The following is a 72,089-nucleotide window of genomic DNA, read 5'->3' as shown; positions in this document are numbered from 1 at the left end:
GGAAGATCTATAGTGGAAGGTCATTGTTTCGTTCTGTTGATCAGGTGCAAGTCCTACTGTCGGATCGAGTCTATATTGACGATCATAATTTGATCGGGGATCAGTGAATTGAAAGGTACATGCGATAATGCAAAGAGGTGATGAGCGGACTCGATGACAATTGTGAACGTGGGTTTATAATGTTTAAAGTCTGGCCTATGTGTTTCGGTCAGGTTATTCCTGTGTTTTCCGATAAAGTGAAGTTCTGGTTTAAAAAGGTAATATAATGTATATTTATATTAGAAAGGGGGTGTAATAGAAATAATGTGTGGAAAAGGTTTTTGGATTAAGGTTTATGGATAACCAAAGTTAAGGAAGGGTTTGTGGTTAGGTACGATATTAACATTAATGATGGTAATGAGGGATTTTAAAGTCCCAATAGGAAGAAATTAATTAAAGGCTTTAAGAAAATCTTATGTGAAAGCTTAAGGGTTAATTCAGGTCTGATGAGTGAATATTACCTAAGGGTTAGACTATGTTGGTTAGTTTATGAACTATTACCATTGATGGTTGAAGATTTGACTCCTTGGTGAGTTAAATTCCTGGGACAAATGTGCTTATGCATTTTACATGAATATTGTGGGTGTAAGCGGGGGTAATCCCTGACATCAGTGTTTGATGTAATCAGAGATCAAAGTGATAGAGGCTAGAGCAGTCAGATACTAAAGAGCATAGAGGTGCAAAGTTTTTCAGTCAACAGAGGCAATAGCAGTTTGAGACTTTGATGACAGAAGCATCATTCTGATTTAGGTTGGATATTTTTTTGTTTCTAGAGTTGTTGGGGCAACAACACTAGGGAGAAGTGTTGCATGCAGAACATTCCAAAGGTTCAGGATTGGGTTCGAGTTGAATGCTTTCTTGTTGAGAGGGAGTGTTGAAAATAGCAACAAGAAATGCTAAAAATAGAAATTCTATAAATAGCATTGCTATAAATAGAATTTCAGATACTAATGTTGGAAATAGAAACAAGGAATGATAAAATAGAAATGCTAAAAATAGCATTGCTATAAATATAATTTCGGGACAGATTCCAATTTTATAGCCCCTAAATTAAAATTGTGAATTAAAATTCGAATTTGAGCTCAGTAGTTGTTTGTAAAATAATTAATTAATTCATCTTGAGTTAATTAGTTGGAGAAAATCAAACATGAAGTCTATGTGAAGACATGCAACAATTATCCCTTTGATTGAGGAAGTTATCCCTTATTTAAGGAGATCATGATGAGTTGCACTTTTAGTTGTAATTAGTTAGCTCAGTTAACCGAGTTAAGTCTAGTTAGATTTGTTCCAATAGTTTGTGGAACTGATTGTGAATTTAGTTAGTCAATGCATGCATGTATGCAACTAGTGTACTTCAAATAACTAAATATTCTCTCATAAATAACTCATGTATGTCAGTTCAGACAAAGACCCAGTTGAGATCAAAGGAAGGGACAATGTACTATCAGTTGGAGGAATTTTCCTATATAGGAAACTCATCCATGCAGAAGGAATTATCTCCTTCAGGATTGCGTAGTTATTTCATAGGTCAGTGTTGTGTGTGAGGTGAGAATCACACAGGTTGTAGCTGGAGGAACCAGGAGAAACTGCGCGAGGAAATAGGAGGCTTGGAGGACTGAAGGAAGGCATATGTGTTGTCTATTCTGTCCATGAGCTGTAGTGAGGGATTGTACTCAGAGCTGGATAGCTTGAGAGCTAAATCTTTGTGTAACCTTGAGATGTTTCCACTTGTATGATAACACAGATAGCAGGGTTTTTAGTTGAGGCTTTCCCCAAAGTATTCTTTTGTGTTTCATGTGTGATTGAATCTTCTTCTCTATTATATGTGTTCTATTTGATCTTGCTCAAAGTCGATTAAGCTTCCGCAAGTTTGATTGTAGAAGTAGATTACGTATTTTTATTTACATAATCAATTTAATCTATGGTGAAATTTCTACAGTAGCTTTGTTTCAGTAGGAGCTAGAAAATGAGAGAAGGTTGTAGCCTTCTGTAGGTAGGAGCCTTCATACTAGTTAAAGTTTGCACCAGTAAAAGATTGTAAGAAGACTATTTTATTTTTAAAGGGAGACAAAGACAACATCAGTGATGGTTTTCTCCCACATTAGGTTTCCAGCTAAAATCTTGGTGTCCATGTGTGTTGATGTGTTTTCTATGTGTTGATGATTTATCTGCTCTCTAATGCTCATAGTTTCTACTTAATACATGTCTTAATGAAGTAATGATGCAATGGTTAAAGATTAAAAGATGATTAATTGTATGTAAATATATTTGAATGGATATATGTAGTTTGTTTTCATCATATTTGCGTATGTATGCAGGTTCATTTAATAATAGTCACGTATACAAATTGGAATAAGAAAAGTTGAAGTAAGTTTTAAAAATACTCATTCACCTCCCCTCTCAATATTTTTCCTAAAAATTAGTATGAGAGGAGGTCCTTCAGATGAAGTTTGATTGCTTGAAGGAAGATTCATCAAGATGAGCAATAAAAAGGGAGTAGCATCTATCAGGCCACCATTGTTTAAATGATCCAACTTGGTTTTCTAGAATGTCAGAACAAGAGCTTATCTACAGTCACTTGGAGCTGATGTTTGGGGAATCATTGAAGGAGGCTATTAGTATCCATCATCCATTCCCATTGATGAAACAAAAAAGAAAAAAATATGATACGAATGCGAAGTTTGTCAACGCTCTGTTAGAAAGCTTGGAAGAATCAAAATCTGTAAAGGTAATGCAACTGAATATTGCAAAAGCTATATGGGACAATATCATCCAAAGTTATGAAGGTGAAACTATGGTAAATAGTGCCAAACTTCAAACCTTTCGAATTCAATATTAAATCCTCAGAATGCATAATGATGAAAGTATTGCAAGTTTCTTTCTTACAGTAGATGATATAGTTAATTAAATGAGAAATATTGGTGGTGAAGTAAAAGAATAATTTCTTGTTGATAAAATCCTAATATATGTAACCCCAAAATTTGGTTCGAAAGTCTCTACCATTGGAGAAATATAGTATTTGAAGAACCTTACTATTGACTAGCTTAATGGGATCTTCACATCCTATGAAATGAGAAAAGAGGGTCCTTCAGAAATTAGAGAAGAAACATTCAAAGCTACTTCTAAAGGAAAAGAAAATGAGGAGCTTAAGGAATCAATTTATGTATCAGATGTAGAAGAGGTGAACTTTGTTAAGAAACTCCAAGTAAGAACTGGAAGATTTAGAGGTAAGCTTCCTTTCAAATGTTTTTCTTGTGGAAGATTTGGTCATTATGTTGCAAAAACTCTTGGATCTACCACTTGACTTCTCATTTCCAGAATGGAGTGACGGTATATCGGCCCATTGGGTAGAGGTGCTTTGGGAGTCAGATCAATCGAATGTTTTACCTGATAGTGTTAAGGTACCCCTGTAGATGAGGAGAATATGTCTATGTATTCTTCCATGACCTTATCCACCTACTTATGCTACATGGGGGAACCCTTCCTGGGGGCCATGGATGTGGCCACTATCTTCCCCTTGCTTTGAGAGCGAATAAAAAAGAAAACAAATTTCCTCATCTAGGAGATGATATTACTACATTTCCTAGCAGAGATCAAAGAGATGGTGGTAGGCAGAGCTACGTATGGTATGTTGTATAACTTATTTCCCAAAGTAATAATAATAGTGTAACGCTTAGACTCATACAAAACATGACGTTTCCATAAGTATGGTTGGCCTAATAACACATCACAAACTTCAAGAGGAGCAACATCACTTAGTACCTCATCTGTGAAGGGCTTGATGTTGCAGGGAAGCCAACACCAATGGCTGACACATAGATCTTGTCCTTGGTGAAGCTACGTGATGGTGTACGACTTCGGGTGTGGTATGCTCAGTAGGCCCAACCGCTTCTACAAAGTGGGATAGCTATGGAATAATAGAGAGAAAAGACAAATACCTATAACCCAGAGAGATAACCATTAAATTACATCTGACAACAATGGCGGCGACAAAGGACTATTCTTTAAATCCTATGGTGACTATTCATTAAATCTTATGGTGACTATACATTGAAGATTATCACATGAAATCCAACATATCCCTTGAAACTAAATTTCAATAAATAGAAAACAAATTCCACTTCCAATCACTAAAACTATTGAAATTGTTAACTCAAAACTATTTTCTTTGTCATTTTCTGAATTTTCACACTACCTTATAGTTCAGATAAGAGTGTATAGTGGCATAATCTATGTCATAATCTATCTATTATATGTTTTGGAACTTTTTTGGGCATACATTTTGGTTGAATTTGTTATCTATTATATATTTTGCAGCCATTTTGGCATACTTTTTGGTCAAATTTGTCTACAATGAGTCAAAGATGTGTTGAAATCACGAGTTAAAATTATGAACTCTCCACAATCCAAATGCCTTATAAAATTTTCACAACTCTAAATTCATATATGCAGTCAAAAATCATTTTAAATAACGAAATAGACAAAATTTAACTAAAAATTGTTTTGCAAAAGTCAAGCCAAAAACTCCCAAAACGTGTAATACACAATGCCACACATGATTCCCTCTTTACTTATTTTGTAATTATATGGGATTTTGTATTTGTGTGGTCCTCTTCAAAGTATAAGAAGCACTTACCTTCATCGGTTGTGCCATTCCTATTTATGCAGTTACCAGAAAATTTTATCTGAAGGGCCTTGGTTCTGGGGAAATGTTGGATTGTTTCGAACTCCTTAGATTCCAGATTTTGACCTTTCTTTAGTATTCATTACCAATCTTCCAATATGGGTTTGACTTCCTAATTTTCCTACTCACTTGTGGCACTAATCCGTGTTTCAAAGCATTGAAAACTCCCTGGGATGTATACTTACAATTGATGCTTCTCGTGGTTGACCTTGGCATCTACACCTATGGCATATTTTGTGTTGAAATTGATATCAATAAAGTGTTTCCAAACCAAATCAATTTAAAAATATGGGATTTTTATTAGATCCATGTGTTGGACTATGAGAATACTTCTTTTCATTATTGCTTCTGGTATCACACAAGCCATTTACAAAATTCTTGACCTTTGATCAAATCCCACCACAAACAGAACATTCATTATTCCATAACTAAAATTTGGAAGCCATGTGACTTACCTCCTATGGAGAGTGATTCTTCCTCTGATTCAAACAAGGTTGGTGAAGGATCTGACAATGAAATGCATTCAGGGGACAAGGTTCAGACTTTAGCTCCTTAAAAATCTCCTTGGGATCATGTTGTGAACCATGCCCCTTCATCAACCACAGAGCTAGTGAATAATAACGCTTCTTCAAGTGCATTGAAGCAAGCTCATGAGTAAGCTTCTTTGGACTCTGACAAGGATTCTCCCTCAACATCCATTGATAATCTTCAAATTGCTTTGAGAAACTAACCTTCAGAAAGTTGAGTGAGTGTTCCTATAAAAGAAAAAGGAAAGAAAGGTGGCTCCGAGGACCTGTCCCAAATTGGGTGATTCTCTTTTGTAATTGCTTTCTTTATTCCTCTATCTCCTTTTCTTTTGTTCCTCTATGTCTTATTTTCTATTCTTAATTTTATACATGTCAGTTATGTATGGCAATCTGACCCATAAAAAGAGGCATGATTGTATAAAATGTATTTCATTTATGATTTTCTCACAAAGTAAAAATAAAAAATATAATCAATAAATTTAAATAAATATATCATATTATAATTAGTAATTTTTTTAATACATTTATAGTTATTAAATATATATATATATATATATATATATATATATATATATATATATATATATAATTTATTGATGACAAATATCTTGATCATTGGAGCTCCAAATTAATTCCAGCTCTATATCTCCTTTTCTATTCCTAATTTCATACATGTGTTCTTGTCAATATATGGCAATCTGCCCCATTTATGATTAACTCACAAATAAAAAATAAAAAAATAAAAAATATAATCAATAAATTTAAATAAATAAAGAATATTGTAATTAGCATTTTTTTAATAACGTTCTAATTATTAAATATATCAATAATTTATTGATGACAAATATCTTGATTATTGGAGTTCCTAATTGATTCCAGTCTCTAAAGGTGATTATTTTTTAAAACTTTATGAACTATTTTTTTGAACCTTATCACAATTAATAAAAAATATCTTATGTGTACCTTTTCTTTAATAGAATAGATGATATCTCCTATTTGGGAAAAATTAGTCAAAAATATCCTTTGAACTTCCAACTACTAGAACTACTAATTTATGTGGTCATCGTCGCAGTACGAGAAGCACTTACGTTTATCGGTTGTGCTTTGCCTATTTATCTACACAGTGGGATAGCCATGGAATAACAGAGAGCAGAGGCAAATACCTGTAACCCGGAGAGACAGCCATTAAATTACATCTCACAGCAATGGCGGTGGCGGCGGAGGACTGTGGACAAGTGAAGCTGTTAGGTACGAGTCAAAGCCCCTTTGTGGTGAGGGTTCGAATAGCACTGGCTCTTAAAGGAATCGATTATGAGTTCATCGAAGATAATTTGCAGCCTAAAAGTGAGTTGCTGCTGAAATCAAACCCTGTTAACAAGAAGATTCCAGTGCTTATCCACAATGGAAAGCCTGTTTGTGAAACCATGATTATTGTGCAATACATCGAGGAGGCATGGGGCAATAAGGCACCCAATCTTATACCCAAAGATCCATATGACCGAATTCTGGCCTGATTTCGTTAGCAATTGTCTCAAAAAGTGCAATGAGAAGCTGATAAGATTCTTAAATTAGAATTGTTGAATTGGAAAAAATATATTTGGTTTGTAATATTTTTTTTTTGTATTATATTCAGGTTGTTTAGTGTATTTGTGTTAAGTTGGTAATAAACAAGTACAATAATATTTGAAATATTGAGATAATAGAAGTTGATGGAAATATATTTTATCATTTATTTTACCAATGAAATATTTAAAACCATTGTGAAAAGATATTGATTTTCTAGAATGCTCAATTTTTACGAAGATAACGCTGCAGGTACAAATTACTTTTGCCTCATTTTAAGCATTTTATGTCATTGATGAAAAGCATTTAATTTTTTTTGGTGGCATTTAAAATATCTATTGTATTTTTATTTCATTTATATTCTCTATTGTTGATGATTATCTCATTTAAAAAATTATCTATATTTGTTGTTATTAGGGATAAGGCTTATTTTAAAAGTAGTTATACTATTTCTATTTTCCTATATATATATATATAAATAAAATATAAAATATAAAAAATATTTTAATCTTGAAATAATCATAATTTTAAGATATATAATATTGAAAAGTCATAATATTATAAGTTAAAAATTTCTACAATAAAATAAAATAAACTTCTATAATTAAAAATTTTATCACATAATTTTTTTTAAAGTATAAATATTTAATTTATATATTAATTCATTTTATAATTAATAATTTAAAATAATATATATATATATATATATATATATAATTTAGAAAATATAAAATATACCGCATGAAAATGGTATTAATATATATCATAAATTAATTAATACTTGTCGATGTATACCAACAATTTGATTATAGTCACATAGACTTATACTTCTGCTTAATGATTAATTAGTGATTGAAAGTTGAATTAATTTAATAAATTTATATTTTGCATGGAGTTAGCATTGACGAGGATAAAATCATTAAAGCCACGTAATACGGAAAAATGTAAATTCGTATAAAGTATTAATTAAAAAGTATAAACTCGAGATTGTGAAACACATGGCCGTCGATTCCATTTGAAAGTCGAAATAAACAATAACGACAGTCGTAACTACACACAGATTTATACAGAAAACAAACTAAGGAAAGGAAGCTATGAATGAACAGGTAGTTGTTGCAGGCGGCATAAATATCTGATAACCAAATTCCTGTAAACCCGTTGGGTCAATTGTTTCCACAATTCAGGTCTCGCTTTGATTCCCTTCCTCTCCCAAAGTCGAAACACCCATTTTCCTTCTCTCCATAGTTTCGTATAAATTTCGATGTAATAATATTATCAATACTTTTCTTATTTTGCATAAAAAAAAATTTCCTTTATTTTTCAATGATTTAGGCAATATTAAACTTTTCAAATGTTTTTTGATTTTTTTTTTTAATTTTGACGCAGATATACTCAAAAGTGTGGGTATTTGTTGGATGTGGGTACTTGTTGGATATGAAATCTAATTCTTCATGCAACTAATGAGGTAGAGTACCCACTCTACATACTTATGAGGCAGAGTGGGTACTTGTTGGATGTGAAATCTAATTCTTCATGCAACTAATACCCACTATACATACTTATGAGTAGACCCACATCGGAAAAAATGAAAATACATGAAGAAACATGTTATGTCATCCCAACTTATATTTATGAGGCAGAGTGTGTACTTGTTGGATATGAAATCTAATTCTTCATCCAACGAATAACCACTATACATACTTATCAGTAGACCCACATCGAAAAAAATGAAAAGACATGAAAAAAACATGTTATGTCATCCTAACTTAACCAAAGGTCATTTTGACTAGAATATGAACAATTATAAGAAGTATGGTGTCTTCATGTTGTTTAACTTGTACTTATACATTAGGGACTTGATCATGGCTATACTCTCAATAGGAGAAAGGTTGCTTCCATGAGGATAAGATAAGGTGCATTTCCTCTAATTTTGAGATTGGTTATAAAATTCTTTTGTATATGCTCTATCTTTCTCCATGACATTTTAGAGATATTGCATGCCCAAACTTCATATCTCTATAAAATAATGTGAGCAACAAGAGTGTCAAAGAGGACTTTCTACTTATTTCATATCCAAAGGTCCATTGAATTATAATTGTATTCAAACTTGTAATAAGCTATCGATCATTCCAATAGTACTTTTGTCAATGTTATAATTCCACTTGAACTTGTGATGAATATTGATTATGAGAGACTTATATAAAGGAACTTCCTCCAAACTATTGTTTTTTTCCCAAGGAAAAATCGTAATTTTATTAACGAAAACAAAATTACATGTTGTAGATGCTTGCAAGCATTCCATCATCCAGTTGAAGATTGATGATCATAAGTTCATAAAAATAATCAAACTAATAGATGAAGAGAAGGGTTAACCTTTTCTCCATTTATTCTTTTCAACATTCTGTTATTCTCCTTGAGATGGTGTGGATGAAGCAATAGCTAGCTGATGTCCTTCTTCTATTCTTGTACTTTTCTTGTCTGAATCAGAATTATCGGATACATGGTGACATTTGTATCCGCCAGAGTCCTTTGCTTTAGGTATCCTTTCTATCTATTTCGCAAAACCTTGTAATTTTGTGCTTCTTGAGAGGTTTCCCCCTTTCCTCCTTTTTCTTTTCTATTCTGTTTTTGAACATTTGAAATAGGATCATTTTATTCTTCATATTTTTCCTCCTCAGGCATATTGGAGGGAAATTTCCATCCTTTGGGTTGCTTCTCTATTTTCTTCTTCCTTCACAACTCTTTCTTGGCATCAGTGCACGTATTTTGTAGATGTCTTGTTTTTCGGCATATTTGGCATCTGAAGGTTGTGTTCTCGAAGTCTAGCAATTGAGTCCAACTCTGCTTGTTTTGTGTCAAGTGAATGTGATCCGACAGGCCTTTACTAAGGTTCACCTCCACACATATTCATGCAAAAGTATAGATTTGTTCTTCTATTCTTTGTGTGTTTTTATTTTTGTATTGTCCTAAGAAATTCCCAATGCCTTCTAGAGTTTGGGGAAGCCAAAAATGAAGGGAGAGGTTATGTAACCTTACCCAAACCAGCATTCCTGATACAATCATGGTGTTTGCATAGAAATCCGAGAACCATGGAGTAATGAAAAGTCTTGTCGATCCTGTTATCACTCAGGTAGTTCCCCAAAGTTGTAGGAAAGGGAATACGGCCGAGGTAACCACAAACCAATATTTTAGATATAGGTTCTAGCCAATCTGCATCAGAGAGGGCTCCTCTCTGATGCAGATTGGCTAGAACCTATATCTAAAAGATTGGTTTGTGGTTACCTCGGCCGTATTCCCTTTCCTACAACTTTGGGGAGCAACCTGAGTGATAACAGATCCCCAGAACCATGGACCTTCCTAAAGGATAATTTCTCGATCCTCCGATGGTGAAAACTTTACGATGAAGAATCCTTTGGAGCAAAGGTGTATTTCATAGTTTGTTTTCCAATTTGTGAAGATCCAATGGAAGAGATCCATTGGTTTTGGCTAGAAACTGTTAAATCTACAGATGATGGCTTGAGCTTCATAAGTTGTGAAGAGATCAATTGTTTCCAAAAGAACTATAATTAATTTTGAAATTCCTTCAAACTATTGTTATATATAATTTTTTTCAAATTTATAATAAACAAACTTGTATAAAAATGTTTCTTCCTAATTATTATGATATTTTAAAATATAAAAAAATTATAAATATCTATAAATATAAATTTAAAATAAATTTATATCTATAAATTCATAGATATCTAAAACATGTGAATAATCTCATATTTAAAATTCCACTGCAATGTTCTTCATGTATAATGCTAAATATATTTTTAGAGCTATGATAATATTTTGTTACAACTTAACAACTATTTTACACTTCTCATGTATAATAAGAAAAGTGATATCACATATTGTAAAGTTGACATATGACTGCCAAAGTAAATATTCAATATTAATAAAGCTTGACAATATATCATATAAAACATCTATATAATAGCGAAATTATATATTTAATATTATTGTAAAGTTAGCATATAATTATATTTAATATTAATAACGCTTGGCAATATATCATATAAATTATTTCTATGATAATGAAATTATATATTTAATTTAATTCAAACAAAGGAAGATTCATTTACCTATTATTATGGCTCTACTGTATGTTTGCATTTTATCCCAAACATGCAAATAATTTTATTCAATATTTTTCACCATATAGAATGATTGTACATGAGTTAATTATTATCAATACTTTTTATTGAAAAGCTAAAGAGTGAAAAAGAAATTGTATGAGATAAAATATAATTAATAATTATTATTTAGTTTAATTTTGTTTGTAAATTATAAATAAATAATTAATAATATTTTTTCAAAATATTTTTATAAAGCTTTGAGGGGCAGCATAATAGGTAATTTAAGATATGTGAAATTATTGAAACTTCAGAGACCTTGGTTTAAATTGTTTTTTTTGCAACCTGGAGAGGAGGACAAGTCATAAATCCCTTGAGGTTTACTAGTAGTTATATATTAGGTGGGCTGCTTGGTTCCTATGGGTCACAAAAGAAAAAATACAAAAAAAAAAAAAAATAGACAACTAGTAATAAAATAACATTTGGGTTTTGAAATATTAAATATTTAATTGTATTATATGTTGTAGTCTAACGAGACTGCTCTTTTTCCCTTAAAATCATAGAAATTTTGACAAGATTTTTATAAACTCAGGTAGGGATTTTTGTAAATCCAAGATACAGTTGTCAAACTTCAAGATTTTGGGTGCCCTAGAGGTTTTTGATGGTGTTGAATCCATTTCCACCATAAAAAACATGATCCCAACATGCTACTGCAAGATTTTTTGAATTTTTTTTGTCCGGATTCCAACAACTTTTGACCGTCTGGGAAATTCCTCAACCTCAATAGACGACGTCGTATCATATATAGATAGAAAGAGAAAATTCCCTCTATCTTAATAGGTAAAATAAGAAATAACTATTTGGGTTGCAAGGTATGTCCATAAATTTTTTTCAATAAGGTTGTAGCTTATGACAAATGAGGTGAGCCAAGAGCATGTCAACACTTTGACGTCATGACACAAGTCAATGCTCCTTTGTCTATGACTATTTTATGGTTGTTCTTCCCAAAAAAATGCATTATAATTGATTAGGGTTTTATGATGGAAAGAAATGAAATACAGATATAACATAAACACAGAAATACAAAGAAAACAAAACTTCAATTCATTAATAACAAAGTACTAAAAAATATTAAATGCAAAATGGAAATAGACTAGCTCAGGCGATGGTCGCTTATCTATGAGAAGGAATGTGGTGGCTACATGCCTTTTGAACTATGCTACAATGAGGCTCGAAGATGTATTTATTATTGAGAAATAAGGGAAAACCCTAAACATACAAAACCCTATCCTTAGGAGATGAAGCGTCAAAACTTTGTAGACCGCGTTGGGGTAAATTGGTACATCAACTTCTCGGGGTTATAACTTTAGCATACGATCTCCATTTGAAGCGTACGATACCTCATTAGAAATATCTATCCGAGGAATACAAATTTCGAAAACAAGCCCCAAACAAAAATATTTGGTTGACATGTTTTTCCAAAAAAGCATCGTTTAGGGCCTCAAAACAGCTCGAGTAGTTCAATACCCAAAAACTACCAAAAATAGTAAATTGTGCTACAATTAAGGAAATTGAAAGAAGCAATGGTGGGAATCCAAGTGGAATGGGCAGGTGGCCACCAATATCCACCTAAATCAGTTCTCCCCCTTTAGGAAGTAATGGTCCCCATTATGTTGAGTGCCCCCATGAGGTGGGGAAACTTCTGCTGAACTTGGTCCTTGGTGAGCCACATGGCTTGGTGTCAGAGTTGACCAACTTTGACAACCCGATATAGTAGGATCTTCTACTGGCAAGTGTTATTTATTTGTGTGTCCATGATCCGATTAGTTGTGGAATGTTCCATTCAATCTGGGTTTATCTTTGTTGGTGTTAGTTGTTCTACAATATCTGATGCATCTAGAAATGATGTAAAGTATGGTTGAAGGGAATGATGAGCTTAAAATAATTGTCTCCCACAACCTTGGTGATGGTGTAAGGCCCATACCAGAGTGGTTAGAGCTTTTGATGGGATCTAGTAAGGCATTCTTTCTACAAATGCAACCAAACTTTGTTGCCCACCTAAAATTGTGTAGCACTCGATGTTGATCATGTCGCTTCTTGCACTTAGCATTGGACTTATCCAAGATGTCATGCACATGTTAGTGAATTGGTTCATTTCATTCAATAAATCAGGTTTCTTTATCATCCTTGAACTATACATGTGTGGATTATGTCGACGTAGTCTAAAGAGGCATAGAAACATCAATTGGAAATAATGTTTGAAAACCCATACCCAATTGAAAAGAATTGTGGTCAGTCAAGCTATGAAGAGCTCTGTTATAATCATGTTTCACATAAGGAAGGCTCTCATCCCAGGTTTGTGGATGCTTGGAATTGTACATGCATAGTATGTGCACTATCATCTAGTTGACGATCTCTATCTGGACATCGGTCTAGGGATGGAATGCAGTCGACTTAGTGAGTTTAGTGTTCAATAATGTCACGAGGCTTGACCAAAATGTGCTTAGGTACCTACTATCCCAATCTGATATAATGGTTTGCAGGATTCTAAAATTTACCTATACTTGTTCAAAGAAGAGTTTGGAAATGTCCTCTGTTGTGATACTCTTCTTGCAATTTGCCAATATAGCCATCTTAGAAAATTTGTACATGACCACAAATGCATAGTCATTACCATGCTTGGTAGAAGGGAGCCCTGATAGATAATCAATGGAGATGGATTCCCAGGGTTGGATGGGAGTAGGCAAAGGAGTGTACACGCCTTGCTTCTTGATGATTGGCTTGGTGATGGCTCAGGCAGTGCAGGATTTAATATATTTTCCAATGTCCTATTCGATATTTGGCCAATAAAAATACTTTTGTAGTACGAACACAATTTTCTCCACACCAGAGTGTCCCGCGAGCTAATTGTAGTGTGCCTCCCAAATCATCTTAGCATGCTCATTTGAAGGAATACAAGTTTTCTTATGTAGCATAATAATGCATCATGGAGGTGGAAATATGTAACTTTCTTTCCATCCACTAGAATCTAGTATGTGGTGGCGAACTCTTGATCATTTTTGTACAATTGCGGCCATTCGGAGGTCTCGTGGCCACAATAGGTGAGAATAGTCTTCATTGCTACAATCGGGAGTTGACTAAGGAAATCTACAACATGATTGGTGTTTCCATTCTTGTACTTAATGTTCAAGTGGAAATTTTGTAGATATGTAGACCACTTCTTATGCCGATCATTTTGCAAATCCCCTTGTGTCTAGATAGATTGAAGATATCATTAATTTATATGGATGACCATCTCCTTCGCCTGAATGTAATGTTTCCATTGTCGACATGCCTACAGGATGGAATGCATATCTTTATCATAGGTGGGGAATTTCTGGATTATATTAGAAAGTGTCTCACAGTGATAGGCTACCATATGCCCCTGTTGGGTGAAAACTACACCAATAGCATAGTCAGAGGCATCTGTCTCAATCTCAAATGGGTCTTACAAGTCTGGTAATGTGAGTCCAAGTGCAGAGCAGAGGCAGTTCTTCAGCTCAACGAATGCCTTCTCTTGGGACTCGAACCAAAAAAAAAAATTCTTCTTCTAAGCCCTTAGTAACCCAACTCAAAGGACAAATGATATGAGATAATCCCAACACGAACCTCTTATGAAAATTGGCTAGACCCAAAAATCTATGAAGCTCTTTGAGAGAGGTAGGGGTTGGCCAACATCGACTGAATTGGATCTTAGCTAGATCCACATGCACGCCTTGCTCATCAGTGACGTAGCATAGATATTGGACTTGGCCTATGCTAAATGTGCATTTGTCCAAGTTGGCACATAGTTTGTGTTGTGGCAGGGTTTGAAGGACTTGTAGAATGTGTTGTAGGTGCTCTTCCTAACTCTAAAAGAAGATGAGGATGCCGTCCATATATAAAACCATGAACGAGCTGGTTAATGGCCAAAATCTGTCATCCATTAGCCTCATAAAGTTGCAGGGGCAATTTGTAACCCAAAAGGCATGACAAACCACTTAGAAAGGTATTCCTTGGATTTGAAGGTGGTCTTGCATACATCTGTGGGTTCTATTGGCACTTGTTGATAGCCAGACTTCAAGTCAATCTTGCTGAAATACTTTTCCCCCTTGTGTTGGTCAAGGAGGTCATCAATTTGTGGGATTAGATACCTGTTCCTGATAATGATTTCATTGAGTGCTCGATAATTAATGTAGAGTCTCCAGGTTCAATCTTTCTTCTATACAAGTACAATCACTCCCACAATGTGAGGAACTTCATTGGATGTGCCATTTTTGTAACAAATCCTGGATCTATCCCTTGATTTCTGATTTTCTAGAATGGAGTGGTAGTATATCGGCCCATTAGGTAGAGGTGCTCTGGGAGTCAAATTGATCGAATGCTTGATCTGACAGTGCAAAGGTACCCCTGTGGGTGAGGAGAATATATCTTTGTATTCTTCCACGACCTTATCCACCTACTTATGCTGCATGGGGGAACCCTTCCTGGGGGCCATGGATGTGGCCACTATCTCCCCCTTGCTTTGAGAGCGAATAAAAAAGAAAACAAATTTCAACGTCTGGGAGATGATATTAGTACGTTTCTTACCAGAGATCAAAGAGTTGGTGGTAGGCAGAGCTACCTATGGTATCTTGTATAACTTATTTCCCAAAGTAAAGAGTGAGGCATGGACTCATATACACCCTAACGCTTCGACAAGTATGGTTGGCCTAGTAACACACCAAAAACTTCAAGAGGAGCAAGATCACTTAGAACCTCATTTGTGAAGTGCTTGATTTTGTAGGGAAGGCGACATTGATGATTAACGCGGAGATCTCGTCCTTGGGGAAGCCAGTCGATGGTGTACGACTTTGGATGCAATGTGGTCGGTAGGCCCAACCACTTCTAGAGAGTGGGATAACTATGGCATAATAGAGAGCAGAGGCAATACCTGTAACACGGAGAGACAAGCATTAAATTACTTATCACAACAATGGTAGCGGCGATGATAGTGGAATATTCCTTAAATCCTATGGTGACTATCCACTAAATCCTATGGTGACTACTCATTGAAGCTTATCATATGGAATCTAACATATCTCTTGAAATTAAATTTCAATAAATAGAAAACAAATTCCACTTCCAACCACTAAAACTATTGAAACTATTATCTCAAAACTATTTCCTTTATCATGTTCTGAATGATCACACTACTTTACAATCCAAAGAAGAGCGTATAGTGCCATCATCCATGTCATAGTCTATCTATAATATGTTTTGGAACTTTTTTGGGCATACATTTTGGCTGAATTTGTTATCTATTATCTATTTTCGAACCTTTTTTAGGCATACATTTTGGTCAAATTTGTCCATAATGAGTCAAAGATGTGTTGAAATCAAAAGTTCAAATTATGAACTCTCCACAATCCAAATGCCTTATAAAATGTTCATGACTCTAAATTCATATATGCAGTCAAAAACTCATTTTAAATAACAAAATAGACAAAATTTAACTAAACATTGTTTCACAAAAGTAGCTGAAAACTCCCAAAACGTGTAATACACAATGGCACACTTCATGTCCTCTTTACTTATTTTGTAATTATATTTGATTTTGTATTTGTGTGGTCCTCTTTGGAGAATAAGAAGCACTTACCTACATTGATCATGACATGCCTATTTATGCATTTACCATAAATTTTTATCTAAAGGGCGCTACATTTGGGGAAATGCTGGTTTGTTCCTAACTCCTTAGATTCCATATTTTGACCCTTCTTCAGTAGTCATTAGCAATTTTCCAATATGGGTCCGACTTTCTAATTTTCCTACTCACTTGTGGTACTACTCAGTCTTTCGGAGCATTGGAAACTCCATAGGATCTTTCCTTACAATTGATGCTTCTCGTGGGTAGGTTGGATTTTACACCTATAGCATAATCTATGTTGAAATCGATACTAGTAAAGTGCTTCCAAACCAAATCAATTTAAAAATAAGAGATTTCTATTGGACCCAGGCTTTGGACTATGAGAATACTTTTTTTCATTATTGCTTCTTTCATCAAACAAGTCATTTACAAAATTCTTGTCCTCTGCTCAAATCTCACTTGAAGTGGAACATTTTTAATTCTAGAACTAAAATTTGGAAGCCCTGTGACTTGCCTCCTAATGGGGAGTGATATTTCCTCTGATTCAGAAAAGATTGGTGAAGGATCTGATGATGAAATGCATTCAAGGGACAAGGTTCAAGATTTAGCTCCTCAAAAATCTCCTTGGGATCCTGTTGTGAACCATGCTCCTTCGCCAACCATAGAGATAGTGAATAATAATGCTTCTTTGAGCGCATTGAAGCGAGCTCATGAGTTGGCTTCTTAGGAATCTGACAAGGATTCTCCCTCGGTATGCAATGATAATCTTCATATCACTTTGATAAACTAACATTTGGAAAATTAAGTCAAAATTCCGATAAAAAAAAAATTGCTCCAAAAACCTACCACAAATTAGTTGATTCTCTTTTGTAATTGCTTCTTTTATTCCTCTATATCTCATTTGCTATTCTTAATTTCATACATCTCAAATATGTTCCTAGTGCCAAAAAAAAAAAAAAAGAAAAAAAAAAGAAAAGAAAAAGTATATGATGTATTTCATGTTCCTAGTGCCAAAAAAAGTACATGATGTATTTCATTTCTTATCGTTCATATTTTTTAATAACATTTATAGTTAGTAAATCTATCAATAATTTATGTAGGATTTTTAATGTGTGGTCCTCGTCACAGTGCGGGAAGGACTTACCTTTATCAGCTGTGCGATGCCTATTTATCTATAGAGAGCAGAGGCAAATACATGTAACCATTAAATTACATCTCACAGCAATGGCGGCTGCGGAGGACTGCGGACAAAAAGGGCAAGTGAAGCTGTTAGGTGCGAGTCTAAGCCCCTTTGTGGTCAGGGTTCAAATAGCACTGGCTCTCAAAGGCATCCATTACGAGTTCGTCGAAGAGAACATGCAAAATAAGAGCCCGCTGCTGCTGCATTCAAACCCTATTCACAAGAAGATTCCGGTGCTCTTGCACAACGGGAAGCCTGTTTGTGAGTCCATGATTATTGTGCAATACATCGAGGAGACATGGAACACGAAGACCCCAAATCTTGTACCCAAAGATCCATATGACCGATCCATTGCGCGCTTCTGGGTTGCTTTTGTGGACGATAAGGTAATTTAATTTATCTCAAAATCATGAATTTGAGTTTTTTTTCAGTGACATAAAGTTTAATTTATTTTCAATAGCTAAAGGTTTGATTTTGGCAAAATCATGAATTTAACTTTCGTTATTGATATCACCACCCATTGGTGTTCTTGAAAGTTTCAATTACTTTTTGGTGAGGGATTCAGGTGGGTCCAAGTATTCGAGGAATTTTCATGGGGCGGGGTGAGGAGCAACAGAAGGCGGTGGAGGAATCGGTAGCAAACTTTTTATGGTTAGAAGAAGCTCTGCGAACGAGCGGCAAAGTGTATTTTGGAGGAGATGAAATTGGCTTGGTTGACATCGCACTGGGTTCCTCGTCCCAATTGATCAGAGTTCTCCAGAAGGTTACTAATATAGTTTTGATAGAATCAGAGAAGATGCCGCTGTTAACTGCATGGATGGAACGATTTTTGGAAGCTGATGGAGTGAAACAAGTTTTGCCCGATGAAGCCAAGATGCTGGAATTTGAATCCGCCCTGAGAGCCAGATTTGCAACACCACCTGCTGGCAATTAGGGGAATCCATGGCGGCCATGGAAAATGAGGAAATATGGATTCTGTTTCGATGGATGTTCTGCTCTCTGTTGTCAGCGTCTAGATGCCACGTCATTCCCGTCGGAAATAAGGCATATTAACTTGTTTTATAATATAATTTCTATGTATGACTTGCTGCAAATGCTGAAATATTTTGATATATATATATATTATTGTTTTAGACTTTTTAATATATTTTTTAAAAATAATAAATCAGAGGCCTACTTTATTGTAATATGACATAAATGTGGGTGTTAGTTAAGAGTTGGATGTCTTTTTTCAGAAAATGTGTCATGTTTAAAATTGGTTCACTTCTGGTTTTTGACTGTCATGGAAACTCTTCTCATGGTTGGGGTTACTAATTCATGTCTTTTCAATGCCATGTTATTTTTCATATTGTTGGTTATAAAAATTTTATTGCAATGAATTAAGTATGTTCAGGTGGATTGGCTTTGGTTTTTGATGAATCTCATAATGGTTTTCACATTGATGAACATACGAGTTATGAGAGGAATGTTTGTTTTAATATGTGTGTCGTGTTTAACACATGTTTTTTCCTTGACATGGTGTGTTCTTGTAACCGTTCTCTTGCTTGGGTCTTTAACTCGTGTCCTCTCATTATAAAGGGTTAGTTGAAGGGTGGTGAATGTAAAACATTATTTGGGGTGGTGTGGAGGAGGTCTCTTCACTTGGATGTTTATGTTTCGCAGTTGTGGTACTCTGAATGTTTGGGATGCTTGTTTCTTTCTCATGGTAAATTTTCTAGTAATTCCTTTTTTGGTCACAAGACAACATATGTTTAGTCATTTCTCTTTAGTTCTAGGAACACCGAATCGGGTCAATGTTTTTCATATTATTTTTGCACAATACATCGACTAGGCCAACCTTTGAATTGGTGGTTGTTCTACCCATCTTGACGCTCCAAGGAATTGATCCTGCAAGTATCTCATTTAACTATCCAGCTTTGATTTGTGGCATATGATATTTAGACAATTTCTCTTTCTGGTTTTAGTGGTTATAGTATCCCTTCAGTTTGGTAATGCAATTTGGGTTTTGGGTGTCTTATGTCTCTTATAGCTGTCAATTTATGTTTCATTTTGTTTTTGGAAATTGGCGTGTATTAGGCTTCTATGGTAACTCATTTTGTTATTCCCTCTACATATTTTAGGTGTTGACTTTGTGGTCTATTTTACCTTGAAGTGGGCTTTCTACCTTATAATGCATCTGGCCTCCATCTATGTTGAGGGGTGTCTAATTGTAGTCTATTAGGTTTGTCCACCTTGCACTATTTTTGCGTTCCAACTGTGGAGTTTAGGAGACGACCTAGTTGTGCTTGGACCAAGATTCAAAGAGCCTGGGGTTTGTTCCTTTGTTTGTCTTGTTGGGCATTGTTTTTCCCAACATTGTGTGAACTACTTGTTTACCTCTATAAATATGCCTCATCGACAGAGAATGACAAGTTGTAGAGGAGGTGCACACAGTTCTAACTCTCATTGTCAAAGATTGTTTAGTTGGGAGTCGGTCGAAAGTTATTTTGATTCGATTCCTCTGGAAGTCAAGAGGGAAAATCTCCACCTTGGATCAAAGGAGTTTGGTGACTCTCCATACTTATCTGATTTTGAGGTGGGAGGAGATGGCCACAAATGGATTCCTGATCCAGGGAAATTCAAAAAACGAAAAACTTCATTTTCTAGATTCTCTTGCAGTGCACCAACAGATGGATATCTTCTTCCACATGGTCCTTAGAGATAAGAAAATGGATAATTATAAACTTTTTGTAGGAAAAGAGCATATCAAACGACTTCTCCGAAATGTAAAGTTATGCATGGATGATATTGTGTCACATTTGAGTAGGGTTGAAAAATATGTGGTCTTTCAGTGGAAGTTTGAGAATGAGGAGCTTATTGATCCCCTTGCAGTCATAAATGCTCCACCTGTTACTATCTCTCCAAATTCTAATTCATCTCTAATTCATCTCCTCTTTCTCCAGTTATTATATAACGTTGATGAGGGATTTGATGGTTCATCTTTTTTACTACATTTGGTGACATTATCACTTTGCTTCTTGGAACCCTTGGAGGAGCATTTTTTCCCTATCTAGTGATATGGAAATCACCACTATTTTTCTCTATCTGAAGCTCAACAACATTGTTTTCCTCACGTGACACAAATTTTGGTCTCGACTTTTACAAAGGGGTGGTGAATGTTTGTTTCTAGCTTTCTATGGAAGTTTTTAAATGACGTTTTTCTATCTAAAGATGCAAGTTTTTTCGTTTTGGTTTGACTATGGAGCACATCCTGTTACATTGGTATGATATTTGTCACACAATACTAGTAGTAGCCTATAGATATATTATGATGCAAATATCTTTGTCTTATGTTTTTTTCCCTTGTTTCTGTAGCACCCAAGGTTCCAGTATGATATAGGTAGAAATTGTGCTTTGTTTGTTTTACCTGGTTGGAGGATTGCAGTCCCAGGACAATCTTTATGGGATGCCACTCGCTATATGCGCACAATGTAAAACTCGTCTTTATCAATAGAAAAAATTTGCATCTACTTAAAAAAAAGACTTGTCATTTTTATTTTATATTTTTAGAATTTGTAAGAACACATTTACAAATAAATATAAAATGTTTTATTAGAAATAAATATATGTAGAATATTTAAAATATTTTTTTGGAAAAGAGATATGTAATTGCATTCATAGAAATAAGTAAAAATTATATTCTTTCAATACACATAGTGCGTATTCATATATCAGAAAAGAACAAAAAAAGAAGAGTAGTTGGGTGAGCTCATAAAAAGGTAGAGATTCTGTCAAAAAGTGTCAAAACACAAGTTTTGCACTAAAAGTCATATAAAAAGACATAAATCAATCTTTTAGATGCCACATTCAAAGATTTATAAAAAATAATGTTGCCCGGATGTGGAAAAACATGAGAGGAACCATCCTTAGAATTGTAGAGTAAGGAGAGAAAATATGATATTATGTTCAAATTATGTTGTTGTTGGTCCTTGTAATAAATCTCTAAAATGTTGGTGCAAAAACTGATAAAGCCATCTTTTTGCTCTATAATACACCACGAATCATGTTCCACATGGAGACCTTCTTTAGAGAGATTCTCCATTATTTTATTCATTTTCGTGTAAATATGTTTGCATGAGAAAGAGAAAAAGAATATTTAAAATATTGAAAGAGATTTCAATAAATTAACTTTTGGTTTATGAAACCAAATCAATAACTAAATTTAAATAATTTAAAATTAAAATATCATATAAGTGAAGAAATATAATCATAATAAAAAAAATTGAATTTTGAATATGATTGTTTATTTTATTGTATTGAGGGGTGCGTTTTCTTATAATCTAGTATGAGTGAGAAGACATGTAATTTCTTCCATACTTAATGTAGAGTTAAAAAAGAAAAGGAAAAAAACAAAAAATAAGTAATATCAACCATAATGAAAGTTCAAGACTATATATATCTATATATATATAGTGTTAGGAAGGTTGACCATGTAACAAATATTTTGAAGTTGATATATAGTCTTAATGTATATAGGTTTTACGAGAAGATGATGTTAATGTTCAATGCTCTTAGTGTCATAAAGGTAACAACTCTTTAATTGCAAGGAATTTTGGAGAATGGACAGATAGCCAATTTCAGTATCGAGCACATGACGATCAAATATTATTTTTTTAATGTTTATTTTCCTCTTTACACTTGTTATAACCATATCTATACTTTTGATTTTCTAAATTAGTGTTGATCACTTCCTTATATTATATTAAATTTTCATTTTCCTTCTAACTATTATCTCTAAATAATTTCTTATTTTGCGTAAAGATCTCTTCCTTTATTCCTCAATGATTTAGCTAATACTAGAGATTTGTATGTCATCTCCACTTATTCAAAGGTGGTTTTGACTATAAATTGAGAAATTATAGGAATTCAAGTGTCTTTGATATTGTTTAACTTGTTCTTATACATTACGAACTTGATCATGGTTGTGCTCTCAACGAAAGGTTGCTTCCATGAGGAGGATAAGATAAGGTGCATTTCTGTTAATTTTGAGATTGGTTATAAAATTCTTTGGATATGTTTTATCTTTCTCCATGACTTTTTAGAGATATTGCATCCTCAAACTTCACATTTATATAAAATAACATGAGAAAGAAGAGTATGAAAGAGGTCTTTCTTCTTATTTCATATCCAAAGGTCCATTGAATTATGATTGTTTCCAAGCCCATAATGAGTTTTCCATCGTCCAATAATACTTTTTTCAATCTTATAATTCCACTTGAGCTTGTGATGAATAGTGATTATGAGATACTTGTATGAAGGAATTTCCTCCAAATTGTTTTCATTCATATATATATATATATATATATGAATTATAATTATTTCAAGTCCATAATAAACTTTCTCGTTGTTTAATATATTTTTCTTAATATTATAATTCCATTTAAACTTCCAATAAATATTGACTACAAAATACTTATATGAAAAACTTCTTAGAAAATTATAAACATTTATAAATATAAATTTAAAGTATGAACTCAAACATATAAATAGTGAATAATTTTATCTTTTAAATTCTAGGTGAATATTCTTAATGTATAATGTTAAATATATTATTATAACTATGTTAATATTTTGTTACAGCTTGACAGCTATTTTATTTTTCTCATGTATAATAAGAAAGTAATATACATATTGTAAAAACATATAATTGCCGAAGTAAACATTTTGACAATATATCATATCAATTATATGTATAAGCCTGATTATATATTCAATATTATTGTAAAGTTAACCTATAATTTTCCAAGTATATAGTTAATATTAATAAAGCTGAACAATATATCATATAAAATATATTTTTTTTGTATAATAATTAAAATATATATTTAATATAATTATGTGGTAAGGTGTTTCTCTTCGACAAGAACTGCTCCAGTTTGAATCCAGCTTTATCAATATCAGCCTAGCCAGCGGACAAATATGAACAAAACTGGCTATACAACCAGAGAAGCTCGGTTGTTAGGGTTTCTAGCTAGTGCTATCTTGATCATCTGCACTATAATACAGGTTTCGTTATCAATCCTAGAAAGAAAAAAAATCCTAAATGTGGTCAGAACACATGCCGTGAAACTCTAACCTTCTGCAACTTGTCCTGGAGATGCAGTGTAGATAGTGACCTTCAACTTCCTTTTGCCAGAAGCTCTTTGGCCAAGAGAAGTTGCTGGACCTGGCCTTCTTTCCACATTCTTCTCCTGAGGAGTTTCTTGTAAATAGTCCAAAGTAAAAGACCGAATTACTTGTTTTATGATTGGGTTTTATTCCTGCAACACGTACATTATGAGAATACAACAAAAACCCTACTCCACCACCAAAATCAGCACCAGATTACTAAAGCTTCTACGAATAATTGCACCGAGAATAAAGAGAGTTAATAAAAGAACCTGAAGGGCCAATATCTGAAACATATCTTTTATATATATATATATATAATATATTAATAACATAAATAAAAATAAAATATTTAAGTTTATCTAATAGTTTTAGTTTAATTTAGCGGTAACATACATTTAAAAACTTTTAATTTGTTTCCTTAAGCCAAACAAATAAAAGTTATAATAAATGAGATAAGTAATAAATTGTATTTATATTCATCCATAGAAAAAAATTAAATAAATTAACAAAATAAAATTATCACATTAATAATATTAAATCATTTTAATACCTCAATTGTAAAGTAAAATACATTATAAAATTGAATATTAAATGAAAAATAAAAATAATAAAATTATTAATATTTTATTTGCATAAAGGGAACTATACAATCATATGTGGATTAAATCTGTAAAATAATATATAAAAATTAAAATTTTAAAATTTATTGTAGAAAGGTGTAAAATAAAAAGTAAACAGTAAACATAAAAATATGATATATAATAATCAAAGTAGTGAATTAAATATGAATGAGAAATGTAATAAACTCTAAAAGTACACGAAGAAAAACAAATATTAATAAAAGAAATAATAATAATAATAATAAGTCTCTTTAATATCTTAATAATAAATAAATAAATAATTTATTAACATTTTATTTCCAAAATAAAGTTCACTATACAACCAAATATAGATTAGATATGTAAAATAATATATCTTATGAAAAGAAATAAATATTAAAATTCATTGTATAAATGCAAAATAAAAAATCAACAATAATATAAAAATATGATATATAATAATAAATCAAAGTACTGAATGAATTATTAACTTTTTTAATTATTTTTTTGTTCCACATTGGTTTACACTACGAATATATGTAGTAGATATGATATGGTTTTTAAAAATTTGGATCTCATTCAGTTGGGTTCATATTATCTATATTTGGATTTAATAATCTCCTAGAAGGTAAGCCTTTGTTAAATGTAGAGCATTGAGAATTGTCCAACCCTTGTAGAATCAATGAATGGATATGATGGTTTGAATTTCCATGGCCACATAACCAAATATTTGTTAAGTAAGCCAAAGCATTTTTTTCAATTTGAACAACCAACATCATTGTGAAAATGTAAAAAGTTTGGCTTCAAAATGAAAAGTGATGATATCATTCTTAGAAAGAAGGTAACCTTCCTTTTCAAGAAGATTTATTGGGAAGAATTGATGATAACCTCATATGAACTCATCTCAAAATGAAAAGAAAAAATCTAAAAAAAAATTGGTGAAGATATAATACCACCTTAATGCAATATTCATAAGTAGATGGTTATGAATTTCTTTAGCCATCTCCATAAAAATTGAGACCTATGTTTCCTTTGAGGTAACAATAACATGACGATATACCTTAACACACCAAGCATTACCAGACACAAATATTCTTTGCAAAAGTTTGAAAGGTGTTATAGATTATGAATAGTGTTGAGCATTGTAATTCAATTATCAATCTGTCATGAATTGAAACCATCTTTACCTTCCATTAATATTGATAAATTCTTTGTAGACATTTGTTAAATTCATAACTTCGGAATTGCAGTTACAGTGAAAATCTTATGGCTTAGCTTTAGATCATTGTGTTCATGTCGTGTACTATCTCTGAGGTGAAATGCATTGAAATTGGAGGTGGTTGTAAGGTATTTCGTTAGAGGTAACATTGTCAATTTAGTTATAAATATGACCAGAGGAACTAGTTATTCCCACCTTTTTTTGGGACAGAAAACAAAGGGTGTGGTTTTCTTACTCAGTGTTTGTCTGCCATGGTTGATGTTGCTTTTTCTTATGCAAGTCTTCATCCTCCTTCTTCACCTTCTAAAACCCCCAGGCAATGGATTCCAGCTCAAATCATTTCCAACTTTGTGACTTTATATATTCTATGGGTAAGCCCATGCTCTTGAAAGTTGTCATTCTCCTCACCATTCGAGACATTATCACCACCCACAGTGGAGGTCGCACTCTTTATGTAGAGGAGATCACTTATTATATTGCAAATTCCACCAAGAATCCCCCTCACCTGGAATACATGTTTCATGTTCTCAGGTGTCTCGCCTCATACCATGTCTTCAATGAGAGTAGAGACGCCGACAGGGACTTCAAGAAATACAAATATGGTCTTACCAACCTCTCCAAAGTGTTGATGCAGAAACAAAGTGATCAATATTACACACCTCTGTTACTTATAATCACCAGAAATGACATGTTTTCTAGATGGGAGCACCTTCACAAAAATGTGATTGAAGGCTGCAATGCCTTCCACAGAGCTTTCAACATGGGAAATTGGGAACATATGAAGAATAACCCCAAAAAAAGTGACACGTTTAACAACAGTATGGAAACTGGCACTCGCTTGGTCATGGCTTCTATTTTTGATATTTATAATGATGGGTTTAAGAATATAAATACTTTGGTGGACATGGGAAGAGGAATAAAAGATTCCTTATCCATGATTATCAATCAACACTCTCACATTCATGCCATCAATCTTGATCTCCGACATGTAATTTCTAGTGCCCTATTGTAGCGGTTGTAACACCATCCAAAATTTTGGCCTGCATCCAAATTTCGTAGCATTCCTTACTTTTTACCTTGATGGTCACAAACACTTGAGCTCATCCCATGAGCTCTTGTAAATTTTTCACACCATTTGCGCTTGATCAATCACTGGTCATCTTTTGGCATGTTGATCGCTATCTCATGCTTGTGAGTTTGTTCTAGAAATTTTGAAGGTGTGTGTTTTTGTGTATGAGTTGTTTCGCTCTATCAACATTTGTCGCACTCACACACAAAGTTGTAAACATTGTCGCACAAGTGCTGTCACAGTCGTTTGAAGGCATATTTCAACTTTCGTACTTGTTGCTCTCAACCTTCGAGTTAGTCTCACTGAGCACATGTTGTCTTATTGGTTTGAGGTGTCTTGTCATCAAGTCGTGCTAAGTGTGTGATCAAATTTTCATGTCTGCATGAGTGCACTTGTCTTCACACTTAGCCAATTTTCCTGGAAATCTGTCGACTAGACAACCCTCCATATTAGTGACCTTGCACTACTACCCAAAGCTGCGTAGAGCTTGAGGCTGTCCTCCAGGAAGCCTAATCTATGCAATTCTTGAAATGAGCCATCTGACTAGCTCCCAGAACTGCATAAAAGTTGTCCGAGAAGCCGATCCACTTTGCACTTCCCGCAAGTCCTCCCATCAAGCCTCCCACTGGTCAACTGAGGAAAGAACTTAAGTTGTGATCCTGGGTTGTATTGAGATCCAGAATTGCACAGAGTTGTCCTTCCCTGCCAACCCTTCTTTCCCACTCTGCAACCAGCTAAAGAATTTTGCAGAGTTGTCTTGCCTTGCCCTTCCTTCTCGCTTTGCAACCAGCTCAAGAATTGCGCAGAGTTGTCCTGCCCTGCCAACCCTTCTTTCCTGATTTGAAACTAGCTCAGGAATTGTGCAGAGCTATCTTTTCAAGCCCTTATTTCATGCTTTGCAACCAGCTCAAAAATTGTGCAAAATCATCTGGGATTGGATTGTCTCTCAAAATTTCATAGTTTTGACCAGTAGCTCCAGTAGCCTGACTTTGTGCTCCTCTGAAAAAATGCACATATTTTTCTACCAGTGACTCTAGCTGCCCGCACTATCCTCCGCGAAGAAATTGCACAGATCCCAGCTAGATGACCTACCTAGTTCTCCCTTGAAAATTTGTGCAGATTGGTCCAACAACTCCCTGACACCCCCGCCTGGCCTTCCTCCCGGAAACTGGGCAGTTTTGCTTCCCAGTTGGGTTTTCCCCCGCAACTATCATTACTGTCTCAAATTGCAAAAATCTATCTCCCAATGACATCTATGCAGTTTTTCCCGACAGTGCTCCAGAGCCTCGCATCCCAACATGTGTTTTACTCTTGCAGTCTCAGTACCTTGTCCCTCTCTTGATCACTTGCACCAAAATGGAAAAAAGTGCATCATGGTAAACTAGGAGATTTTTGGATTTGATGTTGTCTCATCTTGAGTGATTGCAGGAGAAGGTACGTCGATGAAACATGTCGTGACGATAAAAAAGGTGGAAAAGAGAGGCTTGCTAAAAGACTTTCTCATGGTCGAATGAACACATGAACCACATTGAGCAAGTTAGAGAAAGGGACACATTCACATGCACCATCAAGAAAAGAAGAATACCATTGAAAACCTCGGACAATTTGCAATGCAGAGGTGAAGAGATGTTACACCGAGAGCATCTCATCACTAAGTAGCACAAAAACTTGACTCGGACACCACAGTCAGCCAGTACATGTTAGCAATGTCATGTCGAGTTGTCTCATGAGTTGTCTCAACCACATCAATACTATGGGCCATGCATGTTGTAATCAATGTAACGTAAAGTGGAAGTCCAAGAGACCCACATATGGAATCTAAGAGTCATGTAAATTCGAAAAGTAATAGTAAGTCAAATAATCATGAGGGAAGTCGAAGAGTCACAAGGGTCAATTATACCCTCTTGGCTATATATTCCCCCTCATTGCATGAGCAAAGGACTTTTCACCTTGGCTCCAATGTCCAACTACTGGGACTAGTGATGTATGGTCTACATATGTGTCTTGGATTGTTTGCTTAATTCAGAAGCTTGTCTCAAGCTAGCAAGTTTTCACACATGTTTTGTATCTGTTTGTAAGACTATTCTTTAAATGTTTGTAATGCATGTTTTCTTAACCTGTACTAAGATAGTTAAACTACTTCGGTAATTTGAGTACTAATATTGTTGAATATGTGTTGTATTGTTTATCATTGTTTTCTCGTCTGTGTGGACTACTCCATTGGATATTAGATAGAACATATTTGGGTATTTCTTGGTGTTAACAACTGTCACTACCATGTGGACTATTCCGTTGGACGGTGTACCTGTTTTCCCTTAAGCTTTTGTTTTCATGACTGCCACATCTACTATGGACTATTCCATTAGACGCTGGACAGACCTTTCTTATTGTTCATGTGTGTTGGCTTATTGGGGCCTAACCCAGGTTCGGAGGAGTTTTAGCCAAACAAATCCCGCATTACCAGCCCTTTTGGAAAAAATCTGCGGAGCGCAGATTGAAGTCTCACCTAAGGTAGTATGGGAGGGTGTTGGAACCAGGTTTCCACACCCTAGGGATGTCTTGATGAGGTCTGGAGGGGTCGCAAACCAAACTACGCCCTCACGCTACTCTGTGTAGTTGTCTGGCCTTCGCGAAGATTCGTGACGGGGTGTTTCCTAGATTCTTATTATTATTGCAGTTATTACAGATCTAATCTATTCCTTAAGGTCTTTAATCGAGCATTCAACAGTTAAAACCAGTGCATGCAACCATAAACCTTAAACATACGCATAAAACCATAACATAAGCATAAACATATATATCTACAATCAGATGCATAATAATTCAAAAAAACTTATCTTTATTAAACTTCTATTCAGTACAATCCAATTCCACCTTGCGCACTCAGTTGCAGGGGTTTGCGCACATAGTTGCGGACTATATCATGCCTCTACGCACATAGCTGCAGAGCCTACTCCAACTACAACCAACCATGACTCGGACATACAAACTCAGAGCTCTCTTGCTTTTACAAACTGATACACTTCAGATATTAACCAAAACTACCAAATAACTACCTTCTAAGCTTAGAGCCTTGCTCTATTTATACATTCGTAGGTCAACTCGCTTTCTATTATCTTACATTTTTGTCGGGCGGAAAACCCTTTGACTTGACTCATTACAATTAGTGCTCCGCACACTTCGCAGAGCCTTTACCATACTTTTTACCCAAAATTGTGGGCTTTAAGCCCCAAAGCTCTTACGCGAGGGACCCGCTGCCCAACAGGTCCCCAACACAATCATCGTGATTCATCTCGAGTCACTTGGCTGGTGCGGTGACCTTGGCTCGGTGTCCTTTAACTGCCTTATTGTCTCGTAGCAACTTCATGCATGTCTCTAAAAAGGTAGTAAGCATAGACGGATCCATTCCTGGTTCTAGTTGATCCTTACTACCTGAAGTAGAGACCTCTGCGAAGCTCTTCGTAGCTTCCATATCTGTTTCCTTCGTGCGTTCCGAGTCAAGTTCAGATTCCTTCGTAGGGGCCTTGTGGACCCATGTATCATCCTCAAGTTGCTTTTCCTTATCCTCCCTTGTATTCACGCCACTTCTAAGCACCATATTCACATTGGGGTCCCCTTCGCGTGGTTCAGACCTCATCGTTTGGATATTTTGAGTGGGGGTAGGCTATAGTATCCCCTTCTCACGCATTTGGGCCATCAGCGGCGGAGAATCTACCATTTCATGATCAAACTGCTCATAGTACGGACAAGATATTCTCGTTGGGTTGGTACAATCGCAAGCGTAGTGCCCCAATCCTCCACAATTATAACAGATCAGCTGTCTGCACCCCCATCCAGGTCCCATCCCTCCTCTCGCACGGCCGCATCCTTGGAATCCTCTGCGTGCCCCTGCAGCTGGATCAAAACCTCACGTTTCAATCTGCATTCAATAGGCTGGGGTCCTATCCATCATTAGCTCGTAGCTCTGACACATTCACTCGTCGTGACCCACTGATCTACAAAAGTTACAGTACAGTTGTTGCGGAGTCTAGGTATACTTCTGCAATAGGTGACAGTTTTCCGTCGCGTGCTTTCCTCCTACTTGACAAATTGTGCACTAGAGTGCGGGTGCCGTGCTTGGCCCTCCTTGTACCTCCAGACTCAATGGCATCGACACCCCTCCCGCCAAATATTTTGCAAATACAGGGCAATGATCCTTGTCGTGACCCTGGCCTTTGCATTTGATACACCACACTTCTTCACGTGCCTCTAGTCGGGGTGCCCTATCTTGCTTCAGGCTTTTCATCTCCAAGCATAAGTTTTGTAGTTGCATGTGGATTTGTTGAACTCCCAACCCAGGATCTTGTATTGGAGTTTCATGCAACCTCATTGCTATCTCTAATGCTTTAGCATAGGTTGAGATATTCTACTGTGATAGCGTCGTCCTTAGGTGCGGTGTCAGGGATGCCACAAACGAGGCATAGTGCTATGCATCTGAAAGTGTCATATTAGCCTCTCGGATCATACTCTTCAGGTGTTGATCTATATCCCACGGAGTCTCACCCAGAAGCATCGCAATTTCCTTAAATCCGATAATTGACTGAGTTTCTGATTTTGGTCTGCTAAACTCTTTGTTCAATGCATCCTGGATCTCCGCTATTCTGGCATTTGGATGGTCGCTAGAGTGCTTAATATACCATGCCAACGTGCGATCTTGCAGCACACTCACTAAAGTATCCTTTTCAATGTTATCATCTGTAATGCCTTGGGCTTTCCATACTGCCTTTACCATAGACCAGAACTAGTCTGGTTCCTCATTTCCTATACCTCTAAATATGGGAAACTTGATTGCACTCCAGCCTCAATGGCATCAACCTCCCTCCCACCAAATAGTTCACGGATACAGGGCAGTGATCCTTGTCGTCACCCTGGCCTTTGCATTTAATACACCACACTTCTTCACGTGCTTCTTGTCGGGGTGCCCTATCTTGCTTCAGGCTTTTCATCTCCAAGCATAAGTTTTATGGTTGCGTGTGGATTTGTTGAAATCCCAACCGAGGATCTTGTATTGGAGTTTCATGCAACCTCATCGCTATCTCTAATGCTTCAGCCTGGGTTGAGATCTTTTGTTGTGACAGCGCCATCCTTAGGTGCGGTGTCAGAGATGCCACAAACCAAGCACAGTGTTGTGCATCTGAAAGATTCATATTAGCCTCTCGGATCATACTCTTCAGGCACTGATCTAGATCCCATGGAATCTCGTCCAGAAGCATCGCAATTTCCTTAAATATGATGATTGACTGAGTTTCTGATTTTGGTCGGCTAAACTCTTTGTTCAATGACCCTCGATCTCCGCTATTTCGGCATTTGGATGATTGATAGAGTGTTTAATATACCATGTCAATGCACAATCCTGTAACACACTCACCAAGGTAGCCTTTTTAATGTTATCATCCGTAACGCCTTGGGCTTCCCATACTGCCTTTACCACAAACCAAAACTAGTCTAGTTCCTCATTTCCTATGCCTCTAAATATGGGCAACTTGATCGCACTCTCCATTCCAACCCTTGCAGGTGGTGGAGGTGGGGTAGGTGAAGATGGGGTGGACGTAGGTGAAGAGTGTGATGGCATGGATGGAGTTGGTAACTTTGGAATGCACTGCTTTATCAACTAGACTGTACTTCTTGGAGAGAACCCAGAAAGCTCCTCCTCGCTTTGCCATGAAAGTGAAATCAGGGGATTGTTCTCTAATCCTTTGATCCCTTGGTAGCCTCTTCCACTCCGTGTTACCCCAGACATCAATGGCTTCGCATAACCCATTTTTCACATAACAACATTTTAATTCAAGTATTCAATGATTTGATGTACTTACCCCGTAGTCCCTTGAGAAAACGCCTTTCTGCTTCACTGTAGCTGACAATTGTGTCTATCACAACTCCAGTGATAACCCCTCCTATTATCCTATCCAACCAATGCTCTACGTCCCTCACGATATTATCTTCAAATGCCTCTAACCTTCGTGCTAACATCAGACTCCACAATATCGGCCGATCAAGCTTGCACCTTCTCTAATAGCCTCACGATCCACTCATACAGTTCTGACGAGAAGGATGCGAAGAAGATCTCGTGGATTTCCGTGTATATGTGGCGATCCAATTGCCTCTTCTCAGATATGTACCATGAACTCATGAAGCATCAATCTTCAATCTCTTTCTTCATAGGGTTCCAACATTCCAACATTAGACATCCTTAGGCAGATCCCGGTCCCAGTAACGGAACCATTTGTTGGCTTATTGGGGCCTAACCCAGGTTTGGAAGAGTTTTAGCTAAACAAATCTCGCACTACCAGCCCTTTCGACAAAAATCCGTGGAGCACATATTAAAGTCTCACCCGAGGTATTATGGGAGGGTGTTGGAACTAGGTTTTCGCATGCTAGGGATGTCTTGATGAGGTCTGGAGGGGTCACAAACCAAACTATGCCCTTGCGCTACTCTGCGTAGCTGTCTGGCCTTCACGAAGATCTGTGACGGGGTGTTTCCTAGATTCTTATTATTGTTGCAGTTATTACATATCTAATATATTCCTTAAGGTCTTTAATCGAGCATTCAACAGTTAAAACCAATGCGTGCAACCATAAATCTTAAAGATACACATAAAACCATAACATAAGCATAAACATATAGATCTGTGATCAGATGCACAATAATTCAGAAACACTTATCTTTATTAACCTTCTGTTTAGTACAATCCAATTCCAACCTGCCCACTCAGCTGCATGCATTCACGCACATAGCTGCGGACTCTACTATGCTTCTGCACACATAGCTGTAGAGCCTACTCTAACTATGACCAACCACGACTCGGACTTACAGACTCAGAGCACTCTTGCTTTTACAAACCCATACACCTTAAATCTTAACCAAATCTACCAAAGAACTACCTTCTAAGCCTAGAGCCTTGCTCTATTTATACATTCCCATGGTCCACCGACCATGGGTAGGCCGACTCGATTTCTATTATCTTACATTTTTCTCGGGTGGACAACCCTTTTACTTGACTCATTACAATTTGTGCTCCACACACTTTGCGGAGCCTTTAGCATACTTTTTACCCAAAATTACAGGCTTTAAGCCCCAAAGCTCTTACACGGGGGACCCATTGCCCAACTGCGTGCATTTCTTCCTAGGTTGGGACTATTCCCTCTCATCAAGACGATCACATTACCTTCCCCCCTTTGAAAGTAAGAGAATCCAAACACATAGTTATGTTACGCACTCACTAGGCACACTCACCTCGCTTTCTTGAAGTTACAAGAATAACACTCTCATGTGTTGAACAACAAGAACTATGAAAAATATCTAAGAGAACGGAAATGGGGCCATCGTACTTGATGGGACTCCTACACCAAATGCTGTGAGGTGTAGTTGGGACTTCATACCAGGGAGATCCGTTGAATGTTGGTGGGTCCAGCATTGTCAACATTTCTGGGGCTAGAAGGAGGGTCGCTAGTTATTTATTGCTGAATGTACTATCATCTGGTCAAGGAAGTAACATGAACTCCCTCTCTCCCATGTGCAACTCTGAAGTTGGTTACTCCTCACCTCCCAGACCCGAAAAAAATCCTCATGTCATCACCTTCGCTTAGTCTGTCCATGACCCATTAGTTTTCCAAAGCTATTGGATTGATTCGAGGAGTACATAAGCTTCCCTCTTCGTAGAGGAAGAAAAAGACTACACCCACTAGAGTATTAGTCTTGTCTGTCGAAGAAGTAATCCTCGCCGCTCTTGAATAGTTGGCTGAATTTGTTGAGAATAAAGAGGAACCCCTTGTTTTCCTACAAGGAGAAGAAGTTAAAAACACACTCTTAGGCTAAGGTTCTGGTGGAGGCAGGAGGGGGAAGGCAGCAGAGGAGGTGGAGGTGGAGACGAACTAATAGAGTTAGAGTCTAAGTCGTCTGATTCAGAAGAAGAGTAGGAGTACGAAGAAGAGGACGTAATGGTTGTAAAAGTTTGGAATGGATGACCTAGGGCCCAATGGCACTCTGTGGTGCCTTGCACAAGATGCCAAGGCATGTAGAGAAACTGTTAACAAAATATGACCTTGATAGAGTAGTGAAGGCAAAAGATTATCTAGAGATGTTCTACCTACGTCTACAAACCCTTGAGGTATGTTATGACGATGTTTGATGTAGACTTTTTCCATGTACCTTAGATGGTAGAGACGTTGTATGGTACCACAACCTTCCTGTCAACTCCATTCAGAACTAGGGGTTATTTAAAAAAATTAATCTTGAAACGTTTGTTGATGACAAAACCCCCACCATGTTGTTGAAAGAGTTGGGTAGTCTTAAGATGAATCCAAAAGAGAAAGTGAAAGACTTCAACCATAGTTTTAACTATATCCTGAAAAAAGTTCACTGCACATACTAAACCTCATGACTCCATCACAGTCGATTACTACACATCTACACTACCGACCAACATTGCGCAGTTCGTCAAGCGAACTACGAAACCAACGATATCCGAAAATTTCCAAGAGGAAATTGATGTGGAGAAGAACCTATCCGCAATTGGACTCATTACAGATGATAATGCAATGAAGGACTCTAAATATGCAGGTGGGAAGTCCCATGCTACTATGAGTAAGGTGAAGGAAAAAGAAATGAATGAAATTGAGACCCTTACTCGTCTCCTTAAGTCCTTGATAATTGAAGTAGTAGAACTCAAGCAACAAACAAGTGAGATGGCAATGAGCAACAAACCTTCCGATTTTGCGTGCAGAAAGAAAAAGACATTAGGTAGTAGCAGTAGTCACCCAGCTAAATCTGTGTAGAGTTCAAATGTTGTGTTCCAAGCGAAATAGCTTGGTAAGGATAACTTCTGTGATTTCCACCAAGCGCGGCACTCAGAGAAGACCTGTATAGATTAGAACTGAGTTGTGGGCTCCGTGGCTTCAAGAATGAATGATCATATTAATTCCAGTGAGCAAGCTCAACTGAAAGTTAAAGATGATAAAGAGTATGCTGCATCTGATGAAGCCTCAAGTTCTAGGCGCATGGTTAACATGTATCAGTGTCTAAACGTTGCCCAAAAGAAAACAACCATTGAGAATGAGGCACCAAAATAGAACAATTGATATAACTTAAGAAGTGAAGGGGATCATACTGTGATTGATTTACTGAAAGAGAAATTGAAGAAAATGTTCAGAAACATTGAACCACTGGTACCCTCAACACAAAAAAAACAAAAAACGTGTTCTGGAAGATAGCTCCAATGAAAGATATGTCCATGAGTAGCTCAGTTCGGAACACTCCATCGGATAACACAAACACATGTCTTCCCCCAGGTAGCTCAGTGAGTCTTCTCACTTTGGACTACAACATTGTTGAATACATGGACAAAACTCATGTGAACATCTCTCTGTACAAACTCACCAAACTCACGGGTCAGCGAGATATTTTGTTGCGCGTAATGGGAAAACCTCCATAGACAATGTTGCCTCTTCTAGCAAGGGATCAAGTAAGTCTCCTGGATCACTTACATTTGTACTCAATGTGCTTCATAGAGAAGAAGTGAACTTTCTCTTCCCACCATTTTTGTTATCTTTCGAAATTTTCAACTTCAATGTCCACAATTGTTTGGTTGAATCTGGCGCATCAATCAATGTCATGCCACTCTCCATTGCTAAAAAGATCAATGTGCAATGGAGAAGTATAGCCGTAGATATCATCCAACTTGATCGAACATTTGTACTAGCCATTTGTGAACTCCGAGATGTGATCATCTGGTTATCGTCTGATGGACGAGTTCATCAGTGCATCAACATTGTGATAGTGGACATACTAGAAGCATATGTGTTACTGCTCAGTAGAGACTGGTCCAACAAGTTGCAAGGATATTTTTCTACATATTGGTCACATTTATGCCTTCCATATTAGGGCAGAAGCAACCAAATTTGAGTGTTTTTTGAGAGGTATATGAAGCAAAACGTTACTCCCTTTGATGGTCAAAATGAACTGTTGGGTTTTGCAGAACTTTTGTTTGGAAATTTCTTTCTAGAAGCACAGCTGGGGTGCTATCTTGCACAACAAAGCCTCACCCCAATAGATACACAGTTGGGTCTCCTTCCTTTCCCAACTAGTGAAAATGAAACTTGTACCATACTTTGTAACAATAGTAGTAGTAGTGTTAGCAATACTAGTGTGGAAAGCGGTCCTTGTATAGATGAGTTGTGGACCTTGTATTTTAGTGGATCAAAAACACAGGATGGCTCCTAAGCCGGATGTGTTTTGATCGACACGAGGAAGAGAAAGAATTTGATGTAGGAGCATCTGGACCTAGCCAACAATGTGATTGTTTGTTCACAATTTGTGGCTAAAGGAGTTAAATTTCACTGACCTGAGTGGTCAAAAGTCAGTTTTGGTAGAGAGGGTTGGATCTCTCGAAAATGATCTTTAATTCATTATTGTAATAATTAGAGAATTGTATTATTTTAGACTAAGGGATAAGTTGTTAGCATATGTGTGTAATAGAGCTTAAGAATAGAGATTTTATTGTTAGATTGATTAAAATAGAGATCAAGTTGTTAGTGTAGTTAGAATAGGATTTGACTCATAAAAGAGAAGAAAATTTAATGGAAAGGGATTGGTTGGGATGATTAAGGATTGAGTGAGAAGAGAGAGTTTGAGTGATAAATAGGGTTTTGAGATTGAGACAGAGGTTGAATAAATTGTTGTAATTGAGCTGAGAGGGCCAAGACTTTGTAACTACTATTATATTTAATAAATTGATTCAGTGTGCAACTGTGTTAACCCTGGTGCATAATCTCGCTTACATATGTGTATCTGCGTTATGAAAATCTAACGAGGTATTTCCTTTGTTTTCATGTTTTAATTGTAAATCTCAAAATTTATGTGTTTATTGTTAATTTTGGTCATTTAGGGTTAACAGGTAACCTCGGCATTAAGCGCTAAACATTGATTAAGAACTTTATGAAAGTTTGGTTTAATGCACATGCGTTGTATTGGAAAAGCGGGAAGCGATATATCGTGTGACTTTCAAGTGGTAAGCGATAATATTCTGTGTCTGCATGATTAGCTTGAGTGCTTGACATGTCGCAACTGGAGGAGAGAGAAAAATTGCTTTTTCGGGTGCCTCCGAAGTGATAAAGACTGTGCTTAAATCCATGTGAAATCACACGACGACCATTGGATCGGACGGGCAGATCGATGGTAGAAAATCAACGGGCTAGTTCGTGATTGGGGTGAGTGATGACCATTAGATCTGGAGAGAGGAGATCAATGGTGTAGAGTGAAGCGCTTGTTTAAAAAGGGAAAGTCAACGTGGGATCAATGTGTTTAGGGGAAAAATGGGACCCTCAGGATAAAGTAAGCCACGTACAGAATCCATTTGAATGCATTTGATTGGTTATAAAGTAACCAATAGTATATTTTCAAGATGACCACCTTATTTTGATCAACCTCCTGCGTCAGCATTTAGTCTCAAGCCGCTTGGAGTTCAAGTGCACAAACAACACTACTGAATACGAAGCACTCGTCTTAGGTTTGCACAAAGTCCTCAACCTCGATGTCACTATGCTTGAAGTGGTAGGTGATTCAGAGATTATGGTATGGTAGCTATGTAACACCATACACTATGTCTCACCTCGTCTTAAAGGTTATCAGCAAGAGGTATGCCAACTTATTTCTAATTTTCAATCTTTTAATATCATATCTATGACAAGAATGCACAATGCAACTACAGATGCTCTAGAAAATGTAGCTGCTAGGATGACACCAGTTAGGGATAGATTTACTATTGAGATCTTGTATAAGGCATCTATCCTCGTTAACATAAACTGATGATGATGAACATATATTGCACTTTATGGCCAATGCTTATGTTTTCAAAGATGCAGCCATAGATGAAGACTTGCACGAGCAGTCTCTGCAAGACGCACCTAATGAGAGCAAAGGAAAACCCATCCCCAAGGGTGTGGTTTCACTTGTGAAACTTTATGACTTGTAGAACCACTTAAAAGGGCCCAGGAACACGAAGACCCATAGTTCTACACTGATGCAGGAACAGATCAACCTGGGAACAGAAAAACATCTGAACTTTGTAGATCTCAGTACATGTTGCACATCAGAGGAGCGACAAGACTTTGTCCGCTTGTTCAGATAGAACCATGATGTATTCATGTGGACATATGATGACTTGAAAACATATGACACGTGAATAATCCATCACGTCATTCCAATAAAAGAAGTGGTCAAGTTGTTTTAGCATAAAATCAGGAAGGTTCATCTCTCACTTGAACCCCTCATATAGAAAGAATTGACTAAGTTGTTGGATGCTCGGATCATATACAAGGTACGTCATTCTACGTGGGTTTCGAATCTAATTCTTGTAAGGAATAAGTATAGGGAGATCCGCCTGTGCGTATATTTTAGAAATCTTAACAAGGCCTCGAAAAAAGACAACTACCTTGTGTCGTCTATGGAGAACATGTTGCAGACAATATCTAGAGCTGAAATGTTTTCTCTCCTTGACATATTTTCTAGATATAAGCAGGTTCTGGTAGCATAACCTGATAGAATCTAAACTACTTTCCGTACCAAGTGGGGTATGTTCTCTTACAGAAGAATGCAATTTGGGTTTGTAAACATAGGCACAACATTTCAGCACACTATGGACATCGCCTTCCATGGGCTCATCGGGATAGAGCATGGTGGTCTGCCTTGACGACATAACATCTTTTCAAGAAAACTGTTAGAGCACCTGCACCATCTCAAGAAGATATTCAAGCGATGTTGAAGTACATGATATCCTTGAATCCCAAGAAGAGCATATTTGTAGTTTCTAAGGGGAACCTCCTTGGGAATATTATCGCTAAGAGTGGGATCAAGTTTGATCTGGACCGAGTTCGGACTATCACATAGATTCCTCACCCAGTCAATAAGAAAGTTATGCAGGCCTTCTTTGGAAAAATTAACTTCCTCCGAAAGTTCATCTCAGATTATGCGTAGATTGTCAAGCCTATCTAAGATATGATCAAGAAGGACACAATCTATAACTAGGGAAAGAAGGAAAAGGATGTTTTTTCCCATATCAAGCAGGAAATAGCAGATGCACCTGCACTATATAGCCTAAATTTTAGCAAATATTTCTTGTTGTATACATTCGCTTACGACAATTCACTTGTTGCAGTGCTAAAAGAGAAGGATGAGTTGAACAATGAACATCCCATCTCCTTCATGAGTGTGAGCATGCAGGGGCCTGAGCTCAATGATCACACCATGGATAAACAAGCATATGCTGTATAAAAGGTGGTGAAACACTTCAGACCCTGTTGATAGGCCCCTAAATTAGACATAAATTAAGGCCCATGCCTCTAAATTAAACATAAATTAAGGCCCATGTGACCATCCTTCAGAACATTAAACCTCTCTTTTTTCATTAGATAATGTATTTTTAACTTTAATATGTTCATTAGGAAGGTTTATGGATAATTTCATATTTGTGCCTAATATTATTTATTTTTGTGAAATATTGTGAGAATATTGGGAAAATTATGGAGATTTGGAGGAGGAGATAATCTAGGGAATTTCTCCCTACTAGAGGAGGATCAATATTAAATAATAAATCAATAAGATATTCTGGAATTATGGCACAAATTGTGGAGCACCAATGATTGACAAAATCTAGGAATGTGTTCCCTACCATTTAATGTAAATTCCTAGTATTGGGAACCAAATCCACTAATGAAGGGATTTTTGTAGGGACAGATTCCTCCTTTCATGGATAATGATTCCTAATAATTTTTATGATTACCAAGTCATATTTTCATCTAGGGGTTTACTTTTATCAGTCTTCTTTTGTAGAGAACTCATATTTTTGCAGCTCCACTTTCATTTTTTGGAGGGGTGTAATTGTATTGATGAAAATAATGAAGCTTGGTGACATGTTCAGTTTCTAGATCTTGGTCTCCTCCATAGGATTATGAGCTTCCTTAGGCTTGGCAATCCCAGGAGCCTTAGAGCCCTTTTGTATCATTTACTTTTCTTCTTTTCACTTCTTATTCACATGCATTTGTTGTTCTTGTTTTCTATTTTTGCATTTAGTATTAATGATTTCTTGTTGTAGGATTGGGTTAAATGGTTGAAGTAAATTATTTTTTAGAATAAAAATCATCATTTCATCATCGGAACATCTTTTGAAGGTCATAGTAATCATTGAGCTACTTGGATTAGTTTGTTTATTCCCAAATCTAGATTTACGGAAGTCCCTTTTGGCAAATAATAGTAAATTTATGCAATCTTTTACAGAATTCTAATGAGCTTCAATTGAGTTGATTCCACTTGAATTAGATCATAAAAAAAATCTAGTGAATAAAAATAATTACTCCATTGCATTTTCACTTGATTAGGTTAGGCATTTGATAGCTCACTAGTTCTCAAATTTCTAGATTTTAGAATAGTAATATATTTCTATTTCTTAGCATGGGATAACAGAGGTATTTTTTAGTGATTCCACTTGTAATGGAGACCTAATACATCCTCATCAATAAAAAATTTGTCCCATCCAATTTGGATTTGATTTTCTTGGTCATTGAGTGAATTATATTTTCCTATAGTAAACTTGTTGTTTCCTGTAGTACTCTTCCAGCATATATATACTTGCCCAAATTTGCTCAAAAAGATTGGTTTTGGTCCCTTAGGGTTGAATCATGACCGCTAGGCTCTAAATCAATGATTAGGGAAGACTAAATACCGCTTAGTACTTCCCTCTTTACTGTAGGTTTTAACCCCATACAAAAATTACCTGCATATGAATTCTAAAACACAGAAAATAAACAATGCGAGAGCATAACACATAAAACACACATACACAGAGATTTTCCCCTGGATCCTAAAACTAAGACTACTAGCTTGATTTTTCATTATTTTCCTTTCAATTTTACAATACATATTTATACATGTCGAAGCATCCAATACCATCGACCAAAAACCATCACGTCCGATACCATGGACCGAAAATCATCGCGTCCAAAAAACATGTCTGAAAATCATGCACAAAACCATAGGTGGGTCTGCCCAACCTAACATAGGTTCCAAAACTAAAAAATTTTGGGGTGCTGCCCTGGAGCTCATAAACTGGGGTTATGGGAATGCCTCAAACCCCATGTGACCCCCCCTATAACCCCTCGATTAACTACGTGGGCTAGTCGTGGAAAGAATATAACACAACCCAACATTCTCCCACTTGTTTTTTTCTTTCCATAGGGGTCCATAAGAGAGCTTAGTCATTTTTCCAGCACTGAAATGCCCATTGTCTCTCTACACCAAGAGAACTTCTTAGAGCTCGTAGATTTTGTCATTGCATCTGCAATATTCTTCAAAGTGTCCACCTTTACTAGCAACATCCTTTTGTCTTCTATCATATCCCTCACGAAGTGATACTGAACATCAATGTGCTTTGTCTTTGAATGATATGCGGGTTCTTTGCCAAGAAAATTGCACTTTGGCTGTCACGGTCTATCCTTATAGCTTCCTTTACTAACCCCATACTTGAACACAATCTCTGCAACCAAATTGCTTCCTTGCTTGCATGAGTGGTTGCCATGTATTCTGCCTTTTTAGTTGATAGTGCCACTACAGATTGTTTATTACTCATCCAACTGACTGCACCTCCAAATAGGTTAAACACATACCCACTTGTAGATCTTCTTTGATCCAGATCTCCAGCCTATTCTGCATCAACAAAGCCACGAATATCCAACACTCTGTCCAATCTTGGTCTTCCTTGGTAGCACAAACCATAATCACTAGTGCCACACAAATACCTGAAAACCCGCTTCACTGTTGTCCAATGCTCCTTCCCTGGTTTTGACATAAACTTGCTTAATACTCCCACTACATGTGCAATGTCTGGTCTAGTACAGACCATTGCATACATCAGGCTACTGACTGCACTTGCATATGGAACATGGACATGTCCTCTTCCTCTTCTTGTGTCTTGGGACACTATTCAACAAATAACCTCACACCTACAGGAATAGGAACCTTCACCGGCTTACTATCTGTTGGGTTGTGTTATATTCTTTCCATGTAGTTAACAGGGGGTTTGAGGGGCACCCGTAACCCCACTTTATGGGGTCCAGGGCAGCGCCGTGAAAATTTTTGGTTTTGGACCCTATGTTAGGTTGGGCGGACCCACCTATGGTTTTGTGCATGATTTTCGCACGTCTTTTGGACGCGATGGTTTTCGGTCCATGGTATTGGATGCTTCGGCATGTATAAATATGTATTGTAACATTGAAAGGAAAATAATGAAAAAATCAAGTTGGTAGTCCCGATTTTTGGATCCAGGGGAAATATCTATGTATATGTGTTTTATGTGTTCTGTTCTTGCATTATTTATTTTCTGTGTTTTAGAATTCGTATGCAGGTAATTTCTGTATGGGGTTAAAACCTATATTTGGTATCAGAGTAGATCTGGCTTCAAGGGGACACCTTTGTTGCTGAGGGGTTTTGCTCGGGCCTATGGTAGACACTGTTCAGTGGGAGACCTGCGAGATCGATTCTGGTGGTGAAAGAAGGTGGAAAGCGGTGGAAAGATAGAGATCGAGAAATTTAATGGTCAGAGTTTTGAGTTGTGGAAACTCAAGATGGAGGATCTGTTGGTGGATAAAGATCAATGGACCGTAGCAGATTTGGGTACTAAACCAACAACAGTGTCCGATGAAGAATGGAAGAAGTTGGATCAGAAGGCAAAGAGCACAATACGATTGTGTGTCTCAGATTCAGTATTGCTCAATGTATCGAGGGAAGCTACAACAAAGGCTTTGTGGGACAAGTTAGGGACTTTGTACCAATCTATGTCTCTGGTGAATAAACTGTTCTTGCATAAAAAGCTGTATAACCTGAGGATGAAAGATGGATACTCGGTGACAGAGCATCTGAATGCATTTAATACTGTGGTAAGTCAGTTAGCATCTATTGATATTAAAATTTCAAATGAAGATAAGTGCATTAGTTTGTTGTGTTCTCTACCAGATTCGTGGGATAGTCTGGTTATTGCAATAGGTAGCAATGCAAATGCCTTGCAGTTTGATGAAATAGTCTCAGCCTTGCTGACAGAGGAGATGAGATGGAAAAATATGGAGAGCCAAAATGGTGATGCCTTGTTTGTACGAGGATGGTCCCAGAACAGAAACAAAAATAAGTCATCGAGTGGGAGATCTAAATCTCGAGGAAAACCTGTAAAGGTGTTGTGCTGGAAATGCAGAAAGGAAAGCCACTTCAAAAGGGATTGTAAATCTAAAGCTCCTGATAAAGGAAAGGGATCTGACGAGGCTCCTTCTGCAGAGGTGAAAACCACCTTAGATGAAGGTGGGGATGTGTACTTGGCTTCTTCAAGTACACATGTAGATCATGAGGCATGGTTGATTGACTCAGGTGCATCCTTTCACTTCCCTCCCTATAGAGAGTGGTTCTGTGAGTATGAGAAATATGATGGTGGTGATGTCTTCTTGGGGGATGACGGGAAGGCTAGAATCATTGGTCATGGAAAATTAAAGTTGAAAATGCAAGGTGGAAGGGTTAGAACACTTCCGGATGTTCTGCATATTCCTGCATTAACCAGAAATCTGATTTTTGTTAGTAAGCTTGATGATGTAGGTGTAAAAATAGTGTTCGAGAAGGATACCTACAAGATGGTTCGAGGAGCACTGGTATTGATGCGGGGAGTTCGGATTGGAACTCTGTACAAGCTGCAAGGTAGCACTGTTTTTGATGGGTGCAACAGTTTCGTGGTTCCTGAAAGTGGAGCAGAAAATCTAGTGGTCTCTGTAGAAAAGACCATGCTGTGGCATCAAAGGCTTGGACATATTGGAGAGAAGGGACTTCGAATACTTCATGGTAGAGGTATGGTAGAAGGTATGAGTAATATCTCTTTGGAATTTGATTTTTATGAAAGTTGTGTATGCGGGAAGCAGAATCAGGTGAGTTTCCTCTCTGGTGGTAAGAGGGCAAAATATATATTAGAACTTGTGCACAGTGATGTGTTTGGATCTGTGAAGTTTCCATCTCTGGGTAAGTCTGTGTAATATGTATCATTTATAGATGACTTCTCAAGGAATACATGGATATATTTCCTTAAGAAGAAATCTGAAGTCTTTGACAAGTTCAAAGAATTTAAGGCTCTGGTGGAAAACCAGACAGAGAAGAAGATAAAGGTGCTGAGGACAGATAATGGTGGAGAGTTTTACAGTAAGGAATTTGAAGAATTCTGTAAGAAGTGTGGTATAGCATGGCAGAAAACTACTCCATATACACCTCACCAAAATGGAGTTGTAGAAAGAATGAATAAGACGTTGATGGAAAGGGCAAGAATCATGCTCAGTGGTGCCGGGTTTGGACAGGAATTTTGGGCAAAGGCGGTGGATACTACATGTTACCTGGTCAACAGGTCACCTTCATCAGCGTTGGAGGATAAGACTCCATAAGAGTTATGGACTGGTAAGAAACCCTCTCTTTCACACCTTAGGGTGTTTGGATGTGATGCATATGTACATGTTCCAAAGGAGAAATGAACCAAGTTGTATAGTAAATTTGAAAAGTGCATCTTTATTGGGTATAAGGATGGTTTAAAGGGTTATAAGCTTTGGAACCCAGTCACACGGAAGGTTGTGTACAACCGAGATGTAGTGTTCAGAGAGGTGAAAGATGTTATTAAACATGAATTCCAACGAAAGGAACCTGAGAAGATAGAGTTTGAGCTAAAGGAGGAAGAATCAGACTCTACAGTAGAGGAGGAATCAGAAGATGAAGAGCCACAAACTCCGGTTGTGAGAGGATTAGTTCGAGAAAGAAGGCAACCTGAAAGGTATAGTCCATCTACTTTCTATTCAAATTTTGCTTTATCTATTACTGACAATGATCCCAGAACTATGAAGGAAGCAGTAGATTCAGAGGATGGAAAACTCTGGAAAGAGGCCATGGTTGATGAAATGGCATCTTTGCACAAAAATGACGCTTGGGATCTGGTGGAGTTTCTAGCTGGGAGGAAACCTATTGGCAGCAAATGGGTGTTCAAAAAGAAGACAAATGCAGAAGGAAAAGTGGAGAAATACAAAGCTCAGTTGGTAGAAAAAGGTTATTCCAAGGTGCCGGGAATTGATTTTGGTGATATTTTTTCTCCTGTTGCCAAGGTAACTTCTATTAGATTACTTTTATCTATTGTTGCTGCTTTGATTTTGAGGTAGAACATATGGATGTGAAGAAAACATTTCTTCATGGGCATTTGGAAGAGGAGATCTACATGAAACAACCTGAAGGCTTTGCCGTGAAGGGTAAGAAAGAACTAGTATGCAAGTTAAAGAAGTCTTTGTATGGGTTACAATAGTCACCAAGGATGTGGTATCAGAAATTTGATACATTTATACGGGGACTTAGCTTCACCAGAAGCAAAGCAGATCACTATGTGTATTTTAAATTAATTGGTGACCATGTTATTTATCTAGTCTTGTATTTGGATGATATGTTGCTCGTTGGAAATGACAAATAAATTATCTAGGAATTGAAGACCCAATTGTCCTCCAAATTCGACATCAAAGATCTTGGTGCTGCAACTATATTTCGGGCATGGAAATTAAAAGAGATCGGGAAAAGAGGAAGCTCTAGTTAAACCAGAGGAAGTATGTCGAGACAATATTGAAGAGGCTTAATATGCAGGATAGTAAACTGGTGAAGGTTCATATTCCTGTAGGTGTGAGGTTATCTACTGAGCAGTGTCCCAAGACACAAGAAGAGGAAGACGACATGTCCCATGTTCCATATGCAAGTGCAGTTGGTAGCTTGATGTATGCAATGGTTTGTACTAGACCAGACATTGCACATGCAGTGGGAGTATTGAGAAAGTTTATGTCAAAACCAGGGAAGTAACATTGGACAGTAGTGAAGCGGGTTTTTAGGTATTTGCGTGGCACTAGTGATTATGGTTTGTGCTACCAAGGAAGACCAGGATTGGATAGAGTGTTGGATATTCGTGGCTTTGTTGATGCAAACTGGGCTGGAGATTTGGATCAAAGAAGATCTACAAGTGGGTATGTGTTTAACCTATTTGGAGGTGCAGTCAGTTGGATGAGTAAGAAACAATCTGTAGTGGCACTATCAACTATAGAGCCAGAATACATGGCAGCCACTCATGCAAGCAAGGAAGTAGTTTGGTTGCAGAGATTGTGTTCAAGTATGGGGTTAGTATAGAAAGCTATAAGGATAAACTGTGATAGCCAAAGTGCAATTTTCTTGGCAAAGAACCCTGCATATCATTCAAAGTCAAAGCACATTGATGTTCAGTATCACTTTTTGAGGGATATGATAGAAGACAAAAAGGTGTTGCTTGTAACGGTGGACACTTTGAAGAATACTACAGATGCATTGACAAAATATGTGAGTTCTGAGAAGTTCTCTTGGTGTAGAGAGACAATGGGCATTTCAGGGCTGGAAAAATGACTAAGCTCTCTTATGGCCCCCTGTGGAAAGAAAACAAAAAGTGGGAGAATGTTGGGTTGTGTTATATTCTTTCCATGTAGTTAACAGGGGGTTTGAGGGGCACCCGTAACCCCACTTTATGGGGTCTGGGGTAGCGCCACGGAAAATTTTGGTTTTGGACCATATGTTAGGTTGGGCAGACCCACCTATGGTTTTGTGCATGATTTTCGCACATGTTTTTTGGACACGATGGTTTTCAGTCCATGGTATTGGACGCGATGGTTTTCAGTCCATGTTATTGGATATGATGGTTTTCGATCCATGGTATTGGACGCAATGGTTTTCGGTCCATGGTATTGGATGCTTTGGCATGTATAAATATGTATTGTAACATTGAAAGGAAAATAATGAAAAAATCAAGCTGGTAGTCCTGCTTTTGGGATCCAGGGGAAAATCTCTATGTATATGTGTTTTATGTGTTCTACTCTCGCATTATTTATTTTATGTGTTTTAGAATTCGTATGCAGGTAATTTCTATATGGGGTTAAAACCTATATTGGTATTAAACCTCTGCATTATTGTTCGACATACTTCCTCTGGTTTAACCAGAGCTTCCTATTTGCTCAATCTCTTTTAATTTCCATGCCCAAAATATAGTTTGCAGCACCAAGATCTTTCATGTCAAATTTGGAGCACAATTGGGTCTTCAAATCCTGGATAATTTCTTTGTCATTTCCAACCAGCAAAATTTCATCCACATACAAGACCAGATAAATAATACGGTCACCAATTATTTTAAAATACACACAATGATATTCTCTGCTTCTGGTGAAGCCAAGTCCCCGTATAAATGTATCAAATTTCTGATACCACATCCGTGGTGACTGTTTTAACCCATATGGAGACTTCTTTAACTTGCATACTAGTTCTTTCTTACCCTTCACCGCAAAGCCTTTAGGTTGCTTCATGTAGATCTCTTCTTCCAGATCCCCGTGAAGAAATGTTGCCTTCACATCCATCTATTCTACCTCAAAAATCAAAAGCAGTAGCAACATATAAAAGTAACCTAATAGAAGTTACCTTGGCAACAGGAGAAAAAATATCACCAAAATCAATTCCTGACACCTGGGAATAACCTTTTGCTACCAATCGAGCTTTGTATTTCTCCACTTTTCCTTTTGCATTTGTCTTCTTTTGGAACACCCATTTGCTGCCAATGGGTTTCCTTCCAACCGGCAACTCCACTAGATCCCAAGCCTCATTTTTGTGCAAAGATGCCATTTCATCAATCATGGCCTCTTTCCAGAGTTTTCCATCCTCTGAATCTACTGCCTCCTTCACAGTTCTCGGATCATCATCAATAATAGACAAATAAAAATTTGAACAGAAAGAAGATGGACTATACCTTTCTGGCTGCCTTCTTTCTCAAACTGATCTTCTCATGGCCAGAGTTTGTGGCTCTTCATATTCTGATTCCTCCTCTGCTGTAGAGTCTGGTTCTTCCTCCTTTAGCTAAAACTCTATTTTCTCAGGTTCCTTTGGTTGGACTTCATGTTTAATAACATCTTTCACCTTTCTAAACACCACATCTCAGTTGTACACAACCTTCCTTGTTTCTGGGTTCCAAAGCTTATAATCCTTTAAACCATCCTTATACCCAATAAAGATGCACTTTTCAGATTTACTATCCAATTTGGTTTGTTTCTCCTTTGGAACATTTACGCATGCATCACATCCAAATACCCTTAGATGTGAAAGAGAGGGTTTCTTACCAGTCCATACCTCTTGCGGAGTCTTATCCTCCAACGCTGATGAAGGTGACCTGTTAACCAGGTAACATGTAGTATCCACCACCTTTGCCCAAAATTCTTGTCCTAACCCGACACCACTGAGCATGCCTCTTTCCCTTTCCACCAATGTCTTGTTCATTCTTTCTAGAACTCCATTTTGCTGAGGTGTATATGGAGTAGTCTTTTGCCATGATATACCACACTTCTTATAGAGTTCTTCAAATTCCTTGTTTCAAAACTCTCCACCATTATCTGTCCTCAACACCTTTATCTTCTTCTGTGTCTGATTTTCCACGAGAGCCTTAAATTCTTTAAAACTATCAAAGACTTCAGATTTCTTCTTAAGGAAATATATCCATGTATTCCTTGAGAAGTCATCTATAAATGATACATAGTACACAAACTTACCCAGTGATGGAACCTTCATAGGTCCATGTTTCACCCTCTTACTACCAGAGGGGAAACTCACCCGATTCTACTTCCCGTATACATAATTTTCACAGAAATCAAAATCTAGAGAGCTATTACTCATACCTTCTACCATACCTTTACCATGAAGTATTCGAAGGCCCTTCTCTCTAATATGTCTAAGCCTTTGATGCCACAACATGGTCTTCTCTCCAGAGACTACTAGATTTTTTGCTCCACTTTTAGGAACCACAGAACTGTTGCACCCATCAATAACAGTGCTACCTTGTAGCTTGTACAAAGTTCCAATTCGAACTCCCCACATCAATACTAGTGCTCCGCGAACCATTTTGCAGGTATCCTTTTTGAACACTATTTTTACACCTGCATCATCCAACTTGCTTACAAAAATTAGATTTCTGGCCAATGCAGGAATATGAAGAACACCTAGAAGTGTTTTAACCCTTCCACCTTACAGCTTCAACTTTACTTTTCAGCAACCCACGATTCTAGCCTTCCTATCATCCCCTAAGAAGACATCACCACCATCGCATTTCTCATACTCGCAAAACCACTCTCTACGGGGAGTGAAGTGAAAGGATGCAACTGAGTCAATTAACCATGCCTCATGATCTACATGTGTACTTGAAGAAGCCAAGTACAAATCCCCACCTACATTTGAGGTGGTTTTCACCTTTGCAGAAGGAGGATCATCAGATCTCTTTCCTTTATCAGGAGCTTTAGATTTACAGTCCCTTTTGTAGTTCCCTTCCTTTCCACATTTCCAGCAGACGACCTTTACAGGTTTTCCTCGAGATTTAGATCTCCCTCTAGACTTAGATCTCCCACTCAATGACTTATTTTTGTTTCTATTCTAGGACCATCCTGATACAGACAAGGCATCACCATTCTGCCTCTCCATATTTTTCCGTCTCATCTCCTCCGTTAGCAAGGCTGAGACTATTTCATCAAACGGCAAGGTAGTTGCATTGCTACCTATTGCAATAACCAAACTATCCCACGAATCTGGTAGAGAACACAACAAACTAATGCACTTATCTTCATCTCAAATTTTAATATCAACAAATGCTAACTGATTTACCACAGTATTAAATGTGTTTAGATGCTCTGTCACCGAGTCTCCATCTTTCATCCTCAGGTTATACAACTTTTTCCACAGGAACAGTTTATTCACCAGAGACTTAGATTGGTACAAAGACCCTAACTTGTCCCACAAAGCCTTCGTCGTAGCTTCCCCTTATACATTCAACAATACTGAGTCTCAGACACATAATCATATTGTGCTCTTTTCCTTCCGATCCAAATTCTTCCATTCTTCATTGGACACTCCCGTTGGTTTACTACCCGGATCTACCCCAATCCACTGATTTTTATCCACCAACAGATCCTCCATCTTGAGTTTCCACATCTCAAAACTGTAACCATTAAATTTCTTGATCTCTATCTTTCCACTGCTCGCCATCTTCTTTCACCACTAGAATCGATCTCGCATATCTCCCACTAAACAGTGTCTACCACAGGCCCGAGTGAAACCCCTCAGCAACAAAGGCGTCCCCTTGAAGCCAAAACTGCTCTGATACCAAATGTAGGTTCTAACCCCATACAAAAATTACCTGCATATGAATTCTAAAACACAGAAAATAAACAATGCGAGAGCATAACACATAAAACACATATACACAGAGATTTTCCCCTGGATCCCAAAACCGGCACTACTAGCTTGATTTTTCATTATTTTCCTTTCAATCTTACAATACATATTTATACATGCTAAAGCATCCAATACCATGGACCAAAAACCATCGCGTCCAATACCATGGACCGAAAACCATCGCGTCCAAAAAACATGTGCGAAAATCATGCGCAAATCCATAAGTGGGTCTGCCCAACCTAACATAGGTTCGAAAACCAAAATTTTCTGGGGCGCTACCCCGGACCCCATAAAGTGGGGTTATGGGTATGCCTCAAACCCCATGTGATCCCCCCTCAAACCCCCCGGTTAACTGCGTGGGCTAGTCGTGGAAAGAAGATAACACAACCCAACATTTACCCATGCAAAACATTTGAGCCATTTGGGCTAATGGACAAATTTATGAAATAGATAATACAATGATGATTGCCACATCCAATGAACTCTGTTAATTGATCTAAACTCTTTTAAATGTAATGGTTTACATTTATTTCATGATATTTACCTTATGCAATTAGAATAGGTTTCTTTCCTTGTATTTTCTTTCTTGCAATAGGTTAAGGTTTTCTTTTCGAGCATTTCATTTTTGTAATTAGTTTAGGATTTGATTTCATTACACACACTCCATTACATCATGACAACAAAAGAAGGATACATTGTATGCTTCACATATAATGTTGATACCTCTTAACTTTGTACGAACCCCTTGATAAGTAAAGTTGGTATCCTTGGGAGTTGCAACATTCTTGTTGCAATACTGAGGCTCATCATTTTTGGGCGTCGTTGTCAGGGAGGTGTCAAAGTATGCATTGTTTTCTTCCCTAGTTTATTTATTTATTTTTACTTTCTCCAAAAAAAAAATAAAAAAAAAATTAGGCATCTTTCATTTTAAGAACAGAAAATAACATTTCATTAACATTCTTATTCAAAAAACAATTCTCCAACACCAACCCCCCCATTTGATCATGTGGTACAGTAAGAGCCAGACCACCATCCACTTTTGCAGGTAGAAGAAGAAGAGATGGAAGAGAAGATAGAAGAAATGGATGGAGATGATGACAATGAAGAAGATCCTATTAGATTCCCCATTCAAGATACTAAGATCGGTGTACATATGAAGAACATCCCTCCATCATTTCTTCAAAACTTCCATGGTATGAGGTCAAAGGATCCATAAACATTTCTCTTTGAATTTGAAATTGTTTGTAGATATTATGGTTACTTATTAAACACTCAAAAATTGAGATTGTTTTTGGTGACATTGAAGGATAGAGCTCTTAAATGGTTCATGAGTTGAGGGACTAATTCAATAATATCATGAAATGATATGCAAAATATGTTTCTAGAAAAATATAAAGATCGTCATCTTAAAGAAGAAATCTTTAGAATGAATAAAAAAGAAGATGAGAGTCTAGAGGATGTAATAGAGAGGTTCATGTATAATGTTAAGAGGGAAAAACTACATAATTTATGATCTGACACACTAAAAACCCTCTTATTTAGAACAATTAGGGATGAGTGGATTGATCTCCTTGATCTCATGAGTAGAGGTGATGTATACCAATTATCATTTGAAGAAACTTGTGAAACATGCAAACACATATCAAGAGGAACGGCAAGAGTAATTCAATCAGCATTGAGATCGGTAAGTCAAACTGAACTTGGAAAGTTGCTTGATAACTTTAAAACATAAATTATTAGCAATCTAAATGAATAAGTAGAAATGTTAAGAATACAAAATGAGAAGAAAGAGGATGTTGATATTTGTGTTGTCTATGTAGAATCACATGATGTTAAATATTTCCCCTTAAGAACAAACTTGAAGGAAGTTTACCAAGAGGACAATGGAGAAAGTCAATTTCCAATGCAGCTATGTTGTGTAGCTCCAAGAGGACCGTGGAAGCCGATTCAACCTCATATGATGGAAGAGCCTAATTCACAATTTCAAGCTAATTCACATCCATCTCGAAGTAATTGTAACACACCCTTTTCTTGGCAACATTGGTCATATCAACCCCAAAACCAATCTTGGCAACAAGGTTGGCAAGGAACTAATGGGAGTCGTCCAACAATATCCTCAATATTTTCCTCAATATCCTCCATACCCAACTCCATGTTGTCCCTACCATTCACCTACACCTACACCACAACCCTAACCACATCCATCTCAAATATCCACTCCCACTCAACTACCTGTACCACCATTTTCGAACCCACACAATGAAGTAGCTCAACCCACTTACAATGTTGAGGTACAACACTTCCAAACATCTCCTCTTGATCTAAATGGTATGCATCTTCACTTAGGAAGAATATCACAAAAAATAGATTATCTTGATATCATTGAAGGATAACATGCAGATTCAAATGACAAGACTAAAGAATCATGGGTTGCATTTGATGAAGAGCAGACATCAGAATGAGAGGTTGGGAAAGTGCCCTCATGTTTACCATCAGATCCTCTATGTGTTCAAGAGAATAATTAGCAAAAAGAATAAGATCTGAATTTCATGGAAGAAGAATACATCCAAGATGATCCAAATCAGCAAGTATGACATCACAACTATATTCAAATATGGTTTCAGATAGTCACTAAGTTGCAGCAATACTATGTTCTTAAACTGTGCTTGATATCATCGAAGTCAAAGAATTTGGTCTCTTACATTCAGGTACATGTCAAACAATATGTTTCGAGCCTACACGTGATTTTATATGTCATCCAGTTATGCAAGTGGCTCCATTGGAAATATTCCTACACTTGAAAATGATTTTGTTTTTTCAAGTAGGGTAAGATAGGAAAAGAAATAAAAAATGAAAAATAAGAAAAAAAAAATCTAAGGTGAAAACTCCTTTGAGGCACCTGATATTGGCTCATTGATTGAAAACCTCCATGAGGTGGTCAATGGGTTGGAAAAAATAGAAACAAGAGTAAAAGAAAAGATCTTAGGTGAAAACCTCCTTTGAGACGCTTAGGCAGACCTACTAGTTGAAAAATTCATTGAGGTGGCTAGTAGTTCTAGAAGAAAAAAAAAAAGAAAAAAAATATTTTCTCCATGTATCTCTCTGATGAATGCAGGTGCTCTTCAACATCTGCAAGCAACAAAAACCAGTTGGCACCAAAAAAAAGAAAAAATGGTAAAATAGTCAAAGGAAGTGAAGCTTGGACTTTCTCCTCCTTTTCTTAGATGCTTTGGAAGGACCAAGGCCATGCCAATCCATCACCTTCATCTATTTCCACCATCCACCCATCATTCCCAAGCTTTTCCCATTGATTTTCCTTTTGTCCTAAAATACTACAGGAAGGCTCTGTTTTACTACAAGAAATAGAAATACAGAAAGCATAAAATTATTTTTATCATATCTTGAAATCAATGCATCCATTTTCCAATATTTTTTAGGTGGAAATGCATATGTATGATAGTAACATGCTCAAGAAATTTCAGCAAATTCCAGAGCACAGTTTTTGAGAAATCGACCTCCATCACCTCCAACCATTTTTTAATTTTCTCAATATTCGTGCATCGAATTGCAAAGTTGTTTCATAGGAAGATGCATATGGATGATGATAACATTCCCAATAAATTGAAACAAATTCCAATGCAAGGTTTTCAAGAAATTTACCTCCATCAACTTCAGCCATTTTTAAGTTTTCTCGAGATTCGTACATCCATTGGCAAATATTTTTTATGGGGAGCTGCATAAGTATGATCGCAACATGTTCAAAAAATTTCAGGTCAATCCAATATACCATTTAGGAGATATGGGCTTAAACAAGTTGCTATAGGGTTTCCTATAGTACTATAGGATGTCCTAGTTTACTACAGGAAACAAGCTAAAACTATAGGAAGGTACACAAGGTGAAATAACGTGTGGGAAATGTGTCAAATGGTGGAATAAGGTATAGGGAAGGTGAGCATCACCAATGACCAAGCCCAACACTCCAAGAAGGCTAGATTTGACTAAAATAGCTTGCTCATGGTATATGTATGCAATATTCTTGACATCTTCTCTTGAGCATATTATAGTTTTAAATTTGTTGTCAATGCATGAGGGAACTAGATGTCATAAGCTAAGGATGTGTCAATAGTCTTGACCATCTTCAACTAGTTAATTGCAGCTCACTTCTTCACTCATGCAATGTGGAAAAGCCAAATTATGAATGGTGATGATTTCGAGGAATGGGGACAATAGTTAAAAGAATAAATTTATGCAAAGGTCAAGCCACCACATCACTCCTAACCCTCCATCAACTTCATATCCACTATCTATCCATCATTCATCCATCTCATTTATAAGAAAAAAATAATATTTTTCAAGAACAAACCCTACACTCTGTCTCACCTTGAAAAATTCTTGAAAAAATACACAAAGAACATCCTCTCCATTTTGAAAAACCTGCACTACTCCCTCCAAGCCCTAGCATCATCCTCCAAACCATCTACATCATTTCTCATCACTCCCATATAGTTAGAAGACCCTGAAAGAGGAGGAATGACTACTATAGGAAGGAAAATTGTTGCTACAAGGAGGAAAGGAACAAATTGTGCTAAAAAAAAATGAAAATTACTAAGAGAGGCCTAATAAAAAAAAAGAACTTCAAGGCCATTAGGCAATCATCTAAGCCACAAAAGAGAAGAAGAATGTAGCAAAAGGCAAGAAGGAATTCACCATCAAAATAGAACTAAAACTGCAATGATGAAAAGAGGCTTTCCAAGAGGTCTATAATCTCTTTCTATCTTTTGTCCAAGGCCTAAAATATGTTATAGAAATGGGATAAAGGCATGTAAGTAAAGTTTAGGGCCTGCCCTAGGCTCAGATTATCATTTATGCTCAAAACAGGTTTAAATAGGTCACTACAGGGTTTCCTGTAGTTACTACAGGCTGCTACAGGGTTTCCTGTAGTTACTACAATAATTACTATAGGATATCCTAGTTCTCATCTAAAGGAATTTTGAAGGTTTTATATGTGTCCAAATGGTGGAAAAAGGTAGCAGGAGGTTGGGAAAGGAGGTGGAATACCTTGCCAAACTGAAAAGTATTCAAGAACCCATAGGTTAATTGTCTCAAGAAACACTGTGATTTTTTCTATGCATAAACAATTTTGGAAAAATGAGTGAAAATGGAATGAAGGTTTCAAGGGAGAGAATATGAATGAAATGGATCTACAAGCCAACAAAGTTCACTTGCAAAGAGGAAAGTTATGTTTTTATTGCTTCAAAGACTATTAAGGAATCATGAAAATAACAACTACTTTTTTGTGCTTGTCCTTGCAAAACTTATAGCCAATATTTTTAAGAGAAAGGACTGAGGAATGCACAAGAGAGAGGCCGCCAGGGCCATGAATGAGGCACAATGAGGTCACTAAGTTGCTTAGAGGATGAGCAACACTTTCAACGGGGGGGTATGATGGGCCTCTAAATTAGACATAAATTAAGGCCCATCTGACCATCCTTCAACACATTAAACCTCTCTTTTTGCATTAGATAATGTATTTTTAACTTTAATATGTTCATTAGGAAGGTTTATGGATAATTGCATATTTGTGCCTAATATTATTTATTTTTGTGGAATATTGTGAGAATATTGGGCAAATTATGGAGATTTGGAGGAGGAGATAATCTAGGGACCTACTCCCTACTATAGGAGGATCAATATTAAATAATAAATCAACAATATATTCTGGAATTATGGCACAAATTGTGGAGCTCCAATGATTGAGAAAATCTAGGAATGTGTTCCCTACCATTTAATGTAGATTCCTAGTATTGGGAACCAAATCCACTAATCAAGGGATTTTGGTGAGTAAAGCTTCCTCCTTTCATGGGGAATTATTTCTAATCATTTATTATAAGTACCAAGTCGAATTTACCTCTAGGGGTTGATTTTTATTAGTCTTCTTGTGGAGAGACCTGGTATTTTTGCAGCTCCACTTTCATTTTCTGTAGGGATGTAATTGTATTGATGGAAATAATGAAGATTGGTGACATGTCTAGCTTCTAGATCTTGGTCTCCTCCATAGTACTATGAGTTTCCTTGGGCTTGGAAATCCTAGGAGCCTCAGAGCCCTTTTTTATGATTTAATTTTCTTCTTTTCACTTCTTATTCACTTGCATATCTTGTTCTTATTTTCTATTTTTGCATTTATTACTAATGATTTCCTTTTGTATGATTTAGTTAAATGGTTTAAGTAAGTTGTTTTTTAGGATCACGAGCATCATTTCATCATTGAAACATATTTGGAAGGTCATAGTAATAATTGAACTTTTTGGATTAGTTTGTTTATTCCCAAATCTATATTTCTGGAAGTCCTTTGTGGCAAACAACAATAAATTTCTTCTATTTTTCAAAGAATTCTAACGAGATTCAATCGAATTGATTCCAATTTCATTATATTACAAAAATATTATAGTTAATAAAAAAAATTACCCCATTTCATTTGCACATGATTAGGCTAGGCGTTTGATAGATTTATTATCTCTCGAGTTCTCGAATTTCTATATTTTAGACTAGTAATTTCCTTCTAAGTTTTAGCATGGGTTAACAGAGGTATTTTTGAGTGATTCCACTTGGAATGGAGATCTGAGGAATCCTAGTCAATAAAAAAAAATTCCCATCCAATTTTGATTTGATTTTCTTTTTCATTTGGTGAATTATAGTTTCCTGTAGTAAATCTGTTGCTTCCTACAGTACTCTTCCAGCATGTATATACTTGCCCATATTTTCTCAAAAATATTGATTTTGTTCCCTTAGAGTTGAATCAGGACCCATAGGATATAAATAAACTATTAGGGAAGTCTAAAGACCACTTAGGACTTGCCTGTTTACCCATGCAACACATTTCAGTGATTTGGGCTAATGGACAAATTTATGAAATAAATAATACAGTGACGATTGCTACATCCAATGAACTCTATTAATTGATCTAAACTCTTTGAAATGTAATGGTTTACATTTAGTTCATGATATTTACTTTAATCAATTAGAATATGTTTCTTTCCTTGTATTTTCTTTCCTGCAATAGGTTAAGGTTTCAATTTCGAGCATTTCATTTTCTAGAATTAGTTTAGGATTTGATTTCATTACATACACTCCATTACATCATGACAGTGAAGGAAGGACACATTATATGCTACACATATAGTTTCGATACCTCTTAAGTTTGTACAAAACCCAGGTTGATAAGTAAAGTTGGTAGCCTTGGGAGTTGTATCATTCTTGTTACAACACCGAGGCTCATCACCTTCATGCTGAAAAATTTCTACATAGTCTTTGTGCCACACCTAGTAGTCGAAGCACTGCTTGTTCAACAGGAGCTGGGTGAAAGACATGCGAACTGATGATGAGACTTCAGGAGTATGATATTGATATCAAGCTATTTCACACTGTCAAGGGTCATGGTCTCTGTAGACTAGCAGCAACAGCAGTATACGCGCAAGATGAAGAAGAAGAGCTTGCAGGTTGGGAGCTAGAAATCGAGATGTATAATATAGAATGAGCACCACCCACTTCACATGAAAACTCTTGGTACAAATAATTGCACCAATTCCTCAAACATGACACCTTTCCCTCTCACTTCTCCATGCAACAGAAGAGGGAAATTCGCTTCAAATATTTATTTTACCAGTTGGTGCACGAAGTTCTTTACATAAAGCATAGTAACGAATTTTTTCTCAATTTCCTAGAGGTACGAGATTAAGAGAAAGTACTACATGACATGCATTATGGACCATCTGGAGGTCACTTGACGGGTAACACAATTGTGCATAAAGTCATGAGAGTCGTTTTCTACTGGCCCACATTATTTAAAGATGCACATGCTTATGCCTGCAAGTGCCCAGTATATCAGTGATGCGCCGACATAACTCAAAGCTCAGTAGTCCCACTACAGCCTATTGCAGTGGATGAACCATTCCAACAGTGGGGCTTAGACATCACTGGGGAAATATTCTCCCATTCATCAAGGCAGCACCACTACATTTTGACTGTTACATATTATTTCATGTAGTGGATGGAAGCAGTTGCACTAAAATAGGTAAACGCCCAGGAAGTCATCAACTTCCTTCAACAGAACATCATCTTAATGTTTGGTGTTCCTGTATCACTTGTCTTTGACAATGAAACTTCTTTCCACTAAAATTTTATGATTTTGCATTGCAAGATGATATTGTGCTTAAACACTCATCTAACTACTACCTGTAGGGGAATAGTCTTGATGAATTAACAAACAAGAATCTTATTCGGATCATCAAAAAGATCATTTACTCTGAGTAGTGAAACTGGCATTCTGCCCTGGTGAATGCACTTTGGGCTGACTAAGTTACACCCAAGCCCTCTCTGAACACATCTCCATACTTCCTTGTATACGATAAAGAAGTCATCCTCCCACCCAATATCTACTTTCCTGATCTTCAGCTATCCCAAGAATCCTGAGGCAAGCTATGTCTAATGATTTAGCGTAGGATGGACACATTCTACAAGTTACAAGAAGAACATATGAAAGCAAAAGAAAAATTTACACTCCACCAGAACCGTATCAAGAGATGGTTCAATCGTAAGTCTGTAGGGAATGATAGCTTTGTTGTGGGTGACTTAGTCTTGAATTGGGATAAACCCCATGAAGACAAAGGAAAACACTCGAATTTGTAGTCTCTATGAATTGGCTCGTACATAGTTCATGAAAAACTTGGCTAGCACACATATCGCTTGCAATCACTTGATGGGAGGATTGACAACCTTCCTGTGAATGGCCAAGATTTAAAATGTTATTTTCAATGATCTGGGGCCATGCCCCACCTATGTACATAGCATGCTTACTGTTTCTCTATTACTTTGTTGTTTTGTTTTACTGCCTTACTTCCCTATTTTTGCTTTGTTTTCTTTGTATTTTCGTGGTTGTCTTGTCATTTTCTTTTGTAAATAAGTGTTGTCCTATACTATTCTAGCTTTTGAATAAGTATGTGGTTAAGATTAAAGAGTCTTGTGACATTGCAGCACTTGGCCAATCATGTGTCCATCTTCTTTGTGCTTGGTTGTAAATTTTGGCTAATGAAGCTTGGACGAAAAATATGAACTATTTGTAAGGGAAACTCTGGTAAAACCATGAACCTATGTCCAAACTGGGAAACACCATGCCTATACTCAGCCTTCTCATCTGTGTGTTCAAGCTTAATCCAACTATTAGAAATGGAGAAGGGGAAAAATATGAAAAGCAAACCAAAATTAGAGGTATTGTATGCTTCTCTGAAGGAACAACCTCTTCTGCTCTCAATAATTTAAGATCCCTCTTCTCTTCCAAAAATAAATAAGTTCCTACGCACAGTCCTCTTTTCAAAAAAATTACAAAGGAAAAAGAAGAGAAAGGCTTCCTGCACAAAGAAGTGAAGTAGGCAACTCCACCGGGGTATTGACCATGCTCACTGGCAGTGGAGCAATGCTTGTGTTCCTGTGTGACTCTGTCGGGGTATTGTCTAGGCCTGCTGGCAGTGGAACAATGCTAGAGATGAAAACTTATACTCTCTGAATCTTAAGCTTGCGAACCAAACTACCCTTCCCGATTTTGGAACACTGTGATCTTGCTAAAAAAAATTGTTGTGTTTGACTGAGTTGGTACTAGGTGAAGCATGTCTGTCCATGGGGTAAGTGGGGAAGCTAAAGTAACCTACAAAATGAATCAATACTTCCTGAAATGCCAAGGCCTGTGCCGCGAATGAAACAAAATAGAGAAGCTGGTATTCAACCAGTGTGTCACCAAGTGTTGTAGCAACTACACAACCCTCTAAAATTTTGGCCTGAATCCAAATTTTGGAGCCTTCCTTGGTTTTTACCTTGATGGTCGCAAACCTCGGGATCATCCAATGAGCTCTTGTGACTTTTTCACACCCTCTTCGCTTGATCGACCATCAGTCATCATTTGGAATGTTGATCATTATGTCATGCTTGCGAGTTTGTTTTGGCAATTTTGAAGGTTTGTCTTTGTGTGTATGAGTTGTCTTTACTTTGTCGACATTGGTCACACTCACACAGAAAGTTGTAAACATTGTTGTACAAGTGTTGAAATGGTCATTCGAAGACATATTTCAACTGTCACACTTGTCTCTCTCAACCTTCGAGTCAGTATCACTAAGGAAATTTTTTCTTATTTGTTTGAGGTGTCTTGTCATCAAGTCATGCTAAGTGTGTGATTACATTGCCGTGTCTACATGAGTGCACTTACCTTCACACTTAGCCATTTTTCTTGAAAACCTGTCGACCGTACAACCCTTCATCTTAGTGACCTTTCACTACTGCCCAGAAGTATGTAGAGCTTGAGTTTGTCCTCCGGGTAGCCTACTCTGTGCAATTCTAGAAATGAGCCATATGACTAACTCCCAGAACTACAAACATTTTGTACCAGAAGATGATCCACTTTGCGCTTCCTGCAAGTCTTCCCATCAAGCCTCGCATTGGTCAACTAGAGAAAGAACTTGAGTTGTGATCCTAGGTTGTACTAAGCTCTAGAATTTCACAGAGCTCTCCTGCCCTTCTAAACCTTCTTCCCCACTCTATAACCAGCTCAATAATTGTGCAAAGTTGTTGTGTCATGCCCTTCCTTCCCGCTCTATAACCAGCTTAGGAATTGCACAGAGATGTCCTACCCTGCGAGCCCTTCTTTCCCACTCTACAAACATCTCAGGAATTGCTAAGAGTTGTCCTGTCTAACCCTTCTTCCCTACTCTACAACTAGCTCAGAAACTGTGCAAAACATTCAGGGCCTGGACTCTCTTAGGATTGCATAGTTTTGACCAGTAACTCCCACAACCCGACTTTGTGCTCCTCTAGAAAACTGTGCAATTTTTTTTGCCAGTGCCTCTAGTTTCTTGCACTATCCTCCCTAGAGAAATTGTGTAGATCTAATATGGATGACCTGCCCAGTGCTCCCTTGAAAAATTGCATAGATTGGCCCAATAGCTCCCCGACATCCCACTTGGTCTTCCTCTTGGAAACTGCACAATTCTACTTCCTAGCTGGGTTTTTCCCTGCAACTATCACTGTTGTGTTCAATTGCAAAAATATGTCTCCTAGTGACATCTACCTAGTTTTTCCTAAGAGTGCCTCGGAGCCTCACATATGAATCTATTCTAAATTCCTACAGTCTTAGTACCTTATCCCTCTCCCAGTCACCTGCCCCAAAATGGAAAACAATGCATCATGGTAGACTAGGAGATTTTTGGATTTGGTGTCATCTCATGATGAGTGATTACAACAAAAGGTACATCGATGAAACATGGGGCGACAACTAACATGATGGAAGAGAGGCACATGTTGGAAGACTTTCTCATGGTCGAATGAACACATGAAGCACATTGAGCAAGCAAGTGAAAGGGAGACATTCACATGCACCCTCAAGCAAAGATCAAGATTGTCGAAGACCCCACACAGTATGCCATGCGGGGGTGAAGACATGTTACACCGAGAGCATATCATCACTTAGCAGCATAACAACTCGACACAAACACCACATTCAATGAGTACATGCCAACAGTGTCATGTCGAGTTGTGTCATAATTTGTCTTGGCCACATCACTACTATGGGCCATACTTGTTGTAATCAATGTAATGTAAAGTGGAATTCCAAGAGACCCACATATGAAATTGAAGAGTCATGTAAATTCGAAAAGTCATAGGAAGTCAAACAGTCATGAGGTAAGTCAAAGAGTCACAAGGGTTAGTTATACCCCGTTGGCTATATATACCACCTCATTGTATGAGCAAAGGAATTTTCACCTTAGATCCTCCTGCATAGCCTTGAGAGTCTATAATCTATTCTTTGAGGAGCGAGGAGTGGCTCCAATGTCCCACTACTAGGAATGGTGATGTATGGTGTACAAATGTGTCTTGTATTTTTTTCTTAATTCAAAAGTCTATCTTAGGCCAACACGTTTTCATGCATGTTTTGTATCTGTTTGTAAGACTATTCTTTAAACATTTGTAATGCATGTTTATTGAACCTGTACTAACATAGCTGAACTACATCGGTTATTTCAGTACTCATATTGTTGAATATGTATTTTATTGTTTATCACTACTGTCCCCTCCTTGTGGACTACTCCACGGGCATTAGATAGGCCATATTTGTGTATTTCTTGGTGTTAACAACCATCACCCCCTTGTGGACTATTCTATTGGATGACGTACAGGTTTTCCCTTGAGCTTTTGCTTTCACAACTGCTGCATCCACTGTAGACTATTCTGTTGGATGCCGGATATACCCTTCTTTTTGTTTGCGTTCATTTTTTCCTGGGTTGGGACTATTTTCTCTCTTCAATAGGCTCACTTTACCTACCCCCTTTTGACAGTAAGGGAAACCAGACACGGAGTTACATTACACACTCACCTGGCACACTCACCTCGCTTTCTTGAAGTTACAAGCATAACACTTTCATGTGCTGAACAACAAGAGCTAAGGAAAATCTTTAAGAGAATGGCAACCAGGCCATCATATTGGATGGGACTCCTACACTAAATGGTGTGAGGTCTAGTTGGGACTTCATACACGAGAGATCCCCTGAATGTTGGCAGGTCGAGCACCATCAACATGCCCCTACTTTACCAGGTGATTATCAATCAACACTCTCACATTCATGCAATCAATATTGATTTCCCACACATAATTTCTAGTGCCCCTACTTTACCAGGTAATGTCTACATATCTCACCTGTTAAATTCTTTTGTTATAAGCATGGTAACTATTTAGAGGATCACTTGAATTCAATGGAATTATTAGTATTGGGTGTTTGAATTGCAGGAACAAAGAACGTGGGTGGGAATATGTTCGACCGTATAGCTTTGGCTGATATTGAGTTTATGAAGGTACTCCCTCTCCATTCCTTCACTTCATCTGAGCAATGAGTAAATTACGTATATGTAAACTTCTCTGATTTAGTAAATTTTGTTGTTGCTAAAATTTGTTTATTGATATTTTATTTTAATTAGTTGTTATGAATGAAATTACAATGGGTTTTGCATGATTGTAATGATGAGGATTTCCTAAAAATATTGAAGGAATGATATGAGGCTACTCCAAACAACAGGAATGTGATAAAGCTTGGATGTAATTGTCGAATAAGAAGATCTTGTTGAAGAAGGGTGTTTGAGGCACATGGGATTATTGTTTGACGTAGGAATGATGGTTTATACTGATGGTGGGAAAGAAAGAACAGATAAATGCCATCATCACAAAACCTATCGAAAAGAAAATGAGAAATGTCACACTAGTTTTATGTGTTTTACATGCACAGGAAAAGAAACAATAGCAGCTGTGTGAGAGACACACCTTTTCTTCACCCTGTTAATACTCAGCTTGTGCATTTGAGTTCTTGTTTGGTCATCTTAGACTTCCATTTTAGTAACAATTTCGATTAACAATTGACGATTCCTATAATATTTATGGAGGAAGCTTTCATAGATAGTTTGTGCATAACATCATCTGGTAAAGCAAACCATATTGCCATCTCTACTAATTCTTGCCTAAAAATTTGAGTCAAATACCCTACACTGAATGTTTTGGGAAGGATGTCTTTTACAAGTTGATAGAGATATACGAATAGCAAAGGTCATCCTGTTAAGTGTTCTTTTATGGAATGTTCAATAATTTTTCTTTTATTTATGTAATTTTTATCTTCAATGTAAAATATAGCATCAATTAACATAATATTTTCCATATTTTATCAAACGATATTATCAAGGGTGATTTTTTATGATTCCATGAAAGCAATGGTACCTAGGGTGATTTTTTTTTATTAAGCTTTCGATTCCTCCATCACTTTTTACTTGCAATTATAGGTTTCACTTCAAGGAAAACACCCATTTCCACAAAGTCTTGGGTTTTCTTCCTTCTCTTAAGCAAGTGAAAAGAATTTAATCTTAAGGGGCACAAGTAACATGTATCCCCAAATGGAAGGAAATGATAGAACACTACTTAAATTTCAATTTATATTGGGAAGCATATTTTTATATTGAAATCCAATCTTGAAATTGATACATACTTTTTCATAGTATATTATCTAAGTCTAATGCTTTTTGTTTATATCATTTTGAGGATACATATAAAGATTATTTTTGTTTGTGTCTTTCTAAAGATATAAATAAATATCATTGTCCTGTTAATGTTTTTTCAAGTTACTAATGTTTGTTGTGTCCATACATGGCTATACGAACATCAATATAATACTAATAATAAGCCTCCTTAATATCTTAATAATAAAATAAAGAAGAAAATTATTAATATCTTATTTTCAAAATAAAGAGAACTATACAACCACATCAGGATTAAGTATGTAAAATAATATATGTGATTGAGAACACAAGCTACAACAACATGAAATAGCCTTGTTGTTTTGGGTTAATTCTTTGCATTATTTGTAATGTAGCTACAATTATATCCTATTCAAAGTTATTAATGCAATAGCAACAACCTTGTAGTATGATGGAACAACAACATGGATAACCATGCAAAAGTACACTTTGAGGCACTTTGTTGTAGTGACAACATCGATCAAAGTGTGAGAGAGGAATAAAACAATGAAGAGAAGTTATGCAAAGTGGGGGAATGCAGAATTGTTGCTGACGAGAAAGAGTGTAGTGATGTGGATGTGTGACAGAGCTAAGTGTCACTGAGTAAAGGTGTGTCATAGGGTTGAAACCTAACTTGGGTGAGTAGTGGAGAGCACAGTTTGAAGGAGAAATGAGAAGCTGAAGGAAGGGAACTGATATTGGAGCAGATCATTTTTTTCTATGTATATGCATTCACCTCTGTTTTCACTTTGAAAATTGTATGAAAAGTAGAATAGTGGCTAGAGTAGTTAGTGGATTACATTATTAAGAGGTGGGTGCCTCTTGGAAAGTAGTGGCTTTATATCTTGAGGGGGTTGGTGCCTCCTATGAGTGGGTTCTCACAAAAAAATTGATGTAATTAAGTAGATGCCTTTGTATTTCCATGTAAAAATACTTATGTAAAAATGTGTATGCTGCTCATGTGATGGACTGTATGTACATATGAATTCCTTATCTTGTTGTTCATTTGTATTATGCATGTAAACTCTCAAAAATACTTGACTGTAGTGAAAAGAATCAAATAATTATATTTAAAATTTTAAAGAACCTCACAATTAGTGATTAACCCCCCTCTCAGTAATTCCTTACTCCAATAGCCTCGAATTAGGCTTTTAATGTTTTTTTTCTAGATTTTTGTTTTTTGAGAGAGATTTTAAGTGTTTTTTTCTAGATTTTTCCAAAATTGTAATTAGATTTAAATTTTTTGAGTGATTTTTTTATTGTAGATAAAAAGTGCTTATTTTTCATTGTAAAAAAATAGGAGAAAGGAGAGGCTAGAGGATGGTCAACTAGTTTTGGTTCCAATCGATGTTGGTTGTATTACATTTAATTGAATATAAATTTCAGTCCATTTTTTTTGCTACATCATATGGTATTTGAGAAGGAAGATGGCTAGGAGACGAAGAGGAAGAGGAGGTCTTGCTCAGATGCATAGAGATATGCAGAGTATCCAATAGGAAGTAGTAGATATTACAAACATGTTGGAAAATCAAAGAATGATACCAAGAGGAGATGTGTCTGATGAAGAGACAAACCACAAAGATGTAGATCAACATGAAAAACTTGAAGAAGAACAATTAGAGCGCATCAATTTTGAATAGAGAATGCTCAATGGTCTATAAGGAAGAAATGATGGAATCAAAATGGATGTTTCAGAGTATGAAGGTAGTCTTAACCAGAGGAGTTAATAGATTGGTTGAACAACATGGGAATCATTTTTTAATAGAACCCTATGATAGAGGAAAAGAAGGTAAAATTTGCATGCACCAAGTTGAAGGGTCATGTAATGATCTAGTGAGATCATTTGCAAAAGGAAAGAAGAAGAGAGGGAAAAGAAAGAATTAGTACTTAGGATAAGGCAAAAAAGAATTTGAAAAATAAATTTCTTCCTATGTACTACTCACAAACCATCTTTCATAGATTTAAGAACTTGAAGAAAAACCTGTCTATTGTGGAAGATCTTATGAATTTTCCATTTGTGTGGGTCACCAAGAAACTTATGAGAAATTAGATACAAGGTGTGTGAACTATCTAAAATTTTCTATCCAAGATTAATTGAGAATGCATAGGGTTAGCAACATGGAAGAGGCATACTAGTTAGCCTTAAAGGTCGAGGCAAAATAAAACTAAGAATACCTTGAAAGGAATAGAGGAGAAATGATGGGTGCATCATCTCAATTTTGAGGTGGTTCAAATTATATTATGGGAGAATCATCCTAGGAAGAAAAGAAATCATAATATACTCAACAAAATAACCCAACTCAACAAAGAGGCAGAGGATTTAGAAGGTTAGAGGTTACAATGGTGGTATAGGATTGAGAAATAAGAGAAAAACCTTTCTTTGTTTTATGTGTGGTGAAGAGGGTAACAAAGCATTTGAATACCCAAATTATAACATGATAGAGAAGAAAAAAGGAGAGAATCCTATATTGAACTTCGCCCAAGATGAGATTGAAGAAGGAACTGAATTTCAAGTTCCACCAAATGTGGGGGAGAATATCATAACAAAGAGAGCAATGGTGATTTCAGAAAAGGAGCAAAGACATAGTAGTAGCAATGAAGATTCTTGGCTTTGGATGAATATCTTTTGGACCACGTGCACTTCAAGGGGAAAGGTATGTCAACTTATTGTTGATAGTGATAGTTGTGAGAATATGATTTCCAAATAGATGGTAGATAAATTGAACTTACACTATGATAAACATCCTCGTCCTCATTGAATTACATTGTTTAAAAAGGGGAATGAAATCACTATTGACAAAAGGAGTTTGGTTATTTTTTCTAAAATCAAAATTTACAAAGATGAAATATGGTGTGATTTGATTCCAATGGATGCATGCCACATGTTGTTGGGGAGGCCATGGAATTATGAAAAAAAATTGATGCATGATGGCGAGTAGAATACATTTAAATTTTGGAAGGATGGATCTAAAGGCATCTTACCACCCCTTCAGGATGAAGGGAAAACTGAGAGTATGTTGTCTAAAATACAACTTGTTAAGGAAATGGAGATAACAATATTTTTCTATGTGTTAGTGGTGCAGAAAGGAGAAGGAGAAAACATACTAATAGCTAGTAAATTAGGAAAGGTACTAGAAAAATATGTTGATGTTATACCAAATAGGTTACCTAATGGTCTTCCACGAAAGCGATATATTAACCATCACATTGATCTAATTCTAGGATCGTCTCTACCTAATTAGAAAGTATATAGGATGATCCATACACAACATGCAGAGCTCAACAAACAAGTGAGAAATCTTATAAAGAAAATTGTGGTGAGGGAAAGCATGCACCCTTTTGTTGTACTAATGTTGTTGACTCCAAAGAAGGATGATACATGGAGGATGTGCAAAAATGGTAGAGAAATCAATAAAATTACCATCAACTGTCGCTTTCCTATATATTTCTTGGATGACCTAATGGATGTGCTTGGAGTAGCTAAATAATTTTGTAAAATTTATTTGTGAAGTAGATACCATGAGATACATATTCGTGAAGGAGATGAATGGAAAACTACCTTGAAGGCTAGAGATGAACTATATTAGTGGATGGTGATTCCATTCGGGCTATCTAATGCACCTAGTACTTTCATGAGGTTGATGAATATTGCACTTCAACCTTAGATCAAGGTAATTTTTTTGTAGTTTATTTTGAGGACATCCTAGTTTTCAATAAGAGAAAAGAGGATCACTTACAACATTTGAAGATTGTATTAGATGTGTTGAGAAAGGATAAGATTTATGAAAACTTGAAGAAGTGTAGGTTTGTGCAAGAAAGTTTGGTGTTTTGGGGGTTTTTCCTCTAACCGGAAGGTGTAAAGACGGATTTAGAGAAGGTCAAAACAATTTTGGAGTTGCCTAGTACTATAAGCATAACAAAGGTAAGAAGTTTTCATGGGATGAATACATTTAACAAAAAAAATATTTGAACTTTTAGAAGCACTGTAGCACCCATAACAAATTGTAGCAAAGGAAAGGAATTCATGTGGACCAATTAAGATGAGGAAAGCTTTAGGTTTCTAAAGAAGAAGGTAACTAAAGCTCCCATATTAGAATTACCATATTTTGATAAAGCGTCTGAGGTAGATTGTGATGCCTCACATGTAGGCATTAGAGTTGCTTAGCCAATTAGGTTAATTAATAGTTTTTTTATTGAAAGGTTGATGAGGAAAGGAAAAACTATTCAACATATTATGTAGAGTTTTATTCAATTGTGAAAACATTATGAAATTAGAGGTGTTATTTAGTACCAGAGGATTTTATGTTATTTATAGATCACATGGCATTAAAATATCTGAAAACACAAAAATAATTGGACAATAGCCATGAAAAATGGGTCTCTTTCTTACAATTCTACACATTTTTTCTAAAGCACAAGTCAGGAAAACAAAATCAGGTTGAAAATTCTTTGAGTAGGTGGACTATATTTTGACAAAATGGAAAATAAGGTAATTGGTTTTGATGCAATTAAGGATTTTGATGAATCTGATAATGATTTTTGGGAAATTGTGGACCAATTAAAGAATCAGGTAGTAGGAAACATGGATCATATTCAAGGTGAATATCTTATGCAAGATGGTTACCTCTTCAAAGGAAAGAAACTATGCATCAAACATGGTTCTGTGAGAGAAAATATTATGAAATAGTTTCACAGTAGTGGCTTGGATGGACGTTTTGGAAAGGATAAGATAATATTATTAATAGAAGGTAAATACTACTGGCTAAAGATGGAAAGATACATAACCAAGTATGTGGAAAGGTGTAGGATTTTCCAAGTTGATAAATGTCACTCAAAGAATACATGGTTGTATATTCCATTACCAATACCCACACATCCATGGACATATTTGAGCATGAAGGTTGCGTTGGGACTACCAAAACCACAATGAGGTAATGATTCTATGTTGTGGTTGTGGATAGGCTCTTTAAAATGGCTCATTTCATTGCTTGCAAGAAAATTAGTATTGCAACAAGGGTGGAAGAGTTGTTTTTGACAAAAAATGTTAGATTTCATGGTGTTCCAAAAACTTTTACCTCTGACATAGATACTAGGTTCTTGGGTCATTTTTGGAGGACTTTATGGAATATGGGGAATAAGTTATAGTTCAACAATGCCTATCACCATCAAAAAATGGAAAAACAAAGGCAGTCAATCAGATTTTAAGAAACTTGTTAAGGTACATTATTGGAGAGATAACCAAATAGTGGGATTTGGCATTACCCCAAGAAGAATTTTCCTATAATCGTTCGGTAAATAGATCCATAGGTAAATCGCCATTTCAAATTATTTGTGGTAGGAATCCTAAGAGTGTTATAGATTTGTAGTATAACTGCCACTTGGAAATAGATCAGTGATGATGGGGAAGCATTTGTAGGACACATTCAATAGTTGCATCAAGAAGTGAGACAAAAGTTACAAGACAATAATGAGAAATGCAAAACTATAACAAATGTTGGTCGAAGGCATCAATTATTCAATGAAGGTGATTTAATGATGGTTTATTTTTGAAAAGATATGTTTCCTAAAGGAACATACCACAAGTTCAAGTATATGAAAATTGGTGCTTGCAAGGTTCTCAAGAAAATCAACGACAATGCTTATGAGATATATTTACCAGTTGATTTTGATAATAATCACGTGTTTAATGTTTTTCATTTATATACTTTCCATGGTGAAGATCTAGGTGATGATAATGAGGAGGAGGTGGACTGACAACTGACAATTCTGATTAGAAAAAGGGAGAAGATTTCACAAATTATAGATAAGAGGAGCATTCATCCTTGAAAAGGAAAATACAATATAGGAAGGATTGACACCAATACAAAATACATGGATTACATAATTGGATTTGATAAATATGGATACATATAAGTGGGAACAATTTGAGTATAACAAGTTGCAGGAGCTACATTCTTTTCAAACAAAGGAAAATGATGCATGCAGTTAGCATATTGGCACATTTATGGGGGCAAAGTTCCTTCATATGAGGACTCAAATTGAATTTTTAATGTTTTTTCTAGATTTTTTCTTTTTAGAGAGACTTTTAGTGTTTTTTTTTCTAGTTTTTTGTTTTTAGAGTTTTCCAAAATATTAATTGGATTTCGATTTTTTGAGTGATTTTTTTAATATAAGTAAAAGTGTTTATTTTTAATTGTCTAAAAAAAATGGAGAAAGGAGAGGCTAGAGGATGGTCAGTGGGTTTTGGTTCCAATCGTTGTTGGTTGCACTACATTTAATTGAGTAGAAATTGCATTCCAATTTATTCAGATACATTAGTGAGTGAGGGTAACTATTCTTTAAATATTATTGTGAATATTCGTTGAAGTTCATCACATGAAATCTAACATATCCCTTGAAATTAAATTTCAATAAATAGAAAATAAATTCCACGTCCAACCACTAAAACTATTGAAACTATTAACTGAAAACTATTTTCTTTATCCCTTTTTGAATGTTCACACTACCTTAGAGTCCAAAGAAGAGTGTATATTTCCATCAACCATGTCATAGTCTATCTATTATATGTTTGGAACTTTTTTGGGCATACATTTTGGTTGAATTTGTTATCTATTATATATTTTGGAACCTTTTTGGGCATACCTTTTGCTCGAATTTGTCCAGAATGAGTAAATGATGTGTTGAAATCACAAGTTCAAATTATGAACTCTCCATAATCCAAATGCCTTATAAGATTTTCATGACTCTAAATTCATGTATGCAGTCAAAAACTCATTTTAAATAACAAAAAAAACAAAATTTAACTAAAAATTGTTTCGCGAAAGTCAAGCCAAAAACTCGCAAAACGTTAATACATAATT

At 36.5% G+C, this 72,089-nt stretch overlaps 1 protein-coding gene and 2 pseudogenes across 1 annotated transcript; all 3 read left to right on the top strand.

Annotated features, from left to right (window-relative positions):
• The first annotated feature begins 6,455 nt into the window (after positions 1-6,455).
• On the top strand, positions 6,456-6,764 carry LOC149204559 (putative glutathione S-transferase pseudogene; annotated as a pseudogene).
• A 10,971-nt stretch (positions 6,765-17,735) lies between these two features.
• LOC149204558 (glutathione S-transferase U16-like) lies at positions 17,736-18,920 on the top strand. The gene is made up of 2 exons (XM_089393313.1): positions 17,736-18,141; positions 18,321-18,920. Exons 1-2 carry the CDS (start codon positions 17,800-17,802, stop codon positions 18,687-18,689), a joined length of 711 nt encoding a protein of 236 aa, XP_089249439.1. The 5' UTR covers positions 17,736-17,799; the 3' UTR covers positions 18,690-18,920.
• A 7,122-nt stretch (positions 18,921-26,042) lies between these two features.
• On the top strand, positions 26,043-64,480 carry LOC149204557 (caffeic acid 3-O-methyltransferase 3-like; annotated as a pseudogene).
• Positions 64,481-72,089: the final 7,609 nt, after the last annotated feature.

The sequence above is a fragment of the Pinus tabuliformis genome, chromosome 1_2, assembly GCF_031772625.1.
Source record: "Pinus tabuliformis cultivar Carrire ecotype Pingquan chromosome 1_2, CPIR1, whole genome shotgun sequence".
Classification (NCBI taxonomy): domain Eukaryota; kingdom Viridiplantae; phylum Streptophyta; class Pinopsida; order Pinales; family Pinaceae; genus Pinus; species Pinus tabuliformis.
This window is presented reverse-complemented; position numbering and strand designations above follow the sequence as displayed.

What these genes read in the sequence shown, in the direction of transcription:
- LOC149204558 (XM_089393313.1), top strand. Translation starts at nt 17,800, where the DNA reads ATGGCGGCTGCGGAGGACTGCGGACAAAAAGGGCAAGTGAAGCTGTTA. An exon ending in TTGCTTTTGTGGACGATAAG is followed by an intron (nt 18,142 to 18,320) that starts GTAATTTAATTT and finishes TGAGGGATTCAG; the next exon opens with GTGGGTCCAAGTATTCGAGG.